The sequence below is a fragment of the Balaenoptera physalus genome, assembly GCF_965194825.1.
Source record: "Balaenoptera physalus genome assembly, chromosome: 1".
Lineage (NCBI taxonomy): Eukaryota > Metazoa > Chordata > Mammalia > Artiodactyla > Balaenopteridae > Balaenoptera > Balaenoptera physalus.
In genome coordinates, this window is record NC_138882.1 from 76,416,544 (window position 1) to 76,488,632 (window position 72,089).

The following is a 72,089-nucleotide window of genomic DNA, read 5'->3' on the forward strand; positions in this document are numbered from 1 at the left end:
ATTACTAGTGGGTAGGTCATAATCATGAGTATCTGGTGTTTTTTTCTGTTTAGATTATATTTCTTTCAAATCGTAAAATCTCACCTAGCATCTGCTGCAGCCATTTTTGTCTCATCTATTTCTTGGATTTCACTAGTAATAATAGCCATTTACAAAGAGTGCTAAGTAGCTCACAATTATTTTCTGATTTAATTCTTACAAGAACTTTGTGAAATAAAGACTACTATAATCCCTAATTTACAGATGAGGAACCCAAGGCTCAATGCCATTCTGTAACATGACCCAGTTTACACAGCTGGTAAGTTGCAAACATGGAATTTGAAAGTCTCTCCAAAACGCACATTCTTCACCACTGCACTAAATACCTCATCTTAATAATTGCTAACACAATATAAAGTGCTGGGCTATGCACTGGGTGCTGTGTCAAGCATTTTACATATACCATCTCTTTTGAAGGGCAAAGAACTTGGTGATGTGAATGTGGAATCAATGAGGAGAGACAGGGAGGGCTATTGACTTCCGTATTCCAAGTGTGGTCTGTGGTTCAGCAGCATCGGTATCACCCAGGAGCTTTTCAGAAATGCAGGATCTCAGGTCCCACCCAGACCAGCTGAATGAGAATGTGTATTTTAACAAGATCTCTAGGGGACTTGTAAGCACACCAATGTGCCCCTACTGCTGTGGAAGACCTATAAAAAAAAAACCTATCCCCAGCTGTGGGTGGATTTCTTTACTGCAGTGGTTCTCTAAGTGGGATCCCCGAACCAGGAGTGTCCGCTTCACCTGGGCACTTGATTGAAATGAACATTCTAGAATCCCACCCCAGACCTTTTGAATGAGAAGCTCTGGGGCAGCAATCTGTCTTAGCCCTCCATGTGATTCTGATGAAACCTGAGCTTTGAGAACCCTCCTGCAAACACCGTACTGTCCTCACACTTATGCTCAACCTGGAAAGAGGAGTCAGCAGTGACACCCTGTGGAACCAAGGGAAGCTTGCACGTTTTCTGTGAGTGTACCTGCTATTTTCCCCTGGTAAGATAAAACCGTCATGATCTATGTTTTTTGCACTGAAAATACAAAGCTGATTTCTTTCCCTGTAAACTATTTGCTTTAGGATCCTGCATTCATTTTGGTCAAGCAGACTAGGGTTTTTAATTCAGCAAACATTTATTCATTCATCACCAAGTAGGTGTAAAGGACTGCCGATAGAGGTTGTGCAGAAAATAGAAAACATATGAGACTGGTCCCTGGAGCAATCTACTACCAGTTATGTTTATAACAGCACCAGCTACCATGTGAGTATTCGCTGTGTAGCAGGCGGTGTGCTGTTTTATAAAACTCACTCAATCCTTATGAGCTATAGATGTATTTATTATCCTCATTTTATAAGAAAAGAAATGTAAATACTGACTCTGAAGTGTATGCTTTTAATCACACAGCAGAGCTTCTTAAAGTGATCTCCAAAGATCATTGTTACAAGAACTTAGTGCACTTGTTTCAAGTGTAGATTCCCAGAGACCCACCAAATCAAGGCATGTTTAACAAGTACCCCAGGCAAATATTACACACACTACAGTTTGGGAACTACTATACCACACCACACTGCCTCCATCAAAGTACTGGCCTTCAAAGTATTATGGATCTTACCCTGAAATGGGTTAGCAGCAAAGATTTGTAAAGCAGTGGCAAAGAGATGATTAAATTTGTATTTTAGGGAGATCTATGTAGTGGCAGTTATGAATGGATTAGAGGAGGATGGTGGTAGTAGAGACTGACTTTATCATCTTATCAGAAAAAAAGCATGTCACACTGAGACATCAATGCCAGGTGGTGGTCTAGGGTTCATTCCCTAAGTGACTTGCTCATTGTTTTATGAGTATCTCAAATTCTTGTCTCAGGAAAGTTCAGTTTTAAGAGTTGCATGCAATCTGAGCTAGAAATCCTGAACAAGTACTAGGAAGATAACTTAGACAAGATAATCTAAAAAAGATAATAAAATAGGATCAGGATTGGAGCTTTGGCCTAAGGATCATCCTTTTAGCAAACTTTTAAAATAATTTTAAGATACTGTTTAGAACCTATTTCAATTCTATAGATTTCAACAATCCAATAGATTGTCTTTAAGTTCCTCTCGACAATTTTTTGAGTTACTACCACTTTAAAATTTTTCAGCTTTGCTGCTTCAAATATTAAAATTGAGTTATTCTAGCATTGGTTATACAAGTTGTGTTATGCCCCCTGGTGGCAATATGGATAGGAAGATGAGAAGCATATTTCAATCAAAAGAGAGCCAACTTAATTGAAATAGGTGGCAGGCCCTGAACTTGAAATGGAATTTCATATAAAACTTTTCTGGTCTTACTAAAAATAGGAAACATCCCGTTAAACTAAAATCAGATGTATTAACCTCAGCCTTATGAAGGTGCATATTTCAATTTCCCTTGCTTTGTCATAAAATGGATTAGCTCCTTGAAATATGTCAGTTGAACCTGAAATTAAATATTTGCTCTACATATAGCTAATAAGTAGCTGGACTCATAAAAGATAACTAAAGTCTATATACACACAGAATTTCCTTCAAGATCAGGCCTCAGCATATGTCACATATATACGATGCCACTGCCTTCTTTCAGAGCATTCATTTCTCTATATTAATAAACTTTTAAAGGTTACACAGCCCAAATAGTCATTTACAAGAAGGTGTTAGAAAAAAGTTCTAAATTTTGTCATTTGTTCTCCAATCAAAACAGCCAAATATAGGTTTTAATGTGGATTATACTAAGGGCTTCTTAATTAAGGCTTTTATCTGTTCGGGGGCAAAAAAAAGATGAGAGTGAAGACACTGAACTACTAGAACGTCTGTTGATGTTTGATGTGAAAAAAAATGCATGAAAGATAAGTATCTCTTCTTGGATTAAGATAACTTGGCCTCAATGGCTATATTATCTGGTCCTAGGAGAGAAAAATGGCTATTCCTTAAGTAAACAAAGTGGCCAACCAGGTGCCTGGCACTATGTTATACTATTAGTACTAAAAAAAGAGACAGTCACTGGCCTCAAGAAACATGAAGCCTAGCACAGTGGAGGATGTGTAAAAAATTACAGTATAATGATACAAGTTATAGTGAAAATAATAACAGAAGAAAAGGAAAACCCGACATTTAAAAAGGTATTACAGCTGTAGTTCGGGTGGAGACTTGAAAAATGCGTATTTTCCAGTTGGACATACAAAAGAAAAACTGTGAGAAGTAATGTGAAAACACACAGAAGTGTGAGGTGCTAAGGAAGCTAAAACAGTTCAGTGTTGAGGATAAAGTTCAAATGAGAACTGGCAAGAGAAAAGACATGAGAGTCTAGAGTATGAAGGGTCTTGAAACTCATGCAAATTTCTCCTGTAAGTGACAGGTCCCAAGACTTCCTCAGTTCATGAAGCCCTTAGTATATCAGAAATTCTTTTACTGTGCCCCTTGGCCAAAAAAGTCAAAACACAAGAAACTTAACAGTTCCATTATCAAGCAGTTTCAAGTATCAAGTTGAATCTAAGTTCAAACAACTTAATAGGTATTTATGCCCTAGCAACGTGTATTTAAGAAAGAAAAACACACAAACTGAAAGAATATTTTTATTCTACTCTTAGATAGCCAATTATTAATTGAATGTGCATGCCTATCCGGCACTGTACAAATTCTCAGATCCTGAAATCAGATTGGATGTTGCCACCCTCATTTCTTATTCCATAATGATTTTCATGTGATATGTGATTTGTATCACAGCAAATGCCAAAAACCCAGCTTCATAAAGATATATCATTGAAAGGAATGTAGTGTGATCTAACATTGAAACTGTGAACTTCCTTGAGCTAGTAGTTTGCATTGGTGTCCAATAGATAGCAACTATCACTCTGCTTTCTTTGCAAATTTAAATATTGCATGGTTTCTCTGTGAGTTCACTATGGCACCCGAGCAGCACAATTTGAAAATCTAAAAAACTTTGTAAAAATTACTGACATAATCTAATTTGCATGTTTAGAATAACCTAATACCTTTGTAGAGGTGGGTTAGAGACTGGAAGCCTGTTAAAAAAGATTATTGCAAGTACACTAGCTGAGAAATGATGATGATGTAAACTGCAACATGGGCAAAGTTGTGAGAGAAGGAGATTTGGGTACATCAATGGAGTTCTTGCTAACTAAATGGATATAAAGGAGTGAGGGGTAGTGGCATAAGAGGGAAAGTGGGTGAGTTCCTTTTCCATAACATGTTTTTAAGTATTTTGATAATCATATTTGAATCTAATCGCTTACAGTCCTGTGTTTTATTTCATGCATGAAAAACATTACTCTGAAAAGGTCCATTTAGGCGTCACCAGAATGCCAAAAGGTTAAAACCATTTACAGTCATCCCTCAGTATCTGCTGGAGATTGGTCCCAGGACCCACCTCAGATTTCGTCAACTTATGCTCTGGTCCTCTGTATCTGTGGTCCTGCATCCACGGATTCAACCAACTGTGGATCACGTAGTTCTATTGAAACAAATACACGTAAAAGTAGACCCTTGCAGTTCAAAGCAGGGTTGTCAAGGGTAAACTGTACTGGCTATTGGATACCCAAGTCTGAAATTCCGGAAAAATAGGACAAGTGTAACTAAGTGTATATAATGCAGTAAAAGTTGCATGGATGTTTAATTCGTGATTGAAGTGGTGGGTGTTGATAAAAGTTTTCAAGGAGGGGTACAGAGGTTGAGAAGAGAAGGAGGGTCAAGGGCAGAAGTCTAGAGAACACAAACACATCAGAGAAGGACAGAGAATGAGGCCCTCGTGGAAAAACATTTAAAAGGAACAGACAGAGAATTAAGAGAACCAAGAGAGCAGTGTTACTGAGACGAAGGGAAAAAAGTACTGGACGGGTAGAATGTAAGGACGATAAAGATTAAAACACGTCCAGGGAATTTTGATAACTATTAATGTGATCTTAGAAAGTTCAGTGAATTGGTATGCAGAGAAATAACAATGCCATGATGGGCAGGGAATGAAGTAGAAGCACATGTATAGATTAGGTTTTCTAGAAATCTGGTTGTGGGAAAAAAAAGAGCAAGAGCTGAAGGTGGAGGTGGGTCCAGGGGAGTTAAAATTTTTTAAATATAAAATGAGAGACATGGTCATGTTTACACCCGTTACCTAGCCTCCTAAACAGACCTTTCTATGGATTAAAATTCTATTTTAAAAAAGCAAGAAAGGGATAGAGCAATAGCTCAAATTCGTGTCCCACCTCTTCCTCCCTGGACACCTAGCTCTTTCCACTCCTCCTATTCCAGGGCTTTTCCTCTCACTGAAAGCCTACTCTCTACTTACCGTAGTATTTTAGTATTTCTGACAAAGAGAAAAGTACCTGGAACTCCAAATACCAATACTTAATATATACATATGTCTACCATGGCACTGTTCTAAGCAGTTTGAACATTTTAACTTATTTTCCTCATAAAAATGCCACGGCATCAGTGAAGAATTAGACTACCACACTCATACTTTCTCTTTTAAATAATTACATTAGAAAGTGTGGTACAGTAGAAACATTCCAGACCTCAGTCTCATACAGAGCACAGTTCAAATTTAGGCTCAGGACCTTCATAGCTACTTCATCTATAAAGTAGTTATAAAAATGTCTACCTAGAGTTGCTTGAGTGAAGATCAAATGAGATCCCACAATGCTTAGTGCAAAGTCAGGGCTCAATAATACTATACCTCTGTATGTCAACAAACAAAGCAGCAACAGCCATGATAACAACAGAGAAAAATTATATATTTCAAATGCAATTATTTCTGTTTTACTCCAACCACCACTTACAACAACGAGCAGAGTAGAGACATGAATGGCTGCACAAGCCATTTTAATTTTAAGTTCACAAAAGTCTACATTAAATGCATTATCTTACAAAATAATAACCTATGAGAGTATATAAAAAATAACTGAGCCAACATTATTTGGTACTTTTGATACTTCCATTAACTTCAACTTAACTATTCCCTTTCCGAATATAAAACTAAAAATTGGCAAGCTATTTACAAAAAGATGTGTAATTTTGTTAATCAGGTTGACATTCTGAACATCTTTTTCTTCAGTTCAGCTGTTTTCTCATCTATTTTAGTATGACAGTCCTCTGTTGCCTTTTCAATGCCTTCATGGTATTTCTCCAAAGCAGCTTTCAAGCTGAGAAATATTTCCTAAGTAGAAAATGAAATATAATAAGAATGATTCCATGCAATGACCTAAACTAAAAATGAGTTACAAGAATTCCAACAGCCTCGTTCATATTTATTAATAATATTTTAAAGCCTGAAGTACCTTATGCACATGTACACACTCGTATGCCTACTCTTATTAAGCTGTGCAGATGCATCAGAAAGTCAGCTACTTAGAAAGAACAAAGCAGAAACATTAACAATGGCTCGAATTCCAAGACATTAAGAACATATTTTTAATCATCAAATAAAAATTTTTACTTTGGAGCTTTTCATGTTTACTTGGCAAATACCTAGATTACTGTACTCTGCACTTGACCCTGATCATTATTTAAATGATATGTAAACAGATTTAATAAGTAATCTACAGGACTGAGAAATATAGGAATACCTTTTAGAATTGTTTTAACAAACTGATCAGGCAGTCCTACTATAAGCAATAGTGAGTTTTCATATAAACCTATATGGATGTGTTAAGAATTAAGAAAAAAATTACAAAACAATTTCTATAGGCTGAATAAAATAATAAATGAACCACTTTGCATACATTTTATTCTATCTCATACTCATCAAATGCCAATTTTGATCCGTTTATTACTGATTTTTCTTAAACAAAACAATTCTTAAACCTTGATACAAGAAAAAGTAGTATTCTGGAAGATTATAAAAGGTGTTTCACCACTGAAATAAAACAGCAGGACTTTTCCAACGGAAGGAAAAAGCAATAAATGGGTATAATGGGTATAAATGTTCTCAATTTTAAGTGCTGCTCCCATTAAACTTTTCTTAAACCCAGTTTGGCTACTATTTATCTTAGTTTAAATTCTAGTGTAGATACTGTCTGATTTTGAGCAAATTATATAGATTATAATTTAATATAGTATGGATTCAAAATGTTCCAAAAAAGGACGACACTATTTCCAGAGACTGCCACCTATGCAAGTTTGAGAACTACTGCTCTAGATTAAGCGAATATAAATAGATGCTTAAGGCTAAACATTTTCCCAAAATCTAAACATAGATCATTATTAAATCCTAATACAAAAATAGAAGAGGGTAATTAGATTCCCAAGATCTAAATCAGGCATCAAATTACTACAACTATGATGGAATATTAATCATTAGGAAAATAAATCAAAAGTTTTTGATACCTTTATTTCTTAAATCTTGTAGGAAAAATAAGGTGAATTAGTTGCTATCTTATGTAAACACCATTTTTTAAAAAAAATCAGCACATTCAGCAGCTACAGATCAATTTAATTTCCTGGCTCTACAGAGATATGTATTTATTCATTCCAAAGAGAAAGCTGAATAAATTTGGTAGAAAGACATTACTCATGAGAAACTATTAAAATGAAGTGTGGTTAAATAAAGATATACAATCTGTAAATATCTGAACCAACCATTTCAACACACTCAGAGGAACAATTTTCTCCTGAGAACAACTATATTCTCAAGGAGGAACCAAATCCTACAGGTAGAGCCACAATAAATGAATGAAACATTAAAGCCCAATTCCACTGGCACATCCACAGAAGCAAACAAACATTTGAAGTTCTAAGCCAACCCTCACAGGATATTAATAGCAATATATCACAGCCCTCACAAAAGCTACATATTTCAATTTCCAATTAAATTCTGTATCCAAGTGGAACTTTATCATATTCATTCACATAATAAGTAAGTCTTACTGTGATAGCTTGGCTGAAGTTAAATATTTTTAAACTCAAACTCTAGTTCTACAGTGCCTAACATGACAACCACTAGGGACACGTGATTATTTAAATTTACATTTAAACAGCTACATGTTCCTCAGTTGCACTGGCCACACTTCAAGTGCTCAGTAGCTACATGTACCTAATGGCTACCGTACTGAGCAGTACAGAACATTCCTAGCAGTAAGTTCTTTGGACAGCATTGGTCTAGGTAATTATCTCACTTTTCAAATCAGAGAAATTCAAGATGACATAACAGCCAAGGAATTTTATGGCCAGTGTAGCCATTTACCCACCAAGTATGTATTCATTCATCAACCAATATATTACTGAGTACCTTCTACAAGTAGCAGTGTAAATAGTACAACAGTACAATGGAACATGCAATTATGCTTTCTACCCTAAAAAAACATACAATCCAGACCAGACTGGATACTGAGCACTTAAAATATAGCTAGTATAAACAAGGAACTAAACTTTAAATTTTATTTCATTTTAATTAATTTAAAAGTAAATGTAAATAGCCACATGTTGCTAGTAGCTACCCCATTGGACAGCACAGATCAGAATAGACTAAAAATGCTACAGTATTTGAGAAGGAGAGAAATCAAAGATATCTGAAAGGAGCCAGAGAAAGTTGTATTGAGAATACACTTTCCATTAAACCTTAAACAATGAAAATGATTAACTTAGATACAAAACTTTAAAAATCCTAGAAGGCAGGGATCATGCCTTCCTTGTTCATACTTACTCCCTGAATCAAATATAAAGGCTGGCACCTAGTAGGTGCATAGACCATTTGTTGAATGACTGACTAAATGCATGAATAACTACAGGAAAACAGGGAGTTCCTGTTTTAAACGAGAAAGTGTAGTAATAAGAGTGATATTTTAGCAGGTTAAATTTGGCAATACTTAGGATTCAGAGCAGATTTGACGCAGGAGAATCTTAAGTCAAGGAAGAAATTTAGCCAGTGTTTGCTGGAATTCATGAGTATTAGAAAATTATGTGATAGAAGTATGATTAGAAAGGATTTGTTATGAACAGTATCAATGACATTATCTTGGTGATTGGATATCAGGATTATCTAAAGAAAATCCAAAATTGCAATTCTTTGTGATATTTTGAAAATGATGATGCCACTGAGGAATATGAAGAAACTAAGTGAAAGAGAGAAGGAAAGGGAAGGGGAAAGAGAGAGAGAGGGGGAAGGAGAAAGTGAGGAAGAGGAAAGACACTAAAGATGTTGAATGTAATTTAATAATTGTTTATTTTTGTTGTGATAAGCTAATCCATTGAAAACATCCATCAGGCAGCTAAAATAAGAAGTAGAGTTGAGGTGGACAGAACAGGAAACAGATTTTTGAAAGCTATCTAAATAAAGATGATGATTGAAACTAGAAGAGATGAAATATCTATGGAAAAGAATATTTAGTGAAAAAAAAGGATATGATGATCATTAGGATCCAACAGAATTACACAAAGAACAGTTTGGCAATCTTAACATATCCTTCTTTCCTTTTCATGAAAGATGATTATGAAGTAAGCTAAAGAGGGTTCTTTGACAAAATATATCTTGATTTCACCAGGGGACTTAGAGACTCTCCCAAGCTATTTTGGAACAAGTGGATATCACAGTGTTGTCTGGGTAGAGGTACGGTTAGAACAACTTAGCAAGTTGAACAGCTGTATCCAAAGTTTTGATCAATAGTTCTATGCCATTCTGAAGGAAGAAATACAACACAGCAAAGGGCCCAGTTCTACTCAACATTTATCTCCCCTGGAGCAAAAGGCATGCTGGTCAAATCTGTAGATGATGCTAAGCCATGAGAAATAGTTAATGTGAATGATACATAGATTTAAACTGACCTTGAAATTTTGGAAACCTAGGTGGAAATAAATAACATGAAACCTAAAATAAATAACAGTAAAATCCAGAATTAAAATTTCAAAGAAATAGTTGCATTAAAGTGTGGTGAAAAAATTTTAAGTTGGCAGAACCTCATATGAAAAAGACAGAGGTCCTTTAATTGATCACAAGCACAATATGAGCCAAGGGCAAGATGCTGCTGCTAAAAATCCAACCCAATATTATGCTTCATTAACTGTAGCCTTGTGCTCTGGGGCTGGTCACACCATCACTTGGAAGACTATGTTTAGTACTGGGTTCTACATGTTAAACAGAATAAAAAAAGCAGGAAACAGAGTAGAGAGGACAGTAAACAGAATAATGAATCTGAAAATTAAACTATATAAAGAATGGCTGGAAAACTAGGGCTAATTAACCTGGATGAGAAGGCTGAAAGAACCCATGATCTTTACCCTCAAATGTCTTAAGTACAGTTTTATTCAGTAGAAGAGGACACAGATTTGTTCCAGAGAGGTGATCTTGGTTCACTAGAGTACAGAAATGGAAAATTTTTAAACTCAAAATAAGAAGTAACATTTTAATAACTATAGCTGTCCTAGTAGAACAGCTTGGGTAGTGATGAGCTCTATAATATTGAAAACAATGAAGCAGGACATATCAGTGGTTCTCAAGAGCCATGCTAAAAAATTTAGGCTCATGGGCCCCACTGCTGGTAATTCTAATTCAATATATTTTGGTGGGGGGTTGCTCATCTTTAAATTCCTCATTGAGTTCTACTACATGGCTAATTTTAAGAAACAGCATGCTAGATGGCTTTCCAATTTTACAAATATTTATGGAAAGCATACTACATATAAGGCAGCATTCTAGGCATGGTTTGACATGACATACTAAGGTAAAAAATAAGATTGCTGGGCTTCCCTGGTGGCGCAGTGGTTGAGAGTCTGCCTGCCAATGCAGGGCACACGGGTTCAAGCCCTGGCCTGGGAGGGGAGCGGCTAGGCCCGTGAGCCACAATTACTGAGCCTGCGCGTCTGGAGCCCGTGCTCCACAACAAGAGAGGCCACAATAGTGAAGAGGCCCGCGCACCGCGATGAGGAGTGGCCCCCGCTTGCCGCAAATGGAGAAAGCCCTCGCACAGAAACGAAGACCCAACACAGCCATAAATAAATAAATAAATAAATAAATATTTAAAAAAAAAAAAAAAAATAAGATTGCTATTGTTGAGAAACTTAAAATGTTATTGGCAAGACATATATGCACAAAACTAAAAGGAATTTAAGGCAGGCACGGGCACCTTTTATGACCTATAGACAAAAGGTACTTACTTACATTAGTAACTGGTTCATTAATTGTATCTGACCATGTGATAACAAATAAATATCTGCTCATTTGATTTGGTTAAGAAGTAGGATTAAATATCTTCTAAGGTCCTTCTAACCCCCATTCTAGAGATAAACAGAGGGCCAAAGGCTTGGTAGATATCCAGTTAAGGGGCAGAAAAAAAAAAAAAAAAAGTAGTTGAATGTAGAAAGGAAAGGAAGAATAGAAAAAATCAGGACAGTGTACTGGGCAGACCATGGGAGGGGAAACCCAGCCATTTTCTTTTTCTTTCTTCTGTTCCTTTCTTTCTTTCCTTCCTTTTAAAGTAGCCTTGAGACAATCCTCACTATGTATATATACACTTACATGTGCACGTGCTAACAATCTAATATTTCAGAGGATAAAAGTTCCTGAGAACAAGAGAGGGGATTGCCTACTGTGGTTCTTTTAGTATTAAGAATCCTTGCAAATTAAATGTGAATGGTGAAAGGTAATGACAGCATGTTTAAATATCTTTCAGGTTTCAGAGGTTTAGGATAAGATATCAATGTAGGCAAGATGAAGAATGAGAAAAAAAAGAGGCTAAGGGATTTTACATGATAAAGGGCTGTTTTTAGTGACTTCTGGTAGAGCAGTTTGGGACAATCTTGAGGACACTGGACAAACTTTAAAGGCTAAGAATAGAATGAGATGTGATAAAGGCAGCAGGAATAGACTACTTCTTTGGGTCTTTGGCAGTCAACAAAAAAAAAGAGAAATAAACATAATAAACATATTATGTTTGGCATTATACTGACATTTTGGAAGATAAAAATGTAGAAGACAAGATGCCTGTCCTCATTAAACTTGAGACTGTTTATGAAACAATAAAATAAATACACTAGAAACAAGCAGAGTAACTTTAGGTAATTATGATAAAGTTATCATGAAAAAAAAAATCTCAAAATACCGGTAACAACTCAAATACATTTAACACTGATGATAAGAAATACTTCTGAGATCCTTTTATCAGGAAAAAATGCAAAAATTTTTTAGAAGACAATACTTTAAATCACCATCTAAATTCATGTATCAAAAAAATTCAGAACCTTTATGGAGCACCTACTTGTATTGCAAAGCACGATTCTAGGTGCTAACAGGGAAAAAAGGCAAGGAAAAAAAAGGTATGAGGAGACATACATGCAAACTATCCCAGGGTAATGGAAAAGGTGCTATAAATGGAAATAAAAGCAACAGACCTGAGGGGTCAATTTCTACTCTGGAGAACTGACAAAATCTTCAAAATGAGGAAGACACAATTTACATTTTAAACTTGTGAGATTATCTAAAATTAATTTCTTATGAACATATACTCACCTGAGACTTCAGTTTCTCCCTTTCAGCAGCATCTTTTAGTTGTTGAATTCCAAATTTAATTTTTTGGATTTCTTGATTAATTGTGGTTACTCGCTCATAGACAGCACCTCTTTTTTCTTGAACTTTATTGCAGTCTCTAAAGGAAAATAGAGACAGCTAAATTATAATTCTTCTTAAGAATCTAAACAGTCAAGCATTTAACTCTAATTTTGATTCCAAAGAGACTGTCTGTATTTGACTGACACACCTAAAACTCTTCTCAAGATACAAAAGCAAACAGATGTGGGCTTCCCTGGTGGCGCAGTGGTTGAGAATCTGCCTGCCAATGCAGGGGACACGGGTTCGTGCCCTGGTCTGGGAAGATCCCACATGCCGCGGAGCAACTAGGCCCGTGAGCCACAACTACTGAGCCTGCGCATCTGGAGCCTGTGCTCCGCAACAAGAGAGGCCGCGATAGTGAGAGGCCCGCGCACCGCGATCAAGAGTGGCCCCCACTTGCCGCAACTAGAGGAAGCCCTCTCACAGAAACTAAGACCCAACACAGCCATAAATAAATAAATTAAAAAAAAAAAAAAAAATCACCAAAAGCAAACAGATGAGAATCGCAGGGTGGCGCTATATTCAGGTCATGGCATACAGTAAGCTCTTCCACACAAAGCTGTTATTTAACATGGAGATCTTAAGTCACATCTCCCCAGTTGTGCTCACTCATGTACTGTTGTTAGGAGTGCGAATCAGCACAACTTTCCTGCAAGGCATGTGGCAACAAATTAAAACCCTCAGGTTCTGCCCTTTTTCTTCATCTGCATGAGGAAAAGCAAAGGAAATCTTCAGACCATCCTAATACACCTTTTAGAGGCTGAAATAGTGTCATCTCATAGACATATCTGGGGCATTTATTCTAAAAACACATTTTTGGAACAGATGGGAAGAAGACTCTACCAATGAAACACCCAAACATACTGGCCAACAACAACGATGACGACGGCCATGACAAAATGCTTAGCAAAGTACTACTTCGTATATGAATAAAAAAATAAGACTTTTTCTCAAAATATGCTATGTTACAGACCAGTTGCACAATAAAATGAACCAGTTGATTCACTCTAATACAACTCTAGACCACTGTCTCTAAAGTACACTGAAATAAGCAGTAGCACCAGAACCCTTTTGAAGAATTATGCAAAGGATTTGGAATTGTGATATCAGGAAAAGAAAAAAAAACTAGTACCTAAAACATCTCTAAATCTAGATATAGCAACATTATGAGATTCATAATTAACTCATCTGTTTTAGTCACCTAACAGTGGAATACCTTTTTGAAATTATAGGAGATTTGGAATCTTAGGGAAAAAGTGAATTAGGTTTTTCTAATTACTTTCTAATGCATTAAATTTAAAATAAGTTCATACTCAATCACGGTGCGTTTGTACTGCTTGACATCCTCATGCTTCTTATTTATTCTGAACTGTGCTGTGGCAAGTTTTTCCTTCTTCACAATCATCAGTCTTTTAAAGGAATTTTCTTCAGCCTTCAATTTCTTCAGTTCTGACTCATCACTCTCAATTTTGTCCTCCAAGTTCAGGCTCTGTATTTTATGAGATGTATTTAAAGTCAATACAACCAATTAGGATTTACAAATAAAATGAAGGACTATTTTCTAGGATGAGCTGTAATAAAATACAATTTTTAAATGTGATAAAACTGTTTAAACACTGAAAGCCCAGCACAAGAACACAGACTGAACAAAACAGACAACAGGAAGGCACTAGGGATACTGAGAAAGAACCTGACACCTAGAGAGGTGTTATTTATCATGTCATTTTATCAGCAAGGATTGGAATAGAGGAACACGTTAATAAGATCAGCCAACAAGCTAAGTTGAGGGGGTGAGCATCTGAACTAAGGTAGTAGGAATAAAGAGGAAAGAGTAGACCCTAGAAACAAAAGCAGTGGATCTCAATTTTTTTTGTGCTGACTCTTGATGGGAGATAAGGGAAGTGTGTAGCTGGGAAAGAATATCTCAGGCTACGCACCCTTCAACCCCTTTTTCCCTCAAGAAAGAAATCTTTCATCAAACGCTATGTCAGTGATCCTGGGGACAGTCTGGATTAGGACAATGAAGTGAAAAGGATTTTCAAGTTTCTAGCCTAAGAAACTTAAAAACGTTGGCCTTAGCTGTCCATCTTCACTCAGGGCAGGGTCTGTGTCTTAAACTTTAATTCTCTTTATAGATCCTAGCTACAGTGTTAGGCAGTAAGTTGGGACTTTATGCTTACTGATTAGAAGATCATTTCCAACTGTCAGAACAAGTTTAAAATTCCATTACTTTTTTCCAAAATATACATGGTAATATGCTATGTTAATTAATTTATTATTCATTTCATCTGAAGGTTAAAATGGGTCTACTATTGCTATGTTTAAAAACAACAGTGTTTTATCCTTGAGCACACATTGCCACATCTATTATAATGTAGAATGACCCAGCTTTTCTGTAGGAAAATAGCAACAGAAAGTAAAAGCAAATCCAAGGGACTACAGTAAACTAGTACATAATAAAGACATAAAAACTCCATACAATACAAACCTCCTTTAAGAAAGTGGTTAATTTTTCCCTATTATCTGCAAGGTCCTGTATTTTCTTTTGATATAGCTGCACCTCCAGCTGACATGAAGGCAGGCAGTCAACAGAGTCTCGATAGATTTCATACTTTTCCATCACTTCTTGCTTTGAAAGAAAAAAAACACAGAAACCAGGTTGACACTCTCCTTTATGAAACTGCAGTAATGTCAATTTGTTTGCTCTTAAATAATTTCTGTACTTAATACTGAAAGCTTAAGCGCAGAGAACAATTAAGTTTCTAGGTCAGTAACAAAGCACTATTACTGACATGTGTCTAAGCACACATAATTATGCTTCCTAATTGCCAAATATCCTTGAACAAAGAAAAACTACCATAATTTTACTAAATCACTCATTGAAGTACCTTCCAAAGGTTATTCATAATGATTTTAAAAGAGTTCATTTCTGCTAATACTCAAACTACTCCTGATTATTCCTGGGCAATTATATTACCAATTATAATCTTCCTATTCATTTGTGTAATAACTATTACTACAGCTAATTCTTTCAAAAAGATTAATCTTCTAAAATTAGGAAATGAGCATATGTTTACCACAAGCACTGCAACAATACAAAGGCTTCTTTCCTTTCCCCACTAGTCTCTCCCTCCTCCCGCCTTATTAACCAGTTGGATTTTGTCTTCAGTGAAATGCTTAATCATATTTCAGCTCATTTTTCCATTAAGTTGTCTTTTTCCTACTAATTTGTAAATACTCTTGTGTCTTTGCATATCATGGATATAATCCCTTTACCTGTCATTTGCACTATATATATGTTCCACACGTCTACTTTTCTCTATAGCTTTTGAGTTTCCAATCTTAATTTAAAAATTCTATCCCACTGCAAGATAATACAAGTGTTCTCCTAAAATTTGTAAACTTGTTAAATTTTCAATCCAATTAAAAATTATTTTTGTAAATAGTGCAAGGTATAGATCCAACTTGCTTTTCGTCTAGATGAACTGCCAATTGAATCAGAATTGCTTATTAAATAAATAGATCTCATAAATACTCAGATCTATTTCTGAGCTCTCATTTCTGTTCTAGTAATCTTTGTCTATTCCCGTGTGATAATTCTCAATTATCAGGAATGACTTGAATAACAAATTCAGAGATAAACCAGAAATGTTCTTTTTAATTAATAGTTAAAAACCTTTCCTCATAAAGGATGCTAAATTGTCTACCCACTTCTACTTTTGTCCCACATACCTCAATCCATCTCCCAGAGTAACCCATAATCTTTTTAAACTTAAATCATACCATGTTCCAACACTCCCCTTTTAAACTAGCCAGTGGTATGCCCTTGCTCTTAAGGTAAAATCCAGCACCCTGAATAATCTGCCCATTGCCCATTTTTCCATCATCATCTCATGCCATTCTCCTTCTTATACATCATGCTTTCTTCCTTGAATATAACTTACTCTCTACTACTAACTCATAGAATTTGCATATGCTGTTCCCTCTGCCTTGAATGCTCTTCCAATATCAATTTATTAATATAACCTCTGTTCATCCTTCAGATCTCAACATAAATTTCCATTCCTTCCCACCTCCACCTCTTGATTTCCAAAATACTAAAGTAGGCTACTCTCATTATGTTATTTTGAAGCACCCTATCCTATTTTTTATTTGTTTGTTTCTCTTTTTGGTGCTTTTTTAAAAATAGACTTTATTTTTTAGAGCAGTTTTAGGTACACAGCAAAATTAAGCAGAAGGTACAGAGAGTTCCCATATACTTCCTGCCTCTACACATGCACACCCTATACTTCTTCATAATACATATTATAATTTATAATTATATAACTAATTTTAAAATTGTTTAACACTTTCTCACTTAAGATAAAGTAACTAAGTCTCATGAGGACAGGTCATTTCTGTTTTGATCACCCAGGGCAAAAGCCTCAAAAATTTGTTGCATAATTAAACAAATATCTTGAAATTATACTTCTTTTTCTACATCCATTTTAGAGAAGAGCTAAAAATTAAAGACAAGGGCAAAAAGCCTAAGAAGAAGAGCTGTATAGATAATCTGGAAATTAGAAAATTAACACACAATTAAACAAGAGTTGCTAAAAAGAAAAAGAGAAAAGCATTAAAATTAAAAGGAAACTCACTCTGGAATTCTTAAGCTTCTGGACAGTATCTTTCATTTTTTCTTTATAATTCTTAAGCTTCTCTGGAGAATCCACAATTTTTGTTTTCAAACTCTCTTGTACTTCTTTCAAAGAAACCACTGACAATTTTAGTTCATTCTGTTGAGAAAACATTTTTATATTGTTAGATATAATAATAAAACTGGTGATTAGCCACTACAGTAATGGAAAAGAACAAAGAAATGGGTCTGTGTTTGTTGTAGTGGGGGTTAAATTAAATTTTGACCGCATCACTCCTCTGCTTGATTGCTCACATTTGTCTGCAGGGTAAGATCAGGCTCCTTAACACACCATTCAAGATCTTTCATTAAGTAGCTCTTACTCTCCTTTCCAGTGTCATCTTCCACCAGCTTCCTACTATACTCTACAATCTGGTAATATAGTCAGTCTTATGTCTGGACAATTATAAGTGATCTCTCTCTGATAGTATGGTCCTCCTGAGTACCATCATCCCATTCCTGTACTGCAAGTGAGTTTCTATTAATCCTTGAAAATCCTGTTCCTACTTCCTCTGTATTCCTTCTATAAACAGTTATTGTACATGTGATACTATAACTATGTATTTAATATGTGTTTCTGAATTAACTGAGCAACCTGGGATTGTGAACAGCTATCTTTGCTTTCCCAGAACCCAGTGAAAGTAATAGCACTGAGAAGGTACTCAGTACACAGTTACTAAACTAAAACAAATTTCCTTCTCCTGAATTTCAAACCATTTGGGGAATTAAGATGAAGGGTATCTGAGAATTCTCTTATATAACACAAATGCATTCCTATGAAAACAGAACAACAAAACAGCAACAAATGACTATATGCACCTCCATCTGTGCATGTAACGGCACAGAAAAAGGACTGGAAAAGTGTAACCTCTAGGTACAGTTGGCAGAGAGAAGAGGGCCTTTCATGTCTCTCTCTCTCTCTCTCTTTATATATGCTTATGTGTGTTATATGAGTATTTTACAATAGGAATGTATTACTATACAGCTTGTATAATTTGCCTAAATTATTTTTAACTAAAATATTTTAAAAAGTTCTTACCTTTTCATCAACTAACTCAGAGGCCAAAACTGAATGTTTGAAACAATATTATTTACTTTATTATTAGAATTTAGCACACCACCACATTATCTACTCTTTTAACACCCTACAAAATTAGAGATCATTTTCCTTACATTAGCATTGACTTTCATCAATTTTCTTCCCTTTTCAAAAAGCCTAAATTTGCTATTTTAACTACAAAGTGATTTTGTTTTAATATAGATTTAAATGGGACAGAGAGAAATGAGTAATAAACTTGAACCATAGTCAATACTACTCTGATGAAAACATCTGCCAATAAAAAGTGACAGAAAAATAAGGAATATATTATACCAAAGTAAATTTCAGATAGCTATAAAGTATAAACATTAAAATAATAGGGGGACTTCCCTGGTGGCGCAGCGGTTAAGAATCCGCCTACCAATGCAGGGGACACGGGTTCGAGCCCTGGTCCGGGAAGATCCCACATGCCGCGGAGCAACTAGGCCCCGTGAGCCACAACTACTGAGCCAGCGCGTCTGGAGCCTGCGCTCTAGAGCCCGCAAGCCACAACTACTGAAGCCTGCACGCCTAGAGCTCATGCTCCACAACAAGAGAAGCCACCGCAATGAGAAGCCTGTGCACTGCAACGAAGAGTAGCCTCCCGCTCGCCGCAACTAGAGAAAAGCCCACATGCAGCAACGAAGACCCAACGCAGCCAAAAATAAATAAATTTATTTAAAAAAACAACAACAAAAAAAATAGGGAAATAATAAAAGTACAAGAGAAAATATGGGATTAAAAAAATGAGGAATGAGATAGGCCTTTCTCTGTATCGAGTTAAACCCAAATGTAGAACACTATATCTATCAATTTTACTACAAAAATACATAAACCTGCCAATAGGAAAAAATGATGAATTTGAAAGACAAATAGAGTTAATACCCCTAATTCATGGACTTTAAAAAAAAAATTAAATAAACAAGGAACATAAACAGGTAGTTCACAAAGTAAGAAATAACAACAAATCACTGAATAAGGTGGTCTAAATCACTAAAAAAAAAAAAAAAAAAAAAAAAAATCAAAATTAAAATGAGGTGTTTTCTTCACCTATAAGAATGACAAAGGTAAAAAGAAAAGAAAAGTAAAATCATCCACTTTTGACAACAATGTAGGGAAAAGAATACTCTCATATTCTACTGGTAGAAGTGCAAATTGATATCTTTTTAGAAGTCAGTTTGGCAATGTGGGCCAAATTTAAGTGTGATTCCCTTTAACCCAGAAGTCCTACATTTAGGAATCTACTGTATGATAAGAAGCAGCCTGGTGCACAAATGTACAGGTACATGGGTAGGTGTGTAACACACATGTGCTATTGTTCAATAGCAAAAAAATTAGAAGCAATGTGAATGTCTATCAATAAGACACTAAAACAATCTACATTAAGGTATATACATAGAATGCACAACTATATGCAGTTATTAAAATAATGAGGCTATATAGTGACGTGATAACTATTTACACTATATTGTAAAATGAAAAAAAGCAGGTTTCAGACATGTAGAGTGTAATATCATTTATGTAGAATTACACATATATGTGTATATTTGCACAGAGAAATGTAATCTATGACATGTATCTGCACGGTGAGCTTTCAGGTGATTTTCATTTCTGTCATACATTTTTGTGTTTCCGTATTTTTTAAAACAATAGTCATCTATTATATTTAAATTGGAAAAAGTTAAATTAGTTTCACTTTAAGGGAAAAAGAGAGAAACATTTAACAATAATAACACACAGTTAAAATACTCCTCCAAACAAAAGATTCAAACCTTAAATGCTAGTTAAATGAAAAGATGCTTACCAAACGCTTGGTTTTCTCTGAAATATCTGACTTCTTTTGTGAATTTCCCTCTTGCAGCACTATCTAGGGAAAGAAGCAAACAACTGTTTTATAATGATTCAAAACAGATTTAAATTTAGTCAATGCTTTTTAATAAAATAAAAGTAAGAAAGGAGAGGAATTAAATGGATTAGACCAGATAATCTCAAACTTTCTGTTCATTATGATCTTAAGGACAAAAGAAACACCTAACAGTTCCTTTACTAAGTAGTTAAATCCAAATAACTGAATAACTATTTATGTCCTAATAACTTAGTAGCCCTTTGAAAAAGGAATACATACAAATTGAAAGAAAAATACTATTTTTATTTTATTCTTAAACAGCCACAACTACTTCCAAATTGGATGTGTGTACTGCAAAAATTGGGCACTGCACAAATTCACACATCTTATAATCATTGAACACAGACAATTCTTATTTCCTGTTGCACGATGATTTTCACATAGCACTTGCTTTTTATCATGGCAAAAGCCAAAAACCCATGTTCACAAAGATACGAAAGGAAGGTAACGTGAGTTCATGTTGAAACTGTGAACTACCTTGAGCTAGAAAAGTTCAAGCAGTGTATGACAGATGCTGAATGTTGTTTCCCTTTAAAATTTAAAATATCCTGAAGCACCCTTGAGGGTATGCTGCAGTATCCAGGGTGGCTCAGTACAGAGTTTGGAAACATCAGGTTTAGACACAGAAAAATCTTAAAAAATTCTAGTCAACAAGATAGCATATACCTTTGACAACATCAATAAATAATCATGGTTTGACCTGGACAACAGAAGTATATATCTGTTATAAGGTGCACAAATGGACACAGCGATATACCCCATTTCTTTAGTAATTGAAAGCAATGTGATCTTAGCTCCTCCACATCTACAAAAAAACTTTAAAAAAGTTTAAGGTGTCCAACAACAGATACCGTTTTTTGACGAAACTCTTGATTCAGCGATTGCTGCAGCTCCTGAATATCATCTGAAAGCTGCTTGAACTCTGCTTGCTCTTCAACTGGAACAGAACTGAACACAGCAAAATAAATTAAAATAGTATATATCAAGTTCTTAACCTTGAAAGGGCAAGAACAGTCTCTGCCCTCCAATAGCTTAAATGAAAAAAACTATCTGCTTTCATGTTTATGAATTCTCATTCTTCCAAATGACAGTAATTTAAAATCCGTGACCTGGCTGGCCTCTACTACAAAGAGAAAATAAAAATTAGATGAGCTCCTTCAACTTCCTGCCACCAAATCTCTGTGCGGACTCATCTGCATACATACCTACCCTTTCTAACTCCACTCCTAATTTTAGTGTTGATTCCTCCACCTCTGCTCTGGCTCTCATTTTCTCACATCTCTCTCCTGTATCACCCATTTCTTTTGCTCTCCTAATCCTTCCTAAACAGCACTTACACATGTTTCAGTCTCTTCCATATGAATGTTCTCAACTTTAGTTTTTAAAACATGGTGTAGAATTGTTACTTTAATTTTCATTTCCTTGACTGTTATTGAGTTTAACAATCTTTACGTATTTTTAATTAGCTATTTGCACTTAATCCTCTGTAAATTCCCTGTTTATAGCCTTTGCCCATTTTTCTATTATCTTTTTTCCTATCAGTTTGTAGGAGTTCTTTGTAGATTAAGAATATTACATGGCCTTTGTTATTAGAGATAGTAAGGCTTTGCTGCATATGTTGCAAATATTCTCTTCCAGTTTGTCATTTCTCTTTTGACGTGGTTTATGGTGAATTTACCATGTTAAATTTTAATATCTGCCTCCTACTCCCAGTCTTTTCAGCTTACTGCTGTCTCTAAAGGCAATTTATGCCAGGGTAGGCTAAAAAAGAGCTCTCACCTGAAACAGAAAAATCCAAAGACATCAACATATTAGAAGGGATAAATCCTTTTGTTCAAAATCAATATATACAAAGCCAAGAAATCATAACCCTTGAATGATTCCTTCTCCTATCTGACCTTTGAGTCAAAAAACAAAACAAAACAAAACAAAACAGCAAACCTCTGTGGAAGGAATAAAAATTTTAACAGAATTAACTGATCTGAAGGAAAAAAGAGAATCCTGTCAGTAACTGCTCACCTATGTAAGATAAATACCACTAGATATAATTTAGGAGAGTAAGTTAATGGCTTTAAACATGTCTGGCTGATGCACTAACAACAAAAAAGAAGTAAAAGAGTAAATTATGCACTAAAAGTTAGAAAGAAGAAAAGCCAGTTTTTCTTTTTCAAAAAAGGTAAACTTAAACACTCTGCTATTTAATAAGGAAGATAAAAGAGATGAAGTAGACTGTAGACTGTAAAATACTACTTACATTCATTTTGCATTTTGAAATTGCATTTATTTTATTTGTAAATCTCCTACTTACTCAAGTCTCTCCAATTTCATTATTGCCTCCTGGTGTGCAGTATTTAACTGCTGCATTTTGTCCACAGAAGATTTCTATTAAAGAAATTTTAACAATTTCATATTAGTGTTTTTCAACAAAATCAGAGACATGTTTAAAAAAGTATCTACCGGTACTGGCTACAAAATGCTTCCTCACTCCACAACTTTCACCATGAGAAATAAGAAATTTAAGAAAGAATTTGGCATTTACGACTAGTGACTTAGGAATTCCTTTACTTATTCAACACACAAATGCTGAGTTCTTACTACAGTCAGGCCCTGTGCTAGGTACCAGGAATAATTTCCAAGAAGACTAACTTGTAGTTCCTCGACGTAAGTAGTTCAGTCTCCTTGACAAGTCAGAAAAACGAATATAAAACTACAAAACAACTTGTCATAGAACTGAATATAATGACATCCAATCCAACTTGGGCAATGGCTGGGAAGGTGTATCGCAGAGGGTTCACAGAAATGATAGCTGTCTGAGCCATGTCTTAAAAAGATGAAGTGAAATTAGCCAAACAAAGTTGTGTGTTTGTATGTGTCGGCACATACATCTGCATACTTTGGAGAGTATGTGATGTTTAGGTGGTATAAGCTGAACACGATTTGTACAAGGAAATATTTATCAATGTAGCTCAGTCACTAGAGGCCTAATTCTCTGGTGTTACTCCGGTGCTTTTCTAAAAGTATGGTACCCTCAAACTGAGGACAGATGGGAACAAATCACACAGATGCCCCATAATCTTTCCAAATTCCCTAAATTGTTGATGAAATGAGTTTCTATCAGTTAGAGGGATTTATTTGAACTGAATCTTATAATGCAATGCTGAGTAAGCATGATAAATAGAACAAAACACCTAATTAGGCCATTATTTAGAAAGAAAATATAAACGTCAAATATCTCAATTATTTAAAGAACACTACATTATCTATTAAACTTCAAAGAAAAGGAATGGGTTATCACTATTCTCTTCCCTTACATTTCCTAATAAAGGAAAAGGAGTCTCAGCTACAAAATTAAAACAAAAACCCCAGCTTCTCCCTAATGATACCAAATATAGAAGAAAATCTCATCCTGAGATCAGCTTACTAAAATCTGCAATTTCATATGAATATAATATTGATATGTAAATTTAATTCTAATGGCCATAAAACAATTAGGTATCTGTGACAATCATTTCAAAACAGATTAGTGGTGCATTAATGATGTTATTGATCTGGTATATGACCCAAAAAATACACTTAAATCTTACATATTGCCAAAGAAACTCCATGTATGTCTCACGGCATGCTTCTCTGAAGTGAATAAAGTTGATAATGCCACTTAAAAACCGACTTGTCCGTTTTGCCTCTAAAATAGAAAGACTCCTTAAATAAATCTTTGAAACAATATAATATAAAAGTGAAAATTTATCCTTTTTCCACCATATATTCCGCTCATAGTTACAGAACAAAAATGTGTGTATGCTAATTAACCAAAGTGAAGAACTTCTGCTCTAACTTGATGATCAGAATTATCTTAACCAAAAAAAAAAGTACTTCGACCATGAAAGAACAACAGAGACCAGATTTACTACCCCATCTTAAACAACCAGAAAACCAGACAAAATATATAAAACAACAAATTTTAGACACTGAACAACAAGCAATATAGGACAGCAATCCACAAGAGAAGTAAATGAGGTGAACCCTATTAATGAATGCACTAGCCCACCACTTAAGGGAATTTTCAGGCTCTACCCCAGGGAGGTAGAATATAAACAGAACTCATGGGTTTTGCTGAGTCATGAAGATAGAGTTTAGAGTTTGGAGAGACCAAAGCAACTATAATTTTTAGAGTCTGAAGAGGCCAAGGCAACTAGAATTTATAAAAACTCTATCTTCTTGATTCAGCCTTTGAATTCATTCAGCCTATGAATATATTCTATAAATATATTCCATTTGTTCAGGAAGGTACAGAAAAGCATTAGCATTATGAGAGAAAGGGAAAACCTGAATCAAATTTTACAATTGAAAAATAAAATACCTGAAATGAAAAATGCACTAGATAGGATTAGACCTACAGATGAAAGGATTAGTGAAACTGAAGACATAGCAATAAAAGCTATCTAAAATGAAGGCCAGAGAGAAAAAAAAGAATAGAGAACTTATGAACTGAGGGACAATATCAAGCAGCATAACAAATGTGTAATTGGCGTCCTACAAAAAGGAATGGCAGAAAAAACTTTTATATAGCTAAATATTTTCCAAATTTGATAGAAACTATAAACATATCCAAGGAAGTGAGCAAATCTAAGTGGGGGTAAAAAAATAAAATAAAATCCCCAAAGGCACATTATAATCAAATTGCTGAAAATGTGTGATAAAGAGAAAGTCTTATTAAAAACAGACAGACAGGGACTTCCCTGGTGGCGCAGTGGTTAAGAATCCGCCTGCCAATGCCGGGGACACGGGTTCGAGCCCTAGTCCGGGAAGATCCCACATGCCGCGGAGCAACTAAGCCTGTGCGCCACAACTACTGAGCCTGCGCTCTAGAGCCCGCGAGCCACAACTACTGAGCCTGTGTGCTGCAACTACTGAAGCCCAAGCACCTAGAGCCTGTGCTCCACAACAAGAGAAGCCACCACAATGAGAATCCCACGCACCACAACGAAGAGTAGCCCCCACTCGCCGCAACTTGAGAAAGCCCACGCACAGCAACGAAGACCCAACGCAGCCAAAAATTAAAGAAATAAATAAATTTATTAAAAAACAAACAAACAGCCAGAAATGAGGAGAACCAAGAGAGAATAACTCCAGGTTGAGTAAGCAAGTGGTTTAGATTATCAACTTTCATATAGAAACAGTTGATGATGCCTTGGACTCACATGACACAGGGAACTGGAACTGAGATCCCTACTAGATGTGGGACTCTAGATCATAGTATAATTAACCCACTATGCAATATCATAACTTGCATATTATTTGTATTCATATTCTCAAATTTACCAGACATTTTTCAAATGTAAGGAGTTAAGAAAAACTCATCAGAAAAACAGCTTTTCTGTGGCTTTACAAAGGAAAAATTTCCAATAATAGGATATGAAAAAATTCATCCTTGAGAATCAGATATACTTTCTAAATCCAAGTTCCTCGAAGTCTTTTCTTTTTTTTTCACATTTATTGATGGAAAGGTAAAATGTTAGATTGAAGCCAAATGTTAAAAATTGTTTTAAATTCTCACTTACTTGGATATAGAATATCAGCAATCTCGAAGTCATTCACCCGACAGATGGGCAGAAATGAGTCCCTTGAAGATAAAGTGGAGCAAGCATATTGAAAAGTGTACTGTGAATTACATACTAAGCCAAAGGGCATAAACATCTTATTTTCAAAAAGATTTCTGGATATATTTCTCAATGTCAAAGGACCAAGTCAGAAGTCTACTACAATATATAATCCTACAGCACCGAAATCTACTTTTTCTGCATATTACACAAATATTCATGTAATACCAAGGTATCGTTCCAGATTCTAATAAACAACCCACACTCTTTGAGGTACTAGGACTCTCCAAGAATGCAAAACCCTCCAACAATTTTAGACTCACAATAGCTTAATACATCAATTGAATGAACTGAAGGTGCCACAGGTGGAGGCAGTTAGCTGTGTTTGCTGAAAGTGTACAACTTTGGATATTTATGGGATGGAGTGGAAAGAAAAATAGTAGAAATTCCCTCCCAAAGAAAATCATGTCTTTAAGAAAGCTGAATGTAATGTAAATACGAATGTGGACTAAGAAAATAATGACTCTTTACTCACAAATGAATAAACAGATTGCTGACTGGTAAGAAGCCTTCCATTATATGTGGATACATGACTTCAGAGTTCACTGGCATCTAAATGTAATAAACCAGAAAATCTAAGTTACACATTGATTAGACAAAACGAGAAAAATCTTCAACCTCAAGAAATCTTAATCATAGATTACAATCAAAATATATTAACTTATTATCATTAATTTAAAACAAACAAGCAAACAACACAGATCCTGGCACAAAACTAGAGTTGTTATTAATAGTAATAATGCTAGGTTCACAGTCAGTGCTCAATAAAGACTTTTTAAATGAATTAAAAAATAAAGGGGTTATACTCAAAGATGTTAAAAAAAAATAAATAAAGGGGTAATGGTTAGCATTTACTAAATATCAGGTACTATGCTAAGCATTTTCAATATATTCTTTCTTAATTTTTATAACCACAGTAGGACAGAGTACTATCCCTATTTTATAGACAAAGAAACTAAGCGTTTGCAAGGTTTTGTAGCAAATAAGTGACAAACCCTTTGATTTTTAAATAATATATAATATTGGTGAGACTCTACAGATATTACATTTTTGTACATCTTCAGATGATGCCCTGATGATTTAACAACAACAGCAAAAAAAGATTAAGAAAAATAATCTTCCTACTAGAAATACCTAATTTGCTAAAAGCTCAATTGCCTTATTTCAATTGTTTTCAATCTTAGTGCGAATCTCCTACTCTAATTTGGGAGTCCTTCCTGAGAAGAGAACAGTATCTGTAAAGACTTTGTTGTTGCTTACTATAGTCTCTGAAGACAAATTGTAAATCTGTCAATAACTGCATTGCATCAATAACTTGTGTCATTTAGGTCTTTAGTAATAGTTTTCATCTTACTAAAACTATCAGTATAGGCCATTATTATGCCTAAGATTCCCGTTTAAGTGACATTAATTTTAAATAAGCCTTGATTTTGTTAAAAATAAAGTCAAGAACTTCCCATCCTGAAAACCAGTATTCAATGTGAACATGAGAAATGCAGCAAAAAACATAATTTTGCCTCATCTTAAACCCACCATGTAAAAATGCTCCAGTCGAATTCCATATACTATTTGTAAAGCTCTCATGTAGATCATATGCAAGACTTCAGGCTACAATAGAAAAATAACTTTTAATACTCTGTTGCACCACTATCACCATTACTGTCCAATATTACAGTAAATGGATACAAAGAAGAAAAGAGTGATAACATTACTCCATTCCCCTTGAAATATTTCTTAATTTTTCCAAATTTTAAAACACCTTATATACTTATCAGTTTGCTCACATGTGATAAGTGTCAATAAGATCAGTTGTTTAAGCTTATATACAGAATGTTAGCAAGTATATTCAAATCCAGTCCAGGCAAGCTATCCACATTAGGGAATGGAAGATGGGTTAGTCTTTCAAAACAGGTTGTCAGACATATGACAAAAATAATGAGGGTGTATTTTTTTAAAAAGAACATGGGAAACCTTGTTTGATGCCTCAGATGTTAAGGTTAAGATGCCTTAGCTGTTAAAGTGACTACTATGACCCAGGAGGTATACATTTAATAGGATAGTGTGGGATTTTTAACTTTTATCTTCTAAATCAGTGGTTCCCAAATGCTGGCCTATAGAACCTGTTCTCATCCATATACAAGTTCATTTATTCTGAGATTATTTGTTCTATTTTAAAGAATTAAAGAGGCATCAATATCAAGAAGTTTAAGTTCTACATCATTAAACCAGGTTTTATTATGTTATCACTTCAAGATGAACACAGGAAACTGGAAGGAGACTTTGGGATTTTCTGTGACACATGAATAGTTCTTTTTTGTATTTAATAACTAAAGATATAAAGAACAGTGTCTGTCAAAACAAGTCAATTCCCCCTTGGGGCATAATGCAAGAAAATTAATCTGTAAGCTTCCAAAGAAGACTGTTTCTAAGCACTTTTTCTGATTGGAAACCACTTGGAGTTAAGTTCCTTCAAGCTTTACCAATAAATGATACCCTCAGACCACTACTCCGATAATAAAAAGTTTAATATACTTTAATATGCCTATGGTTTAGAAGCTTTTTTTTCAGGGTCGGGGGAGAAAACAACCATATTAAAGATTTGAATTCCTAATGGGAATGTAGAAGTTGCCCCACATATAAACTTAATGTTATTTTAAAATTACACTAGGTGAGAGAGTTTCTCTGGATTAAAATGACTAGCCTATATCAAATAGTAATATACATGCCTTTCCACATTCTATAGACCTAGTAGTTTAATTTCTTTTCAAATAACATTAACCACATACAAACACAATCACATTTTACCTTGGGATTTGGAGAAAGATCATTCTTGGAGAGGTTTTTACCATCAGCTCCTGTTAAGATTTTGTTTCGAATATGAACCACAATTTCAGCTACATTATATCTGGGGAAAGACAAAGTTTCCATCTTGGGAGTCTCCTGTTAGTCTGAAGGAATTGAAAACAAAAATCAGAAACATGGCATAACAGGCAGTTTTCATTATCTAGAAGCTGATAAATATAAGGACAAAATTAACAACCCAAGGTTGAACTATATTCATAGTAGTGTTAACTACCATCAAATCATCAAACATCCCAGTAAGATAACATTAAAGACTATATATATATATATATATATATATATATATATATACACACACACACGTATATATATATGTATATATCTCCTAAAATAACTTTTATTCTAAAGCAACACAGTCATTTTCTAGTTTTCCGAATGCTGTTTTCTTTCATATGGGAAAGAAGACAGGTTGAACAGACAGATGAGAAACTTCTTTAAATCTGGGGGGGCACAGAGTTTAATAAGATCTATCCTGAGAATTAATCCTCAAAGCAAGATATATAGGCAACACTATCAGCAGAATCTATACACAAACAACAGCAAAACAGCATAAATAATAAAACTGTACTCTGATTTAACATTCTATTCAATGTACACACAGTGAGATGATTAATTAATAAGGTTTGAGATGTAAGTAGGAAGAGAGAGAAAAAAAAAAACAACTGTAATTGGCAGGAATTCCAATCACTAGAGTGAGAACTTGAAAAATAAAATAAAATAAAACAAAAAACCACTTCCCTTAATGTCCTTAGATAGTAAAATATTCCCACCTGTGTTCTCCTAGAGCAATAGTTCTCACAACTTTGGACACACTTTTGGTTGTCAGGACTAGAGTGAGGACGCTACTGGAATCTGGTGGGCAGCAGGCCCAGCATGTTGCTAAACATCCTGCAATGCAAAAGGGGGCCAATCAACAGAAAAGAATTATTCAGTTCAAAATGTCAATAATGCTGAGGTTAAGAAACCCTACCCTACAGCTAGCACTGAACTCTGTTATAATACTTGCCACAGTGTATTGTGATAATGTTTATAGAACTCTGGCACTGCATTGTGAGCCAACAGTAAGCTAAGACACTTTCATTTTCTCCATATCTCTAGCTATGCCTAACAGAATAGCAATAGTAACAGTAGTCGTAGAAGCAGCAGCAACAGAAGCCACTTTCTCCGCCACTCAGTTAACAATACTTGGTTCATTACTTATGGATCTCCTACTCTCTAGAGAAGCAGTGTGAGCCCAGAGATCCAAAGTGAATACACTCACTTTTGCAAACAAACTGAAATGACCCACAATTCTGGAAATCTATTTCTTTAGGCTCCTAATGTTTCTCCGAATGTTAGGGTTAAAAGGCAGCTTTGGCAACTTTAACCACTGACAAATGCAGGAAGCCATTCTAAAAGATGATTAACAAATAACTTCTCAGTTCTGGTTAAACGCTTGCAAACATCACAGAATTCACTGTCTCAGGGAAACTTTCTGTCTACCTTAGTATGTCTCTAATAATCAGATAACTCTCTCTCATACTGTGCAGAAATATGTTTGTTGTAACTCTTACCTTCTGGTCCTACTTCTAGTCATTGCAACTACTTAGAATATATTAATCCTTGTTTTTATGACTCCACTTTCAAAAACGTGAAGAAAGCTATCATATCTCTGCTTAGCCCTGTCTTGTCTAAGGTAAGTATACTTTAAGAATAGCCACTCCTTTTATGACTTTGTTTTAAAAAGTTTACCATTCTACTCACTTTCCTCTAAAACTGTTTTGTCAATGTCTTCTTAAAGTGTAATGCTCAAATTGAACACAATACTCCAGATATGGTCTGCTTAGAGCAGAATATCAACACAGTTGATGATGGTCACTGCTGATCTTGTGCTACTATAACACTTATTGACAAATATATATATGTATATGTGTGTGATTGACTGAAACTCCCAGAACTTCTTCAACATAGCCCGCTTCTCCATGACTTCTTACATGACTTCGTAGCCAACAAGCCAGGACTTCCCCATGTTCTTTTTACATAATTGATTATTTGAACCTTAAGCAAGGATTTGCATTTCCTATTATTGAATTTCCCATTATTCCTATTTCCTATTATTGAACTTTGTAATTTGCATTTCCTATTATTGAATTTCCTATTATTCCTATTTCCTATTATTGAATTTCATAATTCCAAGCTTTCCTTCTACAGCCAGAATCTTTTTGGATCCAGATTCTGACACCTCATATATTATATGTCCTTTTCAACATAAATATGCATTCTATATTTTCACCTAAGTCATAGATTTAAAAATCATCAATGGCCCAAAGACTGCAGAAAAAGTCAACTTTCCAAAACAAACTATATCTGGATCAGAGATGGTCTCAATAGAGAAAGAGGTGTAAAATATCTTCATTAATTATTATCGCACATCCCTCTCTTCTAAAGTCTTGCACACTGTGCTATCAGATGAATCTGTATAGAACACCAAATGCATCATGTAACATCTTTACAAAAATACTTTAATTACTCATCCTACCCACCACATCAAATAACCTCATGAATTTTCTGTTACAAGTTAGTCTCCTTCAAGACGTTTCCCAAATTTCCAATGTTTCCTTTTGGAACTACCTCCCATATCCAATTTCTATCTTTCTTTGATAGTACAACTTCAGTTCCAATTCATTCATGTGTGTGTGTAGAGAGGGAGAGAAAAGGACAGAGGGGAGAGAGGGGGAGAGAGGCCTTCCAATACAGTTTGAGCTCTGGTGGGATAAAGTATATAAATGACCTAGTATATGTAAAGTGACCCTCAGATCGCCTACCAAGTAGCAGGCATTTACTTCTAATTACCCCTCCGTTCCTCATTTATTTGCAACACCACGATCCTGTGTACAGTAGGTATTGAAAGAATACCGATTAAATTTCAGACACTTCATTTTTTCTAAAATAAACTAGATCGTGGAAATCAAACTCCCAGGAAGCAGAGGCTAAACAAAAACAAAGAGAAAAGACTCCCAACCTCAAAAAATTAAGTAAAAAGTTTCCTGAACTCATTCAGGGAAAATGATCGTGCCACGCATGCAAAGCGCCACGCATACACCGCTCTCTTCCTCTGACTTTTGGATTAAGTATGATATTTTTGCCTTTTGATTTTTGGGTTTGACTTTGGTTAAGCGATGTTTGAGCAACGGAGACTTGTCTACAAAGACAGTGGACCAGCATCTGCAACCCCATAACCTTATAAATAACTGGGTTAAAAATATACAAATACAAGATTTAACTGACCAGCTGCACCTCAAGTTTCTTTTCCCGTAGTCTATGCTGTACCAGCAAACACCCATTCGTTTCGTAGGAACTGGGCTCAGGTTGTTTGGGGGACTAAAATCCAATAAAAACGACCTATGAGCTTTCCCCTACCTCCCAGGGGCTGGCTTCTCCAGCCTCCTCCCCAGCTCTATGCGTAACGAAAACACTGCCAGGCTCCGGCTGGCTGCTCCGGAGCGAGAGGGTGCACTCAGTCTCGCGTCCTCTGTCCGCGAGTGTCTGCGCTCACCTACCGCATCAGCCGCCCACAGGAAGGCTGCGAGTCCGCGGAGCAGCTACAGGCGAACTCAAAAATCAGCAAACACCGACCGTTGTCTCTTTTCAAACCTGCCGCCTCCTACTGGAAGTCCCGCCCCATTCCGCCCCGCCCACTTCCTGCGCTCCGCCGCGCCGGGTGCCGGTTGGGCTCAAATGACACGAGACGGCTGGTGCTGGAGTTGCGAGAGAGGACGCCGGGCTCCGAGCGGAACTATTTTTCGCGGAGTTGGCGTCTAGTCGGACCTAAATTCCGCAGGAAATGGGAGCGCCGCGGTTTGGGGGAGGAGTCCGGGGCTGGTACGAAGTTCCGCGAGACCTTTGAACAGTTTTGGCGTCCGAGGTGAAGAGCGAAAGTGAATAGAGTGTTTCTGGAAACGAGCTAAACTCAAGGGGCAAAGGGAAGGAGGACGTGGGGCTCTCAGTGGGGCAGGGTAAGTCATAGAGTCTCAGAGTAATAACACCGATATTTTTTGAGCGTTGATTGAGACGCCAGGTTCTGTGTTGGATGCTTATAGGCATTATCTCATTTAGGCTTCATTAAAAAGGGAAAGGGGGCTAATAGATACTATCATCAAATGAGGGATTAAATCAGGGATGTTGTGCAACTGGTCCAAAGCTGTGCGCAGTAGTTCACAAGTAGCATAACCAGGATTTGGACACAGATCATCTGATTCTGTGGGGGTGAGCCTAACTTCAAGAGGTGGGAGCAGTCTTAACAGTTCATCTGGTCAAATCCTTTCACATTTACAGGCAAGAAACCTGGGGCTCAGAAGTGATTTGTTTCCACTTGTATAGTAAGTGGCACTATCTAGTGTAGAACCCGTGTCCTTTGTTCTCCCTCCCTTCATTCATCCCTCTACAGGAGCCAGGCACTCCCGGTGCTAACAACATTGAACTGTTCCCCAAATTTGCACATCCCGGAGTGAGTTGGATTCTTCATATGATGCGTGGCACTTCATACATGATCACAAGTCTGGGTCTTGCAGCAGAAGATACGACTGGCCTAATTGTCGGGGGTGGGGGGACCATTTAGTTTTATTATGGCTTGGAGCTCTAGAAGCCGTAATAGGACTTGCTTCTGACTGCAGCGTACAGTATTATCTAGTGAGGGTGGTGTATTGGGTGGGAAGTCTGCACTGAATCAAGTGAAAAATAATACTGGAAAGACTGTATTGAAAGTACACAAATTCTGGTGCTTTGTTGTAGGGGGGTGGTGGAGGCTATACCTATTGATATAGAAATTTATACCGATTTGAAATAAAAATACATTTCATATTCAGTAGTTTAGGGCTTCCTTTTCCCTTTTCTATGTCCACTTACTGATGTAATTCTCAAGAGTCAGAATCTAGTAAAATTCAAAAGTGAGTTAGAAAATAGATTTTTTAAAAAATACTTGGAGTGAGGAGAGGAGAGAAAAAAGACCTTTCTCATTGGCACTTACCAAATCAAACTGATTACTTGTGCATGCACATACTCCACTAGGCGGTATCTTCTTAGAGGCAGGGTAAAGGACCATAGCTAGCATAATGGCTGAGAGCTCAGCTCTTGAGTCAGAAAGAGCTGGGTTTAAATCCCTCATCACGGGGCTTCCCTGGTGGCGCAGTGGTTAAGAATCCGCCTGCCAACCCAGGGGACACTGGTTCGAGCCCTGGTCCAGGAAGATCCCACATGCCGCAGAGCAGCTAAGACTGTGTGCCACAGCTACTGAGCCTTAGCTCTAGAGCCCGCGAGCCATGACTACTGAGCCCGCGTGCCACAGCTACTGAAGCCCGCGCACTTAGAGCCTGTGCTCCCCAACAAGAGAAGCCATCACAATGAGAAGCCTGCGCACCACAACGAAGAGTAGCCCCTGTTCACTGCAACTAGAGAAAGCCCGCACGCAGCAACGAAGACCCAATGCAGCCAAAAAAAAAAAAAAAAAATCCCTCATTACACTGCTTACTATCTGTATGGACTCAGGCAAGTTGTTCAACCTAAGTAAACTGGTTTATGCATCTTTAAAGTAGCGATAATATTTTATAGGGTGTCATGAAGATTAAGTGGATTCATTCAGGTAAAGTGTCTGGCAGAATTGTAAGCACTCGATAAGTATTACCTGTTATTTTGACTATTATTATTTATACATTGTCCTAGTAAAATATCTTGCAAATGGTAAGTGCTCGACAAATGCCTGAACCATTGTTAAGAGTCCAGACAAGGAAAGAGTGACCTATATGTAAACGAAGAATAGAATGGACCATATGGAGAGAGAAAAATGAGGTGAAGGAAGAGCAGGATGACTCTATTTACAATAAAATAATTGTTTATTTGGTGGATAATTTTACTGTAGATATGGCAAATTGATAGTTATATTAGAAGTAAAATTAAGAAAAACACGAATGGGTATTTATTCAGATTGTCTCGATTATAAGGGTAGATCTGATTTTTCAAAATTCAGTTGTCTGTTACTGGTCATTGTGAAGTAGAGGGCAGAAATCCAGAAATCCCAACCTAAACTTTCTAGAGTTTTGTCATTATCCATAAAGACATTAACTACAGCAGAAAATTAGACTCCAGTACTCTTTATGGCTGTAGCATCTTTTTTCCCCTGGACCTATATACCCTCACATGCTCTGTATCTGCTCTTATATTTCATTTTCCCTGTCAGCTCTCCTCCCATTACCTCCCTTCCCAGCCTAGACTGCATGGTTTATCAACATCCAAACTCCCAGCATCCCTTGCCTCTGACCCCAGTGCCTGTCAAAATCCTAACCCTGAATCTGTCCCATAAATCCCCAGCTGGGCACCCTGGAGAAAATCACACAAAGTGATGTACAACAGGTTCTTGGTCTGCAGCTTCAGCTCACGCCCAATTCTTGACACTCCTTTATCATTTGTCAGTTCCCTGTCTTATAACTTGCAGTGATTTCTCATAACTACCTTGCCGTCCTCAGCTTCAACTTCTCTTTTTATTTGAAGGTGACTAGAGTAGTGTAAAAGATATTTTTCAAGCACTTAACACACATTCACATGCATCTGCGACTTTTATGCCAGTTTCTTTTCTAATTTTAATTCCATGTTCCTTTTCTAGATTGCACTTTAGATCCTGGATGACAGACCTGTAAGGACTGAGCAGACCTTTGACTGACAAGATGGGATGCTCAGTGAGACCATGGCAGCCTGCAACTAGGACTTTATCTTTAATTCAGGTGGTGGTCCTGTGGTAGCTAGTGCTTTTGGTTAAAATTTTTTAAATCTCTTTTTTAAGTGACAGGAATTCCAAATTGTTGTTTCTGCTTTGTTTTAAGTGGGTCAGTGAGGATGAACAGTTGATTCACTTGGTCTAGTGTGGTAGGAACAGATGAAATACTCAGACTGGGTCCTACACCCTCCTTGCCATCAAGCACCCACTTATTTGAATATAGAGATTTCTCAGGGGCCACAGACATTTCCAGCAACCTTGTTCCCAGTTAATTGAGAAAATTCAAGCCATCATGCAGCACATTCCTTAACTTCCTGCCCACCCATTTCCCTTACCACCACATTTATCTGCCTCTCTCTTATTGATCTCAGAAGATGAATAGTGCCTACTCCTCCTGTGCTATTAATCAGTGCCTCTTTCTAGACCTCTCTGCTACATTTTACACCATTAATCAGACCCTTCTTGAAACCTAAGTCCCTTTGCTTCTCTCCTGTGTCTTCTGCCTATCTCGTGCTTCTTAGGGGGCTCTTTCTCTGCCTGCCCTTTATACAGTGTAAGTTTCAACCTTGATTTTTCTTTTTTTTTGCATAAATCTTCTCCTTCAGCGTGTCATCCATTCTCATTGTTTTAATCTATTTGCTTAAGGATCCAAAAACTACTGCTATCCCTGACTTCTTCCTTGAGATTCAGATTTTTATTTCCTTGCCTCCTAGATAGATGCATTTGGGAGGGCTCATGAGCCATTCAAATTCTAATTTATCCCTTTCTTTTTTTTCAACTGCCCAATCTATCTCATTGTTGCTTTGGGCCTTACAACCCTCACCTGCATCCCCCACTTTGTCTTCTAAGTAGCAGCCGTAATGATCAGTCTTAAATGTAAATCTGACTATTTCACTGGTCTGGTTAAACTTCTACAACCCCTCCCACCATCACCTCCAAGACAAAGTCCAACTCCATAACCTGCACCCTGGGACCTCCATGATCTTGCCACTGTTTATGTTTCCACTGTCATCTCCCATCACACCCACTGCCCATTCATGAGGCTGTTTTATACTTTGAGACCTTTTCTTATTCTTGTTGACTCCGTCTGGACTGTCTTGATTTTCTTTGCCTGATCCCTACTTTCTTTACTTACTTTTCAGGTGTCTTCTAAGAAGCCTTTCCCTAATCCACAGTCTGAACTAGTTGACTTTCCTTCTGACTTTCTAGGTATAGATTTATTCATTCAAAAAATATTTATTGACCCTCTTATTTTATGCCAGACACTAAGCTAGGTACTGGAAGTATAATAATGAACAAGCATATGTGATAATAATCTAATAATTGACCTAACAGAGCTTATACTCTCATAGGGAAGGGAGACAAGTAATTAAAAAAAAAAAAAAATTGTGGTTTAGTCTGAGTGGCTCCATGCAGGAGACTAGCTAGAAATTGGCCAAGTTAAAGGGTGGAGGGCAAGAGAGGTAACAACCGTGAAGGCCCAGACATGAGAGGAGAGCACAGCCTAGGAACAGAGATTCTAGACACAGGGCTGGGAGGTAAAGAGGCACCAGATCATGAAGAGTATTACTAGTCATGTTAAGGCGTTTGGAGTTCTTCTTAAAAGTAATAAGACGTTTAAAGGGTTTCAACAAGATTAGGTTTGTATTTAGGTGATGACTAGCTGCTGTGAGAAAATAGAATTGAAGAGTGGCAAGACTGAAGGAAGGAAAACCAGTTACGACCTCATTGTAGTAATCCAGGGGAAAGAAGATGGCAGCCTATACTAGGGTATTGCCAGCATGGATGGAAATAGATCCCACTGGAATTCAGGAAGTAGAAGTGGCAGGACTTGATGACTGAATTGGGAGGGCAGAGGTGAGAGAAGTCAAGAATGAGTTCCATAAACAAGTTTTAGTGAGGACCCTATTTGCTATCATATGTTCATGGTCTAGACGGCATTAGACATTGTAGATGCTTGATAAATATCTGCTGAGTGAGAGTTTTCTGGCTTGAGCCCCTAGATAAATGGGATGCCATTCTCTGATTTAGGAAATATAGAGGTGAACTCATTTTGGGAGGTGACTGGTGATTGAGTTTTGGACATGCCTAGCTCAAGATGCCTGTGGAAGATACACATGAAAATGATAGATACGATGCAATTGGGAGAGATCTCACATGTATTCTTTGTATACTGAAAAAAATAAAAGTTTATACTTTATTGAAATGATCAGTTTTGTGTCTGTCTCCACTATTGCACAGGGCTGATTCTAAATGACTTGATTCCCTAGCACCTAACGCTTGTGTCTAGCACAAACTGGGTACCCAGTCAGTGTTTGTTGTTGAATTGTGAACTACTCCTTTTTAAACATGGTCCATCTAACAGGAGAAATTAGTAATAGTAGTAGCCTCTGAGGAGGGAGACTGGGGCTCAGAGTGAAAAGATTTTCTTTTTATTGAATATATTTTGGTTCTTTATACTTTTCCCCCATGTGCTTATATTTCCTATGAAAAATAAAAAGATGAGAAAGAAGTGTTCTATTTGTATGAACTTTAAACTGAAAACAGTACTCCAACTATGATATGATTGGTATAGAGTAGAATAGTAATGATATCTGAGGTCATACTAGCTTTTTTTTTTTTTTTTTTAATTTATTTTTGGCTGTGTTGGGTCTTCGTTTCTGTACGAGGGCTTTCTCTAGTTGCGGCAAGTGGGGGCCACTCTTCATCGCGGTGCACGTGTCTCTCATTATCGCGGCCTCTCTTGTTGTGGAGCACAGACTCCAGATGTGCAGGCTCAGTAATTGTGCCTTACGGGCCTAGTTGCTCCGCGGCATGTGGGATCTTCCCAGACCAGGCCTCGAACCCGTGTCCCCTGCCTTGGCAGACAGATTCTGAACCACTGCGCCACCAGGGAAGCCCCATACTAGCATTTATTTGACCACATCACATTATCAGTTGGTTTACAAATTTGATGACTATCATTGATGCCATTGTTCAATTCACTTACACAAATAATTAATATTTATTCATGTCTTAAAAATAATGACTAACCATGAATAGCAGGCTAAAGTGAAATTATGAACACATACTTTATATTAAGGGCATCAAAAAATCTTTGAAACAATGTATCGTGAGGTATAGGTAAAACCTACGAAAGCAAATGAGTATCATAGTTTTACGTCTGCCTAACAATTCATGTGAGAGGAAACAGTGTGCCTCTTTGACCTGGCAGCTACCATTTATTGCTTGCCAACATTACAGGTAGTATCTAATATACAAAACCCTTATTTACAAGTGTTGGAATATCCTTTACACGTCCTAACAGTAGTTAATTATGAATGAATAGGTAAAAATGCTTTTATATATTTGTGAATTGACATTTTAGTGTATAATTTTATTTAAAAGGTTGGGGTTATAGGTGTACTGAAGATGCACTAATATTTAAAGTGGTAAATTCTAGTAACATTTTTATTTGCACAGCATATTCACTGGGTGGCGCTATTGTATTAATGTTAACCTTACACAATTTGGAAGTTCTGTTTCATTTTCTTTTACATAAGTAAATAGAATTAGAGTGTAAACATTGAACACAATGTTCTAGGTGGAAAAAATTAGATTCTGAATTTATTGGCTTTAAGATACATGTTTAGAGTTCAGGCTTAAGAAGACAAGCAGCATTGAATTCAAAGTAGCTGTCTGCTTTTTATTACCTTTTAATCATTCCAGACCTGTTAATCTACTTCATTCGTCAACTGTGTTCATCTTTGTTAGTAGATTTGGAAACAGCTATACATTTGAGGTACTGTAAACAGTATCTTTGTTTTTGATTCAGATGAAATTTTCAGTTTGAAACCATAAAATGTGTCTTCTGTTAATTTGTGATGAACTCTAAAGCAGATTTAAGGAAGCAAAAATTTGGTATGTTATATTCTAACATCCTAGTATCCTATCCCCAGCTTTCACATCAACCTATATTATTTTAACACAGTATAGAGAGCCTTAGGAATTAATAGTCCAAAAAATTGGATATTGATAAAAATATTTGTCCAATGTGACTTTTTTAAATGCAATTTTTATTCTCTGGGTATTTCCAATTTTGGTATCATAATATTCTGTGGTGTTTCCAGTTATTTCAAAGGAGTTTAAAAGATTCTCATGGGGGAAAATGTTAATATTAATGAACGCTTATGTTAAAATTAATCAACAAATTTTGGAAAAGGAAGTTAAAAAAAACAGAACCAATAATGACAGAGTATCACAAATCAGAAAACTCTGGAGATAACTAGTTTTTTTTTTGTCAGAGTGTTAATGTCACGTTGTCATTCCTATAGATTCTTTTTTACTAGTGATTTCTATTATCTAGAGTAATTCTTCTAGTATGGACTTTATTTAATGAACCCTTAGAAGGAAATAACTTCTGAGTTCTCAACATCTTTTCATAGCCCCTAATCCTGTTTTCTCTCAGAAAGGAGACTGTATCTGAGTGTTTTATCAAAACATTTCTACATTAAGTACCAAGTAAGAGTATCTAATTTCATCGTTAGTATTTGAAAAAATTACCCTTCAGTTTTCACTGACTATTTATTAAGCAGGCAACCTGATAAACAGGTTGACCATATAAATTCAAAATTGATACCTGAATATTGTTCCTAAGATAACCCATTATGACAATTTCCATTTATATACCTTTTGCATACAGTACTTAAATAATAATTCACATTCATAGAAGATATTCTAGGTGCTAGGTTCTCTTCATGTATTATTTCATTAATTCTCACAACTGCATGAAGTAGTTTCCATTCCCATTTTTCAGATGAAAAACCAAAACTTAACTCACTTAAAAAACTTAAACAATTTGCTTATAGTCATATATCTAGAAAAACGGAGCCAAAATTTGAACCCATGTAATCTAATGGGGGAAACTCTGTCTTTATCTGCTGTACTGTGCTACCTAATCTTGAACCCTATAACTGGTAGGGACAGTGTTAATTTTTGTAACCTGAGCAGTAGACCCCTTCTTTTTATGTTCCTCAGGTTGTATCCTTGGGTCCTTCTAGGAAAGATTGTATCCCTAGATACCTTCCACCCTTTACCAACCCCCTACAATACTCACAAAATACCTATGAAGCCTTGAGCAGTTCTTTGGGGAGGAATTTAGTTGATTGGATTCTTTGATCTACTTTTCCCTTGTGTTCTAGGGATTATGCCCCCTTGTAGGCTTTTGGGTAGACTGGCAGCCTGCCTCACAAGGGCATTCCAGGCCTTCAGAGATGTCCTGTGTAGGTATTCTCACATTCCTAACCCTCTTTTCCCACAATTTGGCAGCTTCCAGGGTCTCTCCCAGCCCTTATTTCCCTGGGACCTATGATCATTCCAAAGAAAAAGAATAAAGTTCCAGGCTCTCTGTTTCTGCCTTTGTCTTAACAGGAAATTTCACAGCTATAGCCATTTGTTGGTTGTCATTTGCTTCTGGTTCTGCTCATTGATGTGGGCTCCACCAAAAGTTTTTTCGTGGAGCTAATATTAACTAAAACAACACATTTAATGCATTTACTCCACCCCAAGGATTAATTTCCTTAGGAAAACCACTATTTGCTCTATATGAGAAATTCATAATCACAGTATTAACATAATTTTGACTTATTTCTTAGGAATAAACCAGACTATATTATGCTAGGAGATCATTCCCAACTTGAGTGACAATGAATTATCTCAAAATCACTTTATTTCTCCCCTAACCACAGTGGGGGTGTAGTTGTTCGGGGGATGGTGAGGACATTTTATTTCACTGTGTTATGTTTTCATTTTAGGCTTAGAGACAGAAAGCAGAGTGGCAAACCACATAGGGTGGTAGCTTAGTAGGGAATAGAAATTTAAACTAAGATTCTAACCCCTAGGTTAATCAGAATTGACAAGATTGCAAAGATTTTGTATAAATTGTAAAGATAACGGCCATGATACTGTCAACAGGAATTCATTGAATATTTGTATGTGTCAGACACTATACTTTCAGAACCAAAAATTAGGACAGATTTCCTACAAGTGCAAAATAACGTTTTAACTTTGTATTCTTCTCTAGGTGAGTGAAAAGGGAAAAACTCTGTTTCTACTCTCAACACTGTTTCACTTGTGGTCGCCAAATGTGTGGGGTTTTTCCCGTATGGCCAATTCTCTGATACCAGCATCAGTTCTGACACTATCTGTTGATAGCTGGAGTTAGTGTCAGAGCCCACAAGTTAAGGGCTCAGTCCCACAAGACTGCCACCACTTCAGAGGCCAATTGCAAGTCCCAGGTTGTCACCTGTACTTCTGACTGATGGACTAAAAATTAGAGTTCCCACAGCCCCCTCCTCAAGTTCAATAATTTGCTAGAATGGCTCACAGAACTCAGGAAAACACTTATGTCTACCGGTTAGTTATATAATAAAGGATAAAGAGGAACAGCCAGATGTGAGATACATAGGGTGAGGTGTGGAAGGGTCCTGAGCACAGGAGCTTGTGTATCCATAGAGGTGGGGTGCCCCATACTCCTGGCACATTGATGTGTTCACAACCCCATATTTAGGGATTTTTATGGAGGTTACATCCCATAGACATGATTGATTATTAACTCAGTCTCCAGCACCTCTCCCCTCTCCCCTTTCCTCTCTCCAGAGAATGGGGGTCAGGGCTGAAAGTTGCAAGCTTCTAATCATGGCTTGGTCTTTCTGGTGATCAGCCCTCATCCTGAAATTATCCAGGAGCTCAGCAAAAGTTGCCTCAGAACAAAAGATGCTCCTATTACCCAAGGTATTCAGGAGCTCTGTGTTAGGAACTAGGGTCAAAGACCAATTATTAGAACAGAGGATGCTCCTAGCACCTTTATCAGTTTTTTAGTAGGTTTTTTAGTAGCTCTAGCCAGGAGTCAGGGACTAAGACCAAATATATATTTCCTATTATATCACAATATCACAGTGAGAAACTGCAATGCCCTTTTATCTGCTCAAATTCAGACTCCTTATTCTGGTACTAGTCTATTTCTCACATCATCCAATCCACTTTTCTTATCCAACTTAATCTTCCACTACATTTTTTTTGTTGTTGAAGTATAATTGATTTACAATGTTGTGTTAATTTCTGCTGTACAGGAAAGTGACTCAGTTATATATATGTATATGTGTATATATATATATATATATATATATATATATATATATATATATACACTTTCTTTTTTATATTATTGTCCATTATGGTTTATCCCAAGACTTCAAATATAGTTATCTATGCTGTACAGTAGGACCTTGTTGTCCATCCATTCTATATGTAATAGTTTGCATCTACTAACCTGAAACTCCCAGTCCATCCCTCCTCCATCCCGCCTACCCCTTGGCAACCACAAGTCTGTTCTATTTGTCTGTGAGTCTGTTTCTGTCTTCTACTACTTTTTAAAACATGCCCTCTGGGCACTCCAGGATTGTACTGACTTGCAGCAGGGATAGGGGAGGATGGGGGCATCGGCTGCTTCTTCTAAATGCTAGGGTATGCAGCTGTACCTGGATCCAAAGCAGGCTATCCATATCAACCGGGCCCAGAGGACAATGCCCAGCTGGAGGACTGAGCAGAGCGCAGACGGCTGGCCACGCTGGGCCTTTGGATTGGAGAATTTAACCCATTTACACGTAAGCTGTGTGGCTGAGAGGGTCCTGGTGCTCCGGCCGGGTGTCAGGCCTGAGCCTCTGAGGTAGGAGAGCCGAGTTCAGGACATTGGACAACCAGAGACCTCCCAGTCCCATGTAATATCAATCAGCAAGAGCTCTCCCAGAGATCTCCATCTCAATGCTAAGACACAGCTCCACTCAATGACCAGCAAGCTCCAGTGCTGGACACCCCATGCCAAACAACTAGCAAGACAGGAACACAGCCCCACCCATTAGCAGAGACCTAAAATCATAATAAGTTCAACAGACACCCCCAAACACACCACTGGATGTGGTCCTACCCACCAGAAAGACAAGATCCAGCCTTAGCCACCAGAACACAGGCACCAGTCCCCTCCACCAGGAAGCCTATACAATCCAATAAACCAACCTGAACCACTGGGGGCAGACACCAAAAACAATGGGAACTATGAACCTGCAGGCTGCGAAAAGGAGACCTCAAACAAAGTAAGTTAAGCAAAATGAGAAGACAGACAAATACACAACAGATGAAGGAGCAAAGTAAAAACCCCCCAGACCAAACAAATGAAGAGAAAATAGGCAGTCCACCTGAAAAAGAATTCAGAGTAATGATAGTAAAGATGTTCCAAAATCTTGGAAATAGAATGGAGAAAATACAAGAAACGTTTAACAAGGACCTAGAAGAATTAACAAGCAAACGAACGATGAGCAACACAATAAATGAAATTAAAAATTCTCTAGAAGGAATCAATGGCAGAATAACTGAGGCAGAAGAACAGATAAGTGACCTGGAAGATAAAATAGTGGAAATAACTACTGCAGAGCAGAATAAAGAAAAAAGAATAAAAAGAATTGAGGGACAGTCTCAGAGACCTCTGGGACAAAATTAAACACACCAACATTCAAATTATAGGGGTCCCAGAAGAAGAAGAGATAAAGAAAGGGACTGAGAAAATATTTGAAGAGATTATAGTTGAAAACTTCCCTAATATGGGAAAGGAAATAAGTCCAGGAAGTGCAGAGAATCCCATACAGGATAAATCCAAGGAAAAACACGCCAAGACACATACTAATCAAACTATCAAAAATTAAATACAACGAAAAAATATTAAGAGCAGCAAGGGAAAAGCAACAGATAACTACAGGAGAATCCCCATAAGGTTAACAGCTGTTCTTTCAGCAGAAACTCTGCAAGCCAGAAGGGAGTGGCAGGACATATCTAAAGTGATGAAAGGGAAAGACTTACAACCAAGATTATTCTACCCAGCAAGGATCTCATTCAGGTTTGATGGAGAAATTAAAACCTTTACAGACAAGCAAAAGCTAAGAGAAGTCAGCACCACAAAAGCAGATTTACAACAAATGCTAAAGGAACTTCTCTAGGCAGGAAACACAAGAGAAGGAAAAGACCTACAATAACAAACCAAAACAATTAAGAAAATGATAATAGGAACATACATATCAATAATTACCTTAAATGTAAATGGATTAAATGCTCCAACCAAAAGACATAGACTGGCTGAATGGATGCAAAAACAAGACCTGTATATATGCTGTCTACAAGAGACCCACTTCAGACCTAGGGACACATACAGACTGAAAGTGAGAGGATGGAAAAAGATATTCCATGCAAATGGAAATCAAAAGAAAGCTGGAGTAGCAATTCTCATATCAGACAAAATAGACTTTAAAATAAAGACTATTACAGCAGACAGAGAAGGACACTACATAATGATCAAGGGATCAATCCAAGAAGAAGATATAACAATTGTAAATATTTATGCATCCAACATAGGAGCAACTCAATATATAAGGCAAATGCTAATAGCCATAAAAGGGGAAATCGACAGTAACACAATCATAGTAGGGGACTTTAACAACCCACTTTCACCAATGGACAGATCATCCAAAATGAAAATAAATAAGGAAACACAAGCTTTAAATGATACATTAAACAAGATGGACTTAATTGATATTTATAGGACATTTCATCCAAAAACAACAGAATACACTTTCTTCTCAAGTGCTCATGGAACATTCTCCAGGATAGATCATATCTTGGGTCACAAATCAAGCCTTGGTAAATTTAAGAAAATTGAAATTGTATCAGGTATCTTTTTCAACCACAATGCTATGAGACTAGATATCAATTACAGGAAAAAATCTGTAAAAAATTACAAACACATGGATGCTAAACAATACAGTACTTAATAACTAAGAGATCACTGAAGAAATCAAAGAGGAAATCAGAAAATACCTAGAAACAAATGACAAAACATGAAGACCCAAAACCTATGGGATGCAGCGAAAACAGTTCTAAGAGGGAAGTTTATAGCAATACAATCCTACCTCAAGAAATAAGAAACATCTCAAATAAACAACCTAAACTTACAGCTAAAGCAGTTAGAGAAAGAAGAACAAAAAAACCCCCAAAGTCAGCAGAGGAAAGAAATCATAAAAATCAGACCAGAAATAAATGAAAAAGAAATGAAGAAAACAATAGCAAAGATCAATAAAACTAAAAGCTGGTTCTTTGAGAAGATAAAATTGAAAAACCATTAGCCAGACTCATCAAGAAAGAAAGGGAGAAGACTCAAATCAACAGAATTAGAAACGAAAAAGAAGTAACAACTGACACTGCAGAAATACAAAGGATCATGAGAGATTACTACAAGCAACTATATGCTGATAAAATGAACAACCTGGAAGAAATGGACAAATTCTTATAAAAGAACAACTTTCCGAGACTAAAGCAGGAAGAAATAGAAAATATAAACAGACCAATCACAAGCACTGAAATTGAGACTGTGATTAAAATCTTCCAACAAACAAAAGCCAACACCCATTTATGATAAAAATCCTCCAGAAAGTAGGCATAGAGGGAACTTACCTCAACCTAATAAAGGCCAATATGACAAACCCACAGTCAACATTGTTCTCAGTGATGAAAAACAAACCATTTCTACTAACATCAGGAACAAGACAATGTTGCCCACTCTCACCACTATTATTCAACATAGTTTTGGAAGTTTTAGCCACAGCAATCAGAGAAGAAAAAGAAAAGTAATCCAAATTGGAAAAGAAGTAAAACTGTCACTGTTTGCAGATAGCATGATACTATACGTAGAGAATCCTAAAGATGCCACCAGAAAACTACTAGAGCTAATCAATGAATTTGGTAAAGTTGCAGGATACAAAATTAATGCACAGAAATCTCTTACATTCTTGTACACTAATGATGAAAACTCTGAAAGAAAAATTAAGGAAACACTCCCATTTACTACTGCAACAAAAAGAATAAAATACCTAGGAATAAACCTACCTAAGGAGACAAAAGACCTGTATACAGAAAACTATAAGACACTGATGAAAGAAACTAAAGATGATACCAACAGATGGGGAGATATACCATGTTCTTGGATTGGAAGAATAAATATTGTGAAAATGACTGTACTACCCAAAGCAATCTACAGATTCAATTACCAATGGCATTTTTTACGGAACTAGAACAAAAAAATCTTAAAATTTATATGGAGACACAAAAGACCCCGAATAGCCAAAGCAGTATTGAGGGAAAAAAACAGAGCTGGAGGAATCAGACTCCCTGACTTCAGACAATACTACAAAGCTACTGTAATCAAGACAATATGGTACTGGCACAAAAACAGAAACTTAGATCAATGGAACAAGATAGAAAGCCCAGAGGTAAACCCACACACCTATGGTCATCTAATCTATGACAAAGGAGGCAAGGATATACAATGGAGAAAAGAGAGTCTCTTCAATAAGTGGTGCTGGGAAAACTGGACAGCTACATGTAAAAGAATGAAATTAGAACACTCCCTAACACCATACACAAAAATAAACTCAAAATGGATTAGAGACCTAAATGTAAGACTGGACACTATAAAACTCTTAGAGGAGAACATAGGAAGAACACTCTTTGACATAAATCACAGCAAGATCTTTTTTGATCCACCTCCTAGAGCAATGGAAATAAAAACAAAAATAAACAAATGGTACTTAAAAGCTTTTACACATCAAAGGAAACCTCAAACAAGATGAAAAGACAACCCTCAGAGAAAATATTTGCAAACGAAGCAACTGACAAAGGATTAATCTCCAAAATATACAAGCAACTCATGCAGCTCAATAACAAAAAAACAACCCAATCCAAAAATGGGCAGAAGACCTAAACAGACATTTCTCCAAAGAAGATATACAGATTGCCAGAAAACACTTGAAAGGATGCTTAACATCACTAATCATTAGAGAAATGCAAATCAAAACCACAATGTGGTATCACCTGACACCTGTCAGAATGGCCATCATCAAAAAATCTACAAACAAAAAATTCTGGAGAGGGTGTGGAGAAAAAGGAACCCTCTTGCACTGTTGGTGGGAATGTAAGTTGATACAGCCACTATGGAGAACAGTATGGAGGTTCCTTAAAGACCTAAAAATAGAACTACCATACGATCCAGCAATCCTACTACTGGGCATATACCCTGAGAAAACCAAAATTCAAAAAGAGTCATGTACCACAATGTTCATTGCAGCACTATTTACAATAGCCAGGACATGGAAGCAACCTAAGTGTCCATCAACAGATGAATGGATAAAGAAGATGTGGCACATATATACAAAGGAATACTACTCAGCCATAAAAAGAAACGAAATTGAGTTATTTGTAGTGAGGTTGATGGACCTAGAGTCTGTCATACAGAGTGAAGTAAGTCAGAAAGAGAAAAACAAATACTGTATGCTAACACATATATGTGGAATCTAAAAAAAAAAAAAAACTTCTGAAAAACCTACGGGCAGGACAGGAATAAAGATGCAGACTTAGAGAATGGACTTGAGGACACAGGGAGGGGGAAGGGTAAGCTGGGACGAAGTGAGAGAGTGGCATTTACATTTATACACTCCCAAATGTAAAATAAATAACTAGTGGGAAGCAGCCGCATAGCACAGGGAGATCATCTCCATGCTTTGTGACCACCTAGAGGGGTGGGATAGGGTGGGTGGGAGGGAGACGCAAGAGGGAGGGGATATGGGGATATATGTATACATATAGCTATTCACTTTGTTATACAGCAGAAACTAACACAACGTTGTAAAGCAATTATACTCCAATAAGGATGTTTTAAAAAAACCCAGTGTAATGTGTAAACCTTGATTAGGCCCTGAATTAAATAAATAACCAGCTCTATAAGACATAAAAAACAAAACAAAACAAAACAAAACCCCTTTGTTATCAGGTTTGTCTCCTTGAAACAATCCCGGCTCACATCACTATCAACTCTCAGTAGCTTACTTTCACCTGGTGCATTTTGTTCCTTTTCCATTTAGGATTCTCCTCCCCCTCTTTCCAACCTAGCCAAATTCAATTCAGCTATCATTTCTTTCACCAATCCTTCACTTCCTGCTCCAGTCCACACAGATCTTTCTTTTATTTGTTCTCCCAGTATGTACCACATAATTACATACTAAAAAAAAAAAAAAAAAAAACTATGTTATATAGCTTTTGAATCATTCATTCCATACAGATAAATCTGATTATCTAAATTGCAAATACTCTTAAAGTCAGGGACTGAAGCTTCTTCTTTATACACCCTATAACAATGAACCGTACAGTTGGTCTATAAATATGGTCTGACCCATGGACCTATTTTGCTCCCTGATGAAGTTTTATCAATTTAAATGAGAAAAATAAGGACAGTGTAGTGAGTTTTCCATAAAGCTAAATTTACCTTGTTTAAAAACCAGTTTAGTATTATGTCTTTTCTACATTTTTTAAGTTGAATTACCATTTTTTCCAAGATGATTATAATAATAGATGGCCGCTTTCTAAATGTTCCTATTTGTCAAAGTACAGAATTGTCAATCTTGTGTCAGTATCTAGCTTTTGCTTGTACTGTTTCAAATAATCCAAAAGTCAGAGCATCACTGGTGTCACATAAGAACTTAATGACTTAGTTACTTTAATTCATGTTGCATGGCTCATTAATTCAAGAAGTTTCAGTTGAGTACCAACTCAATTTAAGATGCTTTAAATATGTTGAAAACATGCTGGTAAACATTGAAATGGGGAGGGTTTCTTTTTATTCAATTGTAAAGTAGCCCATGTTCTCTGGTAAAGTGACTGATCTGAACTAAAGATTAAGAATCACTCTCACAGAAAAAATTTTTTAATGTGGCTCACTGCTGACTTCTGTCAAAATCATGTGTGGTGCTGAACTGTTTAAAACTCAGATTATTGGACCCCCACCTCCTGACCAACTCAGGATCTCTGGGATTAAGAACTTTAACACTTTAAAGTAGTTCCCCAAGTGATTCTGATGCAGGTAGTCCATTAGAGTCAAGAACAGCTGCTAACTAGGTTCAGAACCCAGTTCTGCCTGTTACTAGTCATTGTTTTCTGGGGAAAGTTTCTAAACGTCTTTACGTCTCAGCTGAGTGTTCTAGAAAATATGGTTAATAAGGCTGCTGTGATGAGGGTTAAATGAGATAGTGAATATAAAGTAGTAACATAATAAGGACGGTCAATAAATACTAGTTTACTTCCTTTCCTTTCTTTGAAATCCCCTTACGCTTCAGTGAGTAGAATAGAGAGTTTCTGATCATTTATTTGACATTGCTCTTGACTGCAAATCTCATTATTGAACCAGTTGTGTGTTACTAAAGCTCTTTTCTTTTTTGTCTTATTACTGTTGAAGCCAAGGTCATCCTACTTGTCATTAAGTTGCAGGAATGTAGTACTTTCTTAATCCCCAGGTTCCTGCTGCTCCTTTTCTTACCAGCAAGGGACCAAATGGACTAGAAAATATCTGGATATTGGTTTCTGTCTGGGAAAAACTGTGTTTCTCCTTAACTCACACTCACAATGCTTCTGACACCAGATGTGGGGGAATGGGGGTGGTGGTTTCCATACAGCAAGCAATTATTCGACACCAGCTGGGTGTCCTACAATTCAACTCAGTTCTGACACTGTTTACCTGGAGTTAGTATCAGATCCCACAAATTCAGAAATCAGTCCTACAAGACTGCCCCCATTTCAGATGTCAATCACAAATTCTAGGTTGTTACCTGTACTGCTGACCAATCATCTGTAAATCAGCGTTCCCATGACCCCTCCTTGGGTTTGATAATTTGCTAGAATGACTCACAGAACTCAAGGAAATACTTGTGTTTACCAGTTTGTTATAAAGGACATAATAAAGGGTACAGATGAACAGCCAGATGAAGAGATACATAAGGTGAGGTCCAGAAGGGTCCTAAGCATAGGAGATTCTGTCCCTGTGGAGTTGAGGTACCCTACCCTGCCAGTATGTAGATGTGTTCACCAACCCTGAAGCTCTCTGAACTCCATACTATTGGGATTTTTATGGAGGCTTCATTATGTAGGCATGACTAATTATTAACTCAGTCTCTAGCCCCTCTTCCCTTACCAGAGAATCGGGGTTGGAACTAAAAGTTCCAAGCTTCAAATCATGGTTTGGTCTTTCTGGAGACCAGCCCTCATCCTGAAACTATCCAGAAGCCCACCAAGAGTTGCCTCATTAGAACAAAGACCTCCTATAACCCAGGAAATTCCAAGGGATTTAGGGGCTCTGTGTCAGAAAGTAGGGTCAAAGACCAATTATTAGAACAAAAGATGCTCCTAGCACTCTCATCACTTAGGAAACCCTTAAATTACAAGGGTGTTAAGAGCTCTGTTCCAGGAAGCAAGGGCAAAGACCAATATATTGTTTCTATTATGTCAGTTTCCTACTCAATAAAATAGGAACTTTTTCTAGATAATTTGATAGGTCCTTCCCGCTTAAAAAAAAAAAAAAAGACAAAAATTTTCTCATTTTCATATCATAAATAAAAATTAAGAAGACTTCATTAAGTTCTCCAACTATATACCACTTTTCCAATGTAGAATCCTAGATTTATATTGGAGAAAACTATTTTATTTCAGGAAAAATAATAAGTAAAGGATATACTAGAGTTAGTTTTTACTGAATGATGACATCTCTTTGGCTCTGAAAGGGGATGAGGTAAGGAGAGATAGCAGAGGCTAGAGAGATAAGGGTGGGAAAACCACACTTTGAGTAGCCTGGTCATATCAAAATCCCAGTAGCTCTTTCCTCTGTTTTAGCCTTACCCCTTATAGGAGTTGCTTGCAAATGTGGGATGAGTTCTTTTGTATATGAATTCAGAAATTAAGAGATTTAAAAAAAGGCATTATGTGTTGGTTTGCTAGGGCTACTGTAACAAGTACCTCAAACTTGGTGTCTTTGGCAACCAGAAATTCATTGTGTCATAGTTCTGGAGACTAGAAGTACAAGATTTGTAACTGAACAAGGCTGGTACTGAACCTAAGTTCAGCTGCTCACCACTTGAAAGGCCAATGTTTGAAAGGTGGAAAGGAAAATTTGCTTTATTCAGGAGGCTAGCAACCTGGGAAGATGGTGGACTAAGGTCCTAAGACCATTTTCAAGTTGCAGGCTGGAGACAAAGGTTTTGAAGGCAGTGTGAGGGAGGAGGCTGCAGGGTACATGATCAGCTTGTGCACAATTCTCAGATTGGTTGGTGAAGAAATCCAGGTGAAGTTTCGAGCATCACCAGTCTTCTGGTTTCAACCAATCTGTGGTGTACATGCTTGCGGTCAGCAGTTTTCATCTGGTGGAGGTCTGCTCCCTGTAAAAACAACTTAAGAATGTGTGTCAGGCCTTTATCTATATCTTTCAGGGAACTGGGAGTTCAGTGAGTCTGCTATGTGGCTGGTTTATAGTCTAAATTGTTACTAGTTTCCAACCCAACAACTACTCTTTATTTTTACATCTTCACGTTTCCTAATCATTAACTCTTGAGACAGGCTTTTGAGACTCTGGGGAGGCCTGGGAGACTAAAGCAAAGCCTTTTACTTCAAAGGACAGGGAATAGGGGCTTGTATGTGGTTTCAATCCCCCCTTTTATTTGATACTCCTAAATCTTGAGGGAAACAGGATTGGGACCAGAAAGGCAATACAATTTTGGATAGAGAGGTTAATCATAAACTCAGCAGAGGAACTCAGTTTTGGGGGACTCGGTTACAGATTAAGGTGTCAACAGAGTTGGTTCCTTCTGAGGGCTCTGAGGAAAACTCTGTTCCATGCCTCTCCCCTAGCTTCTGGTGGTTTGATAGCAATTGTTAGTGTTCCTTGATTTGCAGATGTACCACCCCAATCTCTGCCTTCATCTTCACATGACATTCTCCCTATTTGTGTATCTGTGTCCAAATTTCTCATAAGGACACCAGTCATATTGGATTAAGCGTTACCCTAATGACCTCATTTTAACTTGATTACTTCTATAGAGACCCTGTTTCCAAATAAGGTCACATTCTGAGATTTGGGGGCTTAAGATTTCAACATAGCTCTTTGGAAGGACATAATTCAATCCGTAAAAACATGTTTCACAACACCGTGAAACAAAAGCCTTCCTGAACAGGATCTATAAATAGCCTGAGGGTTCAAACCAGGACAAACGTGCTAGCTCCCCTCAGACCAGAATACAATCCCTTATTATACTTCCTTTTTAAATTGAATACTAATTACTTATTTTTTAATATTTACTAATGCCCTTTGAGTGCAACATGCTCAGTACATGTGGTTCATTTTATTTTTCTTAGAAACAGAACTCTTAAAAAGCACTGTTTGAATATCTTCAAAGGGAACAAACAAAGGTAATTGAATTGGTGACACTTTGATTCATCATAGAGAAAAGTAGGTTTCATTCAACAGATCGTAGAGGGCTATCCTAATTTACTGAGGACTGACAGTGTCTATGTATTCTAAAACTGTGCACTTAGTGAATACACAAAGATAAAGTTGAAAGGAACATAACAGAGTGAGCATGTATCAGTTTAGAAACGACTTTAAAAATAAGTCCAAACTCCAGACTGCTGATAACATTGTAGTTTGCTAATAGTGAAAAAGTTTGTTTTAATATGTGTAGTCAGCTTTCAATGAACACGTTACATCCATATCATTCTGAAGGTAGTTATATATCAGCATCGCGGGGGGCACCCTGTACCACAGTTTTGTAGCGTCACTCACAGCTGATCAGCTGCAGACCAGTGACCCTACTTAAGAAAATCTGGCTAAGGGGATAAAGTAAGGAAGGCATGGTACAAGAGAATCACAAGTAGGGGTAGATATGCCAACAAAAGGGAGAGCTTGTCCTCTTGCTCCATGTTCATCTGTAGAACCTACAGGCCTGCTTGAGAGTTCCCACTGGAACACAGTGGAGTGTGGTGAGAGAATTCTTCGGAAAGCTTGACAAGGAATTCAGAGGAAGATCATGTTTGTAAACATGGAAGAAAGTGCCTATAACTTATTTAGATATTCTGAAAGCAGAATGCATATTAGTGTAGCCTGTACCGGTAGGGCTTAAAGGCACCAAAGTAAAGAATACTTTGGAAGAGAACACATGGGTTATGAGACTGCATGGGAAAGGATATTGTGGTTGGGTGGGAGACAAGATCTCTAAAGCAGCTCAGACAGCCACAGGACCAAGGGAGGGAGCCCCCATCCAGAAAAAATATTGCAGCAGGGTTGGAGGGAGACTAGCATTAGGACAACTGAACACCTCTTCAAGAAGTAAGCACTCCATCCTTACAGAGACCATCATATCAGTTGAAGCCACCAGCACAGTATAGAGCCATTCCAAGCCTGGGAGATTCTAGAAGTGCCTTACACCTTGGTCTATTATATGGATGGTTTTGTAAGATGACCTCTGATTCTCCTGTCCCTCTTGCCTGCCCCCAACTTCAGAACAAATAGACCGAAGAGGGGAGGGGAGCAGTCGAAGAGATGCCATGCTTCACTTGCTCCCCTCCCGTTTTAAACTGACAAGTCTGTGTTTAGTAATTAAAAGTGACCAAAAAACTATGGAATCTGTCCAAGATACTATTAAAGAAATGAGAGATTTAAGATAGCCTAGTTGGAGGTAATAATTAGAAGAAACAAAACAGTTTAAGGTTTGTAATATTTACATTGTAAACATTCTTGAATCAGTCATATTCCTAGTCCCAGAAGGGTCTTCAGGGCTGACATGCTAGGCATAATTGAAGACTGCTGTTAGACCACAGGGCTTTTTTTAAAAAGCCTTCCTTTTTGGCTGTTCTCAGTGGTTGACCCTCTAATCGTCAAAGAGTCACTATTTGATTGTTGTATATCTAGGAATCCCTGTTTAAATAAACTTAACAAATTTATATTGGCGGCCTATTATTAAGCAGAAACCATATTAGGTGTTGGCAGTATAAATACAAAGTATTGCCCTGTCCTTTAGGTCATTGTGTGTGTGTTTATAAACAGCTAATTATACCTCAACCATAGAACTATTAGACCTACTAGAGAGTGGATAGAAGTGTAGAGTAACTCTCAGGAGGAAGCAGTTGACCTCCTGGGGAAATCAATAGAAGCTTCACAGAAAGCAAGACATTAAGCTGGTTCTTGGGGTAGGTGCATACTAAGACTGTGAAATCCATGTCAACCTTTAATACCTTGCTCAGATGAGTTTATAGGGTTGTTTTTCCACCTGGCAGTTTGATGAGAGCAGGGCAGGAAAGTTCTGATGGGAGGAAAGAGTGCCAGAGAGAGAAGGCCCTGCAAGGAGGGAAGTCTGGAAAGCAGGGCTCCCTGAACCTCCCCAGGGGAGTAGCAGGGATACCAGGAAGAGAAGCTCTGCCAGAAGTGGGGGGAACCAAAGCTGTAGCCTAGATCAATTTACTTGGGTCTGTCCTTGTTCTATTGATCTATTTCAGGGTTCTTTTTACAATTATATTTCATATAGCAGAATCAATCAGTGACCAGATAGGACAGTCACTGACTCTTAAGGCTTTCCAATTTGAAACAATGTGTGCAGATGTATAGACACATAGAGCAATAAAACAAGAGCTGACCTAGGTGCAAATGCTCACCTCAGAATGAGGAAGTGAACACATACAGAAGTAGAGTTGAAGTTCTCTTCATCCTTATAGCCCTCTGAAGCTTTGATGATCTACTTTATGTTTTTAAAAGTTCCAGTTTCAAGGAGGTGTATGCTAAGACATCGGCTAATTGTGTGATTTGGAGCAAGTCTAGAGAGATCCCATTTTTAAAAATAATCCTAATACTAGAAGGTTGGACTAAATTACCACTATGATCCTTTCCAAGGCTATCTGTAATTTACGAGTATTTGAGGCTAGTTCAATCAGTGCTAATGATATCATAGTCAGATTTGGAGCGCCAAGGTGAAGTTCATTCATTTAAAAACTATTTGGTAAGCATCTATTAGTAAGGTTGCCAGATAAATTACAGGATACCTAGTTAAATTTGAATTTCAAATAAGGAACAATGACTTTTTATAAGTATGCTCCAAGTAATATTTAAATATTCAAATATTAGGCTTAAAATTAATCTTTAATTGAAACAAATTTAACTAGGTATCTTTAATTTTTTTTTCTTCTAAATCTGGCATTCTTATTATTAAAACCTAGGCTCCAGGGAAGATGAAACAGTGAATCAGGTATAGATCCTGCCCTTGAGTCAAAAGAGACTCAAATGGAAAAACCATATTACAAAGCAAAAAGTGATAAGTTTATCAGAAACATACAGTGAGAAGGCTATAAAAGTTGGCAAGAGGGAGAGATTACTTCCAGGCTTGAGAAGCAAGGGAAGACTCTGAGCTGGGCTGAGAAAGATGGCAGGATGAAGGCACACGAATGTGGTAGGGGAGAGGGAGAAGGCATTCCTGGTAGAGTTCATGGCTTCAGTAAAGTCTCGGAGGGACAGCACAGAGTGAGAGAGGTCCGCTAGTCACTCAGTTTGACTGAAGCCTGATTAGTGAAGGGAAATAATAGCAGAGAACATCTGAAAGGTGAGTTTCGGCCATACCAAGAGAGCCTAGACAGAGATATGAGGGATGGAGGCTAGAAGTCTGAATAGGCCAAGGAGTTTGACTTGACGCTTAAAGGTTTGTGATCCAGGGTGACACTGCACACCAAAGGGACAAGGAGAGTATGACGAATCATCCCAAACCAATCATCTCCAAGAAAACATGGCCCATTAGTGTCGTCTTTGTCCACAAAAGAAAAAACATATCTTAAAATATCACTAAGTGGAGAGGAAATGCGGTAAAGTGGGAAAACCACAAGCTTTGTTGTGAAAACATTCCGAATTCAAATCTGCATTTCCCCACTGACCTTAAGTTAGTTCCTGTCTCTGAAGTGTGGTCTCCTTATCTGTAAAAGAGGACTAACAATGCTCTTGTTATGCTTAGATGTTGTGAGTAGGTACCAACATGTACCTGGAACACAGTAGGAGCTCACCAGATACTAATTACTGCGTTATTATTTTGCTTACTAAATACTTATTCCTCTCTAGCTTCCAGAGTTTATTTTTTTGTAACAGGTGAAGATGCTATAAGTAAATAGAAAACTTCCTTTCAAAATATTTATTTTTTCTCTTTATAAAGAATTAAATATTTTAAAATAAAGAACAACATACCCATCTGAACTGAAAAAAACAGGAAGAACCAAGTAGCAAATATTTGGGATATCGGGGCCAAATATTTGCTTTAAATTGGTTCCTCAATGTAAAACAAAAAACAAAAAAAACTAGGTTTCCTTCCTAACTTAAATATTGCGTGGGTAGAATGGGTATCCTGGGAAGAGCTTGAGTGTCTCTGGGTAATTATTAAGTGAAAGCAGACATTTCTACTTACTTATCTATGGCCTAACCAAATGATGTGAAAGTTATACCTCAGCTGGTGAACCAGGGAGTCTCAGGGCTGCTCTGTGCTTGTTGGAATAACAGTGTGTGTCACCTATGAGAGCCAGAGGGAAGGGGAGACTTGAGGAATAATAGGACAGCTTATCCCTTGTAAAGATTCATTCTAGATTATTCTTCTGGTTTCTGTTTTTTGCCCCTAGAATTCTCAGTTGTTTATGTAAAATGGGCCACAAAGACTGATGATAAATTTGTTCTCTAAGAATAGCACCTAGAGGAATGGTTACGCAAAGTGCCCTGTCATGGTCTGAAATAGCCACCATTGCTGAATTGTGCGTTTACAGATAATGCCTCCCCATTTGGGCATTTTTCTTTCAAAAATGAATTCTCATCAGTAGCTACCTTTATTCATATCTTTTCTCCTCGACCTCATTCCAGTCCCCATTGCTCAGTATCCAAAATAGATTTGCAGCTGAAGAAAAACTACCTGTTCCCTTGTCTGTCCCCATCAGGCCTACAGTTTTCTCTCAAGCTTATTCCTATGCACAGCACAACATGAGCTGTGTCTTAGGTTCATTCTCACACTTTGTATTCGGGGTCAGTAAACTCAGTAAGTGCACAGATGTGACACAGTAGGATTCCTACAGACTTTAAACACACAGAGGTGGTTATCAGTCCCAGAAGACCAGCCCCTGGGTGACTTGCTTGGGTGACATTTTTGGCAGTGCCTCTGCCTTGTTTCTAATAACATTCTGGGTTCGTGTTTGTGAGACTCAAATTTATTTCCAATTACATAAAGGTGACCTTCCCCTTCTCCAAGCTGAATCTCCCGTGAGATTCATGAATCCTGTTGAGGCCTATCACAGCTCTCCTTAGTTAACTGCTAGAGCACCTTCAGTCTTAAAATAACCAACATAAAAATAAGACTGTGACACGAAGGAAGAACAGGATGGTCAGGCACATCACACCACATTTTTATCAAATTATTTGGGTTAGGACTTGAAAACCTGGTTAGTGCTTGACATTTTGAATTTGAAGTTAGATGGAGAAGCTGAAGAAAGCTTAATCACAGAGCATAGAATTAGGACCAATCATATTCAATGTCTGGGAACACTGAGATCACGCTGCTTTAGAACTTAGCTCTCATTTGTCTCCCTGTACAAGAGAACACTCTCTCATGTGGGTGAACTGCAAGACCACTGGCCTCCATCCCGTCTATTCTCCAAGCCTTAATCTTCCTGGGGCTCACTAAAGTCAGTCACTCACTCTGGTAGTGAGATAGCTGAGTGAAAACCTCCTTTCTACTTGTCTTTCTGCCTTTCTAGGAAAGGGACAATTTTACTGCTTACCTTGGGAAACATGAAAGTTAAACACGGTAAATATAAATGGTGGTTGAAACCAGCATTAGCTGCTATAAAGTTGAAAGTAGGACTTGATACTCTGGAGTAATGTGTTGTTCTTTTTTTAAAAACAAAACATGTATGAGTCATTTTAGAAAGGTTAATTTATGCCACCTCTCCAAATATAGGCATAACTTCAAGATACTGCAGTTTTGGTTCCAGACCACCGGGATAAAGTGAGTACTGCAATAAAATGAGTCACACGAATTTTTTAGTTTCCCAGTGCATATAAAAGTTATGTTTACACTATACTGTAGTCTATTAAGTGTGCAATAGCATTATGTCTAAAAAAACCAATGTACATACCTTTACTAAAAAATACTTTATTGCTAAAAAATGCTAACCATCATTTGACAATGTAGGGTTGCCACAAACCTTCAATTTGTAAAAAACACAATATCTGTGAATCACAGTAAAGGAAGCACAATAAAATGAGGTAAGCCTGTATTCCCAAAACAATGACAGAGTAAAATTGTAATTTAAAACAATGGAAACACCATTGGTAGAAGACTCTTTTCCTGTCTTTCAGTTAGGAAAGAATAACCCTACTAGACCAAATTAAAGAGCAATGATGTTTACTCAGAAGCTGTAACACTGGCCTCTAGGAAACAGAATCCAAATCATTTCTCAAAAATGTTCACATCTCAGTGACCTGTAGATAGTTTCCTTCCATGAGAAAACATCCCAGTGTTTATTTTAGATTCTCCGTCAACAAAGAACAGTACCTTGTACATATAATATGCTTCTAGCTTTTCAAGGCATTTCACATTTCACATTTCATTCCTTAATTGTTTATTATAATAATAACCCTCTGCTGGTATTATTATTTCAGAAGCCCTCCAAGTTTGGGAAAGACATGCAAAAAGAAAGGAGAAATGTTGGTTGCTAGTCTCCACTTAGCTTCTCTACAGCCATTTCCTCCCAATATTTAAAAGCTACAAAGGAAGGAAGACTGGCATTTGAAACACTGAGGTATTTATTGCTCAAGGAGAACTCACTTCTCTGATGGAAGAGGATAATTTGTTCTTCCAATGCTGTACAACTGCACTGTCCACTTAGATCGTAGGGTTTCAAGAGTTTATACTGTATAGCTCCTTTTTGCATCCCTCCAGTGCCTACCCCAAGAAAAAGGAGAACATGCCATTGGCTTAATAATTCTTGTGAAACATAGTGTTTGGATTTCAGAGTAGGGACAAGGGAAACACACAACTGGCCGTCCTCTCAATTGTGTGCTTCTATCACAAAAATTTGAGAATTCTTTTAAAGGGAAGTATGGATTGTGTTTCCTGCCAGCAGCCACAGGTAAGTAATGATCTACTTAATCTACATAATAGCAGTCATTAGAGTAATTTGGAATTTAACTAATTGTTATATACATATATGCTTGTATGTGTCCTGCCACTCCAAATGAAATGATATACATGTGTAAAAGATATTTCATATCTCTATGTCCTATTTCCCCTTCATTCCTTGCATTGGGCCTTGTGTATTTTTAGTGCTCAACAAATATTTGTCAAATCAATCAGAAATGAAATGAAAGAAAAACTTCAATCTACAAACCTATCCATAGTAAATAGTAGTGGCAGTATTTAAAAAAAAAAAAAAAAAATCAACAGTTTCCAAGCAAAACCAACTTTGCTGATGTTCCTAAATGACTTGGCAATCAACAATTACCAGCTCAAAAAATAAAATAAGATAAAACAAAACATTAGCTCTGTTGTTACAAGTGTCTTCAGAATAATTTTTTCATCATAAATTCAGTTATGATTGAATATATTTCAATCATATGATTGAATATACTTTTGGGAATACATTTCAGTTTGCTCCTTGTTCTGATTACACTTGTAGTAGGATGGAATTCTCTTTCTCCCTTATTCATTTTTCTCTGCCCTGCTCATTTCTGTGAAAAGGAAGATGTGATTTAAAAAAAAAACCAAAAAACAAAAAACAAAGGTGGAGACTTGGCTAACATAACAAGTGAGAGTCAATATATAAAGAGAAATAAATTTTGTCTGTAAATACCATGATCTGAAGAATTTAAGGATCAAAAAGCCTCCTCTGAAGATCCACAGTATCAATCTGATGTCATCCATCAAGGATGAAGCTAGGATATTTGCTTAAAGCTTTGATGTCTTGATGGTGCACCTTCAAAATGGATTCTAGTATGTGAGATTGGAGTGGGGATGGGCAGACTAGGAAGAGAAAAAATGGGAGGAAACAGAAGGATAGAGCAACTTGCATATCCTGATCTGGGAAGCAGTACGGTATGGTGGTTAATGTCAGATTCTCTGGAATTAGATTCCTAAGTTTAAATCTGTCACCTTATTAAATAAGGAAGATAATAGCCTTGAATTCAAAGAGTTATTTTAAGAATTAAATGAATTATCCATGTAAATTCCTTAGAATAGTGGGTGATAAGTAGTTATTTTATAAATGTTAGCCAACATTATCTGAGTCTGTCTCTATTGAATTGGTGGTGTTTTGATGGGGAAAGAATGCAAGTATTTTGACCCCTCTTCTGGGCTATATATGTATGTTGGATAAGCTAACAAAAATATCGCTTATGGTCCTAAGTGACAATCCCGATTTTGTTTGGTTTCCAAATTCCCTACATAGTACAGCGATGAGTTTAGTTTTCCCATTAACATGAGACTATCACTATCTTTGCTGATTCTATAATTCTTTTCGAGGAAATAGCTCAAGCTCCTGCTTTTTTTCACATCTACATAATTTATTTCTTAAACTAAATTCAGTAATGGAACAGGTTTTCTATTTTTAGTTTTCAGTCATATTTTTTACATAAAATCTGTGTTTCCTTTTCTATCACAGTGCCATTACAGCAAATACTCACAACACACTATTACATTTTTTAAGGTCAGAACATAACACTATAGGTACAGGTTAACCCCAATTATTTATTGTAGTTGCCTCCAGAGTAAGATCATAGGGAACTTTTGTGTATTTCTTTATACTCTTGAATATTTTCTAAATTACCTAAATATGCTTAGATTACTTTGACAAATAATTAGAACATTATTTTAAATGAAATAATTTTAAATTTTGTAAATTTTAAATTTACAAAATGAAACTTATCCAGACTAAACTATACATGCAGAAATGAAACTATAAAGAAGTGCCTGATTTCCTTTGGAATGTATTCTCCAGATTCCTAATACCAGTGATTTTACTGTCAATCTAGGATTAAATGGTAAAAATAGATTATATCAGTATGTTTCAAACGTTGTTTTATCAGAGTAACCAGGCTGATAGAACCTGAACACGTGCTATTTTCTCTTTCTTTAACACCATTTAGTTCGCATCACAAAGATTCTGTTTATCAGTCCCACAAGTAAAATGGTTATTCTACATTGGATCTGTTCACAATTGCAGATTTTTCAGAATAATGAGAAAGGAGAAGATAGAAATGAGTTCAATCCTAAATGTTACACAACATCAAAATCATTTCCATTTGGGTTTGGAAAGTAATTGTGTTTGCACATCTGTGTCTTTTATCCTTGGAATTCACAATACATTAAAGAAAATAACAAAGCTACACTAGAGATTGAGGTAGTAGACAGCTCTTTGATTCAACAGAAGACCCTATCTTTTTTTAATGGCCTGGTTTCTCTGTCTCAGAATGGATGCCTTGAAGCTATCTGCAGCACTAAGGATTTATCTGGTATCAAAAGAAATCTTTCTATTCAGTTGGTTAAGTCAATAAAATCCATGAGGTGGGAGAACAACAAATAGTTTGAACTCTTCCATTATTTTAAATTATTAAATTCCTGTGGTTGCCACTTACAAGCATAATTTTGTCCTTTTTCTCCCTAGTCTTAAACCCAAAGAATTCTGTTCAATTGATATTTCTTATTATAACAGCCATTTTTAAGACTGTATTTAATTGTGAGTAGAAGATTTCAAATTGGGCTGATCTCAGAATATCAAATGTACCCTTTCTTTAGTGAAGGTATGAAAGAGGAATCAAGAGAAGCACCTTTTTTGATATTTGAAAGCCTATCTTTTTCTCTTCCAACTATGGAAACCCTAAAGTCTGAAATTTTTGAAAGATTCATTATTCTTTTCTGTGTGAGCTGCAGGTGTCTTCTGGACATGATACTTGAATATGATGTATTGCCATGAGAGAGAATATAATACTAATATGATTTATTACAAGAGAGTATATAAACCTCTGCTGGCAACAAATAAAGGCACAATTAGATTATTAAAAAGACATCTCTATAAATACATTGGGATGACTTAGTAAACAATGAAGAAATTCTATACAGTAGTCCTGGTAAGAGTTTTACAGGAGACAAGGAGACACTGGTCATATGTTGTTTGTAAGATTAGATGTGAAATGGGATACTGTTGCACTGAACCAGAAGGTAATAGAATTATATAGTCAGAAATTTAGATCAAGAAGGGATCTAAAAGATCAGTTAAACCCACCATAGCATTTCAAAGTATAAAAAATAAAGTTCAGAAAGATGAACTTTTACAAGGTCATAGTTAATATCACAATTAAGTTTAATGCAACATAATTATATTAAGCACTTACAAAGATTTTTAAAAAGACAAATCCTTTCTTTGATCTGATTACTCACTATCTGACAGGACAGCCAAGCATTCCACGCATTCCCTAGATTTAAAAATTGAGTATGGTATCATAAGTACTACGATAGAGGTGTACAAAGAGCCTGACATGGAGTTTCTGGAGAAGATGACACAAGTTAGCCAAGCCAAGAATGATAAGAAAGGCATTCTGGGGAAAAGTAACTGCAGGAGCAAAGGCATAGGGGTATTTTGTATACAGGAAACAATGAGCAGAAGAGTGTGGAAGCAGAAGGTAGCAAGAACTTTGCTAAGATTGTTGCACAAGGTCTTGGAGGGCAACATTGGCAGAATTTGAACTTTATCCTTTAGAACAGTAATATGGGGCATTCAAAGGGTTTTAAGCCTGAGAATATTTTGAATGTGAATTTATTTGATCTGGTTGCAGTATGGAAGAAAAGCGACCAATTAGGAAGTGATTAGAGCAACCCAGGCAAGTAGTGATGAGGCCATGATCTAGAACAGTAATAAAACTGGAATATGCCAACATAGGAATGCCAGAGAGAGGCAGTTCAAGAAATATGAGGAGGTAAAATTGTCAAGGGTAAGGAGTCTATGATTGCTTTCAAGTTTCCAATTTGAGTGACTGCATAGATGATGGTGTCTAAGTATTGGAACAGGAAAAGTTTGTGTTTGGAATAAAAAATGAATTCAGTTTTGAACACAGAGTGTGAGGTGCTTGTGGGACATCCAAGTTGATATGTCCAAAAGAATATGTGAGTCTCCAGTTCAAGATAGTCAGATTAGGGGGATATATGTGAGAATCATCAACCTATAGATCTTAGTTAAAATGATGAGAGTGGATGAGATAACTAGAGACTACATAAATAATGAAGACTATTGGACCCTGATTAAAAAATCTATAAAACGTAAACACAGCTATCAAGAAATGACCAGAGAAGAAAAAGGGAGAATTAATAGAATAGATTATAGATGCTAAAGGAGAGAATTGAATCTCATGAAGTAAGTGGTTAACAATATCAAACGTTACAGCGAAGGCTAGAAAGATAAGGCTTGAAAAGCATCACTGGATTTGGCTATTGGGTCATGTTTGGTAATCTTTGCCAAAACCACGGTGTTAGAAATCAGATTACACAGTGGAACAACAAATGATTGAAGTAACTCCCAGTCCAGAGCTCTTCCCACTATACAATATCGTTATAAAACTTTAAACTCTCTCTCTCATTTCTATTCTCTCCCAAGGACTCAAAATCCATTTACAGATGATTATTATTGCTATGCATTTTTGCCTAAATATAGAACTGTTGAATATAACTTCAGAGCTAATAGGTTCAGTGAGTTCTTTCTTGGACCTAAATTTACAGGTTCTACTATGCCTATTAGTTGAAAAGAAAATGAAATGCATTAGCGTCAGGAGGAAAGGGCTTATAGAAACTCTGCTTTTAAATTTATCTAATTTATAAAGGAAAATTTTAATCTATTTTCTGTCTTTATGGTTTACAAGATGCTCAATTATCAGGATGTTCAGAAAGGATTAATAATAGATTTGGGGACTTCAAGTTACAATGACACCCTGAAGGTCTGCCTTCAGAAAATGCAGTGAATATAACAAACAACCAAAAATTTAGAATAAAACTCCATCTTTAATAAACTGAAAGAAGGACATGAGGAAGACTTAAAATATGAAGGCAGTCCACTCAATTTTATAACATTTGGACAAATTAGTGAGAAAGCCAAGGTGGAAAGTAATGAGGTTTATGCATTGGAGGATATATTGGAGGAATCCTATTAAAGAGGTACTTGATGTCTTGTCTATTCAGAAGGCATGTGGAAGGAATTTGGTGGGTGGATCTTTGGCCCCCTAATAACTTCTCAGAAACTTCATGCTTGTAGCCACCAGCTATAACATGTAATCCAATGGCATGGACCAGTGTATAACCATTATTTTAGACATCTACCAGGGTATAAATGAACTTAAGTAGTACAGGGCATGGTCCTGACAGCTCATCAGTGATTCTTTAATTGAACCAATGAGACCCAGTAGTGTGGGTAGTATGAAAGTAGTATAACTGGCAGTGGGGTTGGGGAGACAGGGGGAGGTTGGGGAATGTCTCTATAAAGACCAGGTTCCAGTTAAAGACTACAAGGAGAATAAAGCTGAAAGAGGAGCCATTCTTATATTTCCTTTGACCTAGCTTTCTACACAGAAAAACTGCCTGGAGGTGAAGTGGAGTAAAGGTGAGAAGGGAAAGAGCAACCACTTTACAGCTGTGGACCAAAACCTGTAAACCTCTCCTCAGGGAACCTGTGACATAAACAATTTCACTGTGAACCATGTTAATTTTCTATTTATCTCAGAGGAAAAAATGAAGATTGACACCAGCAAACACACAATCCATCAGCAGAGACTGAATGCTTTTTTGGAGTGAGGTGTTTGAGCACAATATCTGACTAAATCTTTGGCTAAACACTGAACTATGCAGATACAGATGTGACCACTAGGAATCCAAACTCAAATATAAAAAGAAAAAGATAAAAACAAAGACATCAGTGACCAGCATTTCAGAGAATCAGGCTCCACAAAATTTTCCAGGCAAGTTACTGAGCAAGCAAAACAATGACAAACATCAGAGGGGAAAATCAGAATTCAGAGATACTACCTACAATATATTATCTAAAAAGCCTAATATTCAACAACAACAAAATTGAAAGAGCTGCAAAGAAACAGGAAAGTGTGGCCACACTTAGGGAAAAATAGCAGTCAATATAAACTGTCTCTGAGTGTCCCCATATGTTGGATTTATCAGACAAAGTCATCACAGCAACTATTATATATATGTTCAAAGAACTAAAGGAAACCATGTTTAAAGAATTAAAAGAAAGTATGATAGAAATGATTCAATGAATAGAGAATTTCAACAAAGTGATAGAAATTATAGAAAAGAACCAAGTGAAAATCCTGTAGTCAAAATGTTACTAAGATATTTCATACTGATAAAAAGTTTTTATTTTGAATGAGTGAAAACAGAAACCTAAAACATCGAAATCTGTAGGATGCAGCTCAAACAATGCTTAAAGAGAATGTATAGCTTTTGACAACTATATCAGAAAAGAAGCAAAGTATCACATTAAAAAACTAAGCTTCCCCCTTTAAAAAATTAGAAAGGTGGAATCTAACCCAAAGGAAGTAATGACAGAGCAAAAATCAATAAATAGAAAAAAAAAAAGAAGAAATGAAAATTAATGAAATCAAAAGTTTTTTTGAAAAAACAAACAAACAAAAAAGACAAATTCTTAGCTAGATTGTACCAAAAAAACAAGAGCACAATTTACCAAAATCAAGTGAAAGAGGAGATATTACTTCTGACCCTAAAGAAATTTAAAACATTTTAAGGGACTATTATGAACAACTTCATGCCAACAAATTAGACAACTTAGATGACATGGTCAATTTCTAGAAAAGCATAAATTAGAAAATCTTAATAGATCTCTACCACGTAAAGAAGTTGAATTAGTACTTAAAATTTTTCCCACAAAGTAAAACTCAGAGCCAGATGACTTCTATCTGGTGAATTCTGTTGAGCTCTATCAAATGTTTAAATAGGAAATGATATCAATCTATAATAAATTATTTCAGAAAACAGGGTAAGAGGGAACATTTTCCAGCCTGCCTGTGAGACAGTATTACTGCAATACTGAAGCCAGACAAAGATATCATGAGAAAAGAAAACTACAGACCAAATATTTCATGAACAAAGACACAAAATTCCCAAATTAAATGTTAGCAAACGAAATTTGCAACACATAAAATGCACTATACACCATGACCAAGTGGAATTTATCCCAGAAATCAAAGGTTTGTTTAATATTAGAAAAAAATCAACTAATATATTATAACACATTAATAGAATAAAGGACCCAAAATGCAAGACCACTTCAATAAATACAGAAAAAGCATTTGACAATATCCAATACCTACTGATGATAAAACCTTTCAACAAGTAAAAATAGATGGGAAATTCCTCAACCTGTTTAAGGGCATCTCCAAAGTACCTACACCTAAAATTATACTTCATGGTTTAATTATTATTATACCCTACATCACACCCTATGTAAAACTTATCTCACAATAGATCATAGACCTAAATATAAAAGCTGAAACTATAAAATTCTAACGGAAAACATAGGAGAACATATTTGTGACCTTGGGTTAGCCAAAAATGTCTTACATAATATAATAAAGGCACAAGTTTTAAAAGAAAAAATTGATAAATTTGATTTCATTAAATCAAAACTTCTGTGCTTCAAAAACGACACTATCAAGAAAACAAAAAGGAAAGCCTCAGACTGGGAGAAAAATTTACAAATTACATATCTGGTAAAGGACTTTTTTCCAGGAAATACACTCTTATAATTCAATAGTAAGAAGAAATAATCCAATTAAAAATGGGCAAAATACAGGAATATGCATTTTACCAAGGAAGACATATGAAAGAAAATGTATTCAACATCATTGGTTATCAGGAAAATAAAAATTTAAACCACAATAAGATGCTACTACACACCCAAAAGAATGTCTGTTGTCAAAAAGACAATATGAAGCATTGGTTAGGAAATGGAGCAAATGGATCCATCATACATTGCTGGTGAGAAAGTAAAGTCAATTTAGAGAGCAATTTGCTGCTTAGTTTCTTTAAAAACTTAAATTTACCATATGACCTAGCAATTCCATTCTTAGGAATCTATCCAAGATAAATAAAAGCATATGCCCACAAAAGAAGTCATTTGCAAATGTTCACAGAAGCATTAGTCATAATAGATTAAAACTGGAAACAAGCCAAATGTCCATCAACTGGTGAATGATTAAAGTCTGGTACGTCTATACAATGGAATACTACTCAGCAGTAAAAAGAAAAAGATAATGATGCATGCCACGTCATAGATTAACCTTAAAATATGATATGCGAAAGAAGCCACATACAAAAGACTACATATTCCATGGTTCCATTTATATGAAATAGTCAAAAAAGGAAACTTACAGAGACAGAAAGGAGTGGTTGCTTGGGGCTAGTGAGAACAGTAGTGAAAAAGTAGATTGCAAATGACCTTGCAGGAAAATTTGGGCGTGATAAAAAAGGTCTAAGACTGGTGAGTGGTGATGGTTGAAAGTCTCTATAAATGTACTAAAAATCATCTAATTGTATACTTACAGTTCCATAACATTTAAATTATACTTCAATATAGCTATTCCAAAAAACGTTTTAAAAACCCATGAGGAATGACAAAGACCAAGGTCTCTGAGCAAGTCTGGCTTTGTATATTTAGACAAGGACTGGGTTGCAAAAGATTATTTTTTCCTTCTTGTCTGACTTGATTATCTCTGCTTTCAATATTATAAGTTAATGGGAAATTTAAATGCTTAATTCCCTAGAGGACTTCTGACTTTTCTGTTGTCTTCAGAGGAGAAACATCCAAATAACAGAGGCACAAATTTCATTAATGATGAAAACCGTAGAATTTTTTTTTTTTAATTTAAGACAGAGTGCCAGTAGTTCTGTTTATTTGCCCAGTAATCTCTCTTCTCAACAGGTAAATTCACTTTCTGAAATCCCCACAAACTAAATTAACTATAAGGCTATGTCTTAGCCAGTTCAGGCTGCTATAACGAATAACCACCAGGTGGCTTAAGCAAAAAAAAAAACATTTATTTCCTACTGTTCTGGAGGCTGGGAAGTCCAAGATCAAAGTGCAGGCTGATTCAGTTCCTGCTCAGCCCTTTTACCAGTTTGTCGGTGGCCACCTTCTTGCTATATCCTCACACAGCAGAGGGATCATTGCTCTGGTGCCTCTTGGTGTAAGAGAACTAATCCCATTATTGAGGGTTCTTCCATGACCTAACTACTTTCCAAAGGTTCCATCTCCAAATACCATCACATTGGGGATTAGGGCTTCAAGATATGAATTTTGGGGGCACACAAAATTATAGCAAGCTATAATGTCCTTGTAAACTCTTTAGGCAAGGAAAAAGTTGTGTCAATAATTCAAAGATCTCTGAGTGGTTAGGGAGAGTAACCCTAAGCACATACATGATAACTTTATGCATTCACAAAATTGTAAGTAGTTATATATTGATAAATAGTTACTCTGTAGACTTTAGTAATATAGATCTCCTATTTTATTGCTATATTTGAGATTATGTCCCCTTTTCCAATTAGAATTGATAGTCAAATATGTCAAAAATAAATGGCTCATTCACTGAATTCATTAAGGGGAAAAGAAAAATCATCTAGGGAAGTAAAGCAGTCAAGTCAGTTTTATATGTGTGCAGATTGGAGCTTAAATAATATTTTTTATGTTCCAAATACAGTTATCCCTCAATATCCAATGGGAATTTTTCCAGGACCACCTGTGGATACCAAAATTTATGGATGCTCAAGTCCCTTATAAAAAAATGGCATAGGATTTGCATATAAACCATGCAGATCGTCCCATATAATTTAAATCATCTCTAGATTACTTATAATACCTTAAACAATGTGAATTCAACATACAAATGAACATGTAAATATTTGTAAATGTAACATAAATGCTATGTAAATGTTGCCCACACAAGGCAAATTCAAATTTTGCTTTTTGGAAATTTCTGAAAAAATTTTTCAACTATTTGTGATCTGCAGTTCAAATCCATGAATGTAGAATCCATGGGTGTAGAATCCACAGATACGGAGGGCTGACTATGATTGTTCAAAAACAACATGAAACAGAAGCCAATGGTAGACCAGAAGTCAGAAAACTGTGAGGCTATTTTCCATTTTGTTACTAATAACTGTGATTCTGGCATTTAAAATCTTCAATTCTCTTTTTTCTCCATATATTAAAGGAAATTAATAATAACATACTAGTTGTATGGTGCTACTGTGATGATAAAATGAAAAAGTTAATGTGTAACCTAACTTAACCAACACATCTCCAGGTCCTATAGCCCTAGGGTGCATACAAATGAAGTAATATTAATATTAATAACCTAAATTTCCCTGCCTGCCTTAAAATCCCAAAATGATTCAGGACCATAATGCTCCAACCCCAGTTGAGGAATCTTGATCTCATGAATGCTCAGGAATAGGTTTTCTCCTCTTTTTCTGTCCTCACCTCATTCTTATTGTCTGTCACTTGTGTGGGACCCCTCATTACTGCCTTGACTACTAATTTTCTGTACTTTCAACATCACAAACCCTTCATGTGCTTGAAAGCTCTGTTCCCTTTAGTTTTCATGGTGTTCCTAGAAACATGCCAACTTCTTCAGAGCAATGAGTAATTCTTTTTCCCATCTCTGCATCACATTGTTACCTGAGCCCTAAAGCAGTACTTCATGGGCCTCAAATTCCAGTGTTCCTCATAAAGACAGCATTTTTAGTGCTTTGTTTGTCCTTTTATCTCTAATGGGTGTCAGATCTTCTTCCTGGGCCTGGTTAGAGATACACAGCATCTTTTAATTTTCTCAGGATTGGAGCACAAAAACTTCAAGACTCCTTTACCCCATGCATATCAACACATGCAGGAGGATACTTTGATATCTTCATTCCCATATGTATACAAAACAACCAAACTGATTTCTAGGGTAAGTTTAGGTGTGACCCTGTCATATGGTAAACAATGTTTATATGAAATATGTGAAGTTACTGTTTGGACATAGAACCTTCTTGAATTATCCCAACCAGAATGGATTTCTCCTTCCTCTGTAATCCTGTAGTACCTTTTCTCTCACATCCCTCTGACCCTGATATGTTGAAAAGATGTTTAGGTATTATCCAGACTGAAAGCAACTGGAGGCAAGGATTGGACCCCTTGATCTTCTAATTTACCACTATGCTTAGCACAGAACCTTGCATAGATACAAACACAAATGAGCAAACTTGATGCCCTAGTCCAGCACCAGCCCAATTTCATACTAACCCTTTTTCACATGTAAGCACAAGTACGCACACATAAATATTTCCTAGATTTCTTTAGATATTCCTAGAAACTGTAGTAATGCAGTACACTTGTATAGAACTTTTTAAAATATTTATTTTCCAAGAGCTATGTATCTTTATGTCCTCTTTTGCTCCTCTCCTCCAGAGATACATCTCTGGTGTCTTCATCCCTTTTAGAACTGCAGAAGGTGCTCCAGGTGGCTAGTACAAAGCACAGAGTCTGGAAGTCTGGAGACTCCGGTCCTAGTCACAAATCTTTTACTACTAATGTAAGTGACTTTCTTCTAAATATGTACCTGTCTACCTAAGTCTACCTAAATATGTAGACTTCCCTGGTGGCGCAGTGGTTAAGAATCTACCTGCCAATGCAGGGGACACAGGTTCGAGCCCTGGTCCGGGAAGATCCCACATGCCACGGAGCAACTAAGCCCATGCGTCACAGCTACTCAACCCATGTGCCGCAACTACTGAAGCCTGCATGCCTAGAGCCCATGCTCCACAACAAGAGAAGCCACTGCAATGAGATGCCCACACACCGCAACGAAGAGTAGTCCCCGTTCGCCGCAGCTAGAGAAAGCCCTCACACAGCAACGAAGACCCAGTGCAGCCAAAAATAAATAAATTAAAAATAAATAAATAAATAAATAAATAAAATAAAAATGTACCTAGGATATGTTTTAATCAGGTATGGATAAGACAGCAGACACGGAAATGATTGTCATGAAGGAAGAAGTTTACAGTCACAGTCCCAGCACCATGGAGTGATTTAGGGCAAAGGGAATATTGACTTGGTGTGTGAGAGTTTTATAAAGGAGATAGTTGAGATTGGGGGCTCTGGATTGGTTGATTTGTGTATCAAAAGCATACACACAGGGGAGTCATTTGCTATCTCTAAGAATTAGCCAGCCCTAGGAGGGGCAGTGTCTCCAGTATCAAGACCTCATTTGCAAGAGCATCAGGGATATCGAAAATTAGAAAATATAGTCAATACAGACCTTATTTGAGCTGCTTCAAAATTCAGGACCTCAGTTTCCTTGTCTGTAAAATGAAGGTATTGAAAGAAGTGGCCTCTAATGTATTTCTGATAATCTCTGATTATGAGGAAAAATCTCTTGGCTCTGGGTTATGTGCTTCAAGCTTCTTCTTATGCCAGTGAGTAACAGCTATAGTTAAAACTGTGGCTCTATTTCACTAGAAGGTATTGTTTATGTTTGAATAACTATACTTTTTGGAGATA

General features: G+C 36.6%; 1 protein-coding gene and 2 long non-coding RNA genes across 8 annotated transcripts; 2 read left to right on the plus strand and 1 right to left on the minus strand.

Moving 5' to 3' along the window:
- Positions 1-5,779: 5,779 nt before the first annotated feature.
- Positions 5,780-32,436, minus strand: NUF2 (NUF2 component of NDC80 kinetochore complex). Of its 5 annotated transcripts, none has more exons than XM_082473163.1 (15): positions 32,317-32,436; positions 29,548-29,665; positions 28,721-28,863; positions 27,449-27,523; positions 26,391-26,467; positions 25,817-25,878; positions 23,843-23,940; positions 22,567-22,640; positions 21,110-21,206; positions 20,157-20,219; positions 17,237-17,374; positions 15,088-15,228; positions 13,913-14,088; positions 12,501-12,636; positions 5,780-6,218 (listed from the first exon to the last, which is right to left on the minus strand). In XM_082473163.1, the coding sequence occupies exons 3-15, from the start codon at positions 28,841-28,843 to the stop codon at positions 6,084-6,086; spliced, it is 1,395 nt and encodes a 464-aa protein (XP_082329289.1). In that variant the 5' UTR covers positions 28,844-28,863; positions 29,548-29,665; positions 32,317-32,436; the 3' UTR covers positions 5,780-6,083. The 5 variants fall into 5 exon arrangements, with proteins under 5 accessions (XP_082329289.1, XP_082329290.1, XP_082329291.1 ...); XM_082473164.1 differs by having other exon boundaries at positions 32,313-32,436; XM_082473165.1 differs by lacking the exon at positions 32,317-32,436 and adding an exon at positions 32,177-32,312.
- LOC309639241 lies at positions 32,432-33,620 on the plus strand. The gene is made up of 2 exons (XR_014251547.1): positions 32,432-32,772; positions 33,204-33,620. It is a non-coding gene; the product is annotated as an uncharacterized lncRNA (long non-coding RNA).
- Positions 33,621-33,942: 322 nt separating this feature from the next.
- LOC309639337 lies at positions 33,943-37,734 on the plus strand. Of its 2 annotated transcripts, XR_014251608.1 has the most exons (3): positions 33,943-34,300; positions 35,412-35,635; positions 35,668-37,734. It is a non-coding gene; the product is annotated as an uncharacterized lncRNA (long non-coding RNA). The 2 variants fall into 2 exon arrangements; XR_014251607.1 differs by having other exon boundaries at positions 35,412-37,734.
- Positions 37,735-72,089: the final 34,355 nt, after the last annotated feature.

Excerpts from the sequence above, each read along its gene's own strand:
- NUF2 (XM_082473163.1), bottom strand. The coding sequence starts at position 28,843 with ATGGAAACTTTGTCTTTCCCCAGATATAATGTAGCTGAAATTGTGGTT. Across the intron at positions 23,941-25,816 it reads TGCTGATATTCTATATCCAA|AGGCAAAACGGACAAGTCGG; the intron begins GTAAGTGAGAAT and ends TTTCTATTTTAG. Across the intron at positions 17,375-20,156 it reads CAGAGAAAACCAAGCGTTTG|AATGAACTAAAATTGTCAGT; the intron begins GTAAGCATCTTT and ends TTTTCTCAACAG.